At 38.3% G+C, this 72089-nt stretch overlaps 2 protein-coding genes across 2 annotated transcripts; one reads left to right on the forward strand and one right to left on the reverse strand.

Annotated features, from left to right (window-relative positions):
• Nucleotides 1–32508: 32508 nt before the first annotated feature.
• LOC122074603 (peroxidase P7-like) lies at nt 32509–35833 on the forward strand. The gene is made up of 4 exons (XM_042639500.1): nt 32509–32820; nt 33882–34073; nt 34766–34931; nt 35253–35833. The coding sequence occupies exons 1-4, from the start codon at nt 32599–32601 to the stop codon at nt 35642–35644; spliced, it is 972 nt and encodes a 323-aa protein (XP_042495434.1). The 5' UTR covers nt 32509–32598; the 3' UTR covers nt 35645–35833.
• Nucleotides 35834–68291: 32458 nt separating this feature from the next.
• LOC122084632 (LOB domain-containing protein 15-like) lies at nt 68292–69418 on the reverse strand. Its single transcript, XM_042653038.1, has 3 exons — nt 69286–69418; nt 68784–69033; nt 68292–68697 (listed from the first exon to the last, which is right to left on the reverse strand). The coding sequence occupies exons 1-3, from the start codon at nt 69297–69299 to the stop codon at nt 68293–68295; spliced, it is 669 nt and encodes a 222-aa protein (XP_042508972.1). The 5' UTR covers nt 69300–69418; the 3' UTR covers nt 68292.
• Between the last annotated feature and the right edge of the window lie 2671 nt (nt 69419–72089).

Here is a 72089-nt window from a genome sequence, read left to right on the forward strand (position 1 = left end):
ACTTACACGCACCACAAGGCCATATACAAGGAGTAAAGGACGTACTAGTATTAGTGGGTGCCTACGTAATTTAATTATGTGTGGGAGATTATTCCCATTGAAGCCCAAGTAGAACACTAACAAATGAGGTATACCCACCTGAGATATACCCACTTGACAGGTACCCACCTAAAACTAAAAGATATTTTGGGTTCTTAGGTATAAAAAGGGGAGAAATTTATTGCTTTTCTCCCTCATTAATGATAGTTGGTCGGTCGGAGAAAGTAAAGAAGAGAGAGAGAGAGAAAGAAGAAGAGAAAAGGAAGAAGAAGAAAGAAGAAGGGAATCAACTATAGAGTTTCACCGAAGCCGGATCTTGGCATTATGAGCCCGGATTAATGATCAGCTCACCGAGATCTTCGATTTGAGGTAGGTATTGAACATATTCCAAGGATTCTTGGGAAAACCCTTTTCTTAAACCCTCTTTTGATTTTTGGGGAAAGAACCCACTTGAATCTTGCTAATCCTACATGGATAATCGAATCTAAGGTCTAATGGAAGGTGTGTACAATGGTTTTGAAAGATTTAGAAGGAGTATTGGTGAAGATCTAGAGTATTTGAAAGTTCTTGAGCAAAAGAAGTGAAATTCGGGGTTTCATTGGTGTTCTTGAAAAAAGAGGTAAGAATCCCTCTTTTTCTTTTGATTTGATCTTAGATCTAGGCTGTGGATGTGTGAGTGGACCTTAGATGGGGGATTGGCACACCGGATCAACCCCAAGCAAGTTCCCCAAGCCAGAGAGAAGATGGGAAGATGATGGCAAAGTTTCATTTTATGGCTGGTGGGTATAAGACTGACGGGTTCTAGACCCGCCTGTCTTGGTCTTAGACCCACCTATATACCCAGAGCTCAGTCTTAAGCCTTTGGTGTAATCAACGGGTATAAGACTAGTGGGTTCCAGACTCGCTTGTCTTGGACTCATACCCACATGTCTTACCAGAATACCCAGAATGGGTCCAAATTTGATAGGTAACCCACATTTATGATTCTAAATCCGATTTTAGTGTTCAATCATGATTATTTTGGCCCCAAAATAGTGAAATGATCAACCATTACATTTATAATAGGTTACACTCGTTATATGCGTGCCGTCACATTGGATCTCCTATATATCGGGTGCAAGCACCGCTTACTTATACAAGTAAGTGGGGAGTGGACTTTGATTTAACTTCAGAATATTTATGCATCACTTAACATGTGTTAGTCTAGTCATTATGTCACTTGTGTGTAGATTAGTCATCACGTATGCCATATCACGCATTGTATGTGCATTTATATAACATGCTATGCTTTGTTTTATGATGAATATTCTTTATGTCTTTATGTATGTGATGGAAGAATTTCATTTGGACATGATATGCATGGTAGATTAGATGCCGTAGATGGCTTGAAAACAAGTGTATGGAGGCTCATGGAATGGGACGCAGTGCCATCATGTAATCGTACTATGCTCATATAGAGGCATACGGCTAGGATTTGATTTACCCCTTTGTGCTACGACCCTTCCCAGTAGGGGTATACGTGTTGGAAAACCATTAGAGGGAAGCATCGAGTTACAATTGTCAAACTCCTACAGTGGTTAGAAGTAAGCACGACTGATTGCTAGGATAGTCAGTAACCCCGGTGGTATATTCAGAGGGCCGATAGTACTGTTTTTATTTCAAGTGGAGTCACCCACTTACTTTTTATCATTTAAATTTATCAAGAGTCGGCTTGCATTTTAAATTCTGGTACCAACGGTGGACCTTCTCCAACAACCCTATAAGAGTATCGCGGGATGGGGTTCGCAACTCATACCTGGGGTATATACACACTGTGGTTGTGAGTAGCACATAGCCTATAACCTAGTAATGTTGTTTAGGTGAATAGGATTTAAATAAGTTGCATAAATATAGGTTCACTTGTATTATGACTACTTGTGTAGTCTTCCTTTTCACTTATTGGGCTAGTGAGCTCATCCCACATGCACAACTTTTTTTAGGTGACTTTGCAGGTTATCCGCCTGAAGATCAGGAGCCGGGTTCCACTGTGGAGTTTCCCTTCGAGGACTGGTGGGTCCCTAATGAGTTCGAACATGGTGCTGATTGCACGTGTGAGGATTGTGCTATATGGCAGCAGTGACTCCAGAGTAATTCTTTTTTATTCTTTTGATATACCCCCTTTTAATGACTTGATGCTTAAATTGTTATATTTTTGTGTATATATCATGCCTGTGGGCCCAAATGTATATAAAATTTATAACTTAATTTGGGTATCAAGTATTTGAGAAACAATTACAGGTATTATTATGAACAAGTCTTCCCTGAAAATACAGGTATGATCTTAGTTTAGTAGATGTATGCTGTATTGCAGTTACTGCATTATTCATCATGGCAGGTTTCTGAGTTAACCGGAGTTAACTCGATCATCGGCTCGGTTATGTGAGAGCGGGGTGTGACAGTAACTCATTGTACATGTCTATTTTATAGATTCTATAAATATGATCGAATGCTGAAAAAATATTGCAAATAAAATTTGATAAAGAAAATATTATTTTTCAAATTTAAAAATAATTTTATGGACAACTTACAAAAACGGAACTGGTACTAGATTTCTGTCCGATCAAGTACATACATTCTTTCTCCTTGAGATTCCTCAATTAAGGACAGTGGATCACATGTTGACAATCTCTTTCATTAACAATGTGGAACCACGTGTCCCATATACCGATATATAGTCCGTTGGACGTGAGCCATTTTTTTACCAAGACATATGATCCTGCAACAAATCGAAATTCTCAGGTCAAAGGTCAAGTGGCGGGTACAAATCTCATCCTCACACAATTGGCAATAATACACGTGAGATTCTAACCAGATTCTTTTCTATAAACACAGTATGTATAATTACATTTATGTACCAAAATCACATCCCTGGTAACAAACAATATAATGACTATATGAATAGGATGTTCGGTCCTATCTTTAGCCGAAAATAATTTTGGGTGAAAACCCATGGAACAACTTGCAAGCCCAATAAACAAATGTTATGAATAAATGAAAATAAACAATCTTATTAATAAACTGGGTTTGATGGACATACATATCCAACATATTTGTTCTGGCAAGGCAAGTGATTAGGCCCACCTTGCTTGCTAAGCTTGCCCCAATGCAGCCCTTATATTTCCAAGGTTGTGATGCTAAAGTTGTTGATTTTCTTGTAGAGGGATTTTGGTCTTTTCCTATAGTATCATCTGATTTCTTGAAAAAGGTAATACATTGGGTTCTTGAATTACGGATGAGCACAATAATGTGTGAAATCTTAGGGATATAAGTGTACATTTGCCCCACTTTGGATAGTACTACTTTTATTTTTCTTGTTTTTTTTTAGTTTCCAATTTTACAAGAGAAAGTGCTTAAAGTGAATTAAGAACCAATTCAAAGGTGGGACCCACTCATTGGTACCACATCCTCTCTCCTATAAAATCCTGAAGATTATTCTTTCTTCTTACCACCTCACAAGATCTTAAAGATGCTATGCAGAGATTCCTTTCTGATTTAATCAAGATTGCAAGATATTGGTTAATATTGCAAGGAAAGAATAGAATTTGTTAATTTTGAAAATGGATTCTCTCTTTCCTCACACAATATCTCAGAGAATGAGGATTTTTACCAAGATTTTATTTTATTTTATTTTCTTTCTTTTCTTAAAAAAGACTTGTAGAAGGAAGGAGGCAAGACAAAATCCCTATAAAAGCCCCTTCCTCCCCCCTCCTAATTATTATTCCCCTTAGTTTATTTTCTAATTTATGCTTAGTTTTCTTCTCTCTCTCCTTCTCTCACTCTTTAGTTTTAGTTCTTCTCTATTTTTGCTTTAATCACTTTTGTAATAGTTTTTTTTTATGTCAATTAATGCAATCACTCTTTTATTCTTATTCAGCCTTTTATGTTTATGATTTATGCAATTGAGTTGTAATTTTTAAAGTTATAGTTCTAGGCTTAGATCTAGGTGATAAGATCACAAGCCGTGGAGCATCTTTTTTTTCAAGTTCAGTTTTTTTTGTTTCAAGATTTGTTTTCTCTAGTACTAAAAATTTCAGATTTGGTTTATTCCAGATCTGGTTTTTAGTACTGGTAGTATCTCAAATCACCCAAGCTTTCAAGTTCAAGGGTTGAAGTTCAAGTAAGTAGGCTCCTTCAATAGTCTTCTCTCCCCCTCTCATTCCCACTTCTGACTACCCTTTCTTTCTTAATTTAGAATTTTAATTGCAGTCGTTACATTATTGCTATCCCTTTCCCCCAAGGTTCATGGCTAGTGTATGTGTTGGCTTTGCCCCTCCTAGCCATAGAACCATCAATTTATTACTTTTATTTTAATTATCTCTCTTTCCCTAAAGCCAAGTAGAGTAACCTTTGTAAGAGTGACTCTCTGGTCAAGTAGGGAAGCTCATATTATGATGCATCCCTCGGGCTAAGTAGAGAAACCTACTTGTGAGTCTCTTTCTAGCTTTCTCCCCTTTCTTTTACTTTATTTTTATCTCAATATTTTTTTTTAAATTTTTTTAATTGCGTGGGTTGTTTATTTTCATTTATTTTTTTATTTAATTTTAATTGTGTGGCTTGCATCTTTAAATTCTTAGATGACGAATGGTTAAGACATTATTTTAGATACATATGTTTAGGATGGTAGTTAGAATTAGATCACAAACATTAATCGGTTCACTTTCGCATTATTAAGAAAGAAAAAAAAAATAAAGTGGCTGCTCTCTCTGAGTTCGACCCATAGCTACACTGATCTGTACGCTTGCAGTTACATTTAAAATCTCAAACATATATCCATTCCTATAGAGGGGGTTAGCACATTTGATGTTGGTCTTTATCTCCCTTGGGAGAATTTTCGACGAAATTAGCTTGGGAGGGTTTGAGAATGGAAAATCTAGAGGTGAATTGGGCTTCGCTGATTTGGGGAACGCATGTTCTCCCTTGTCAATCCTTGTTTGTATGGAAAATTTTTCATAGTAAACTGGTGCGACAGTTTAGTTAAACAAAAAGGAGTATTTTTAACTTCTAGATGTGAGCTGTGCCATAGGGAGGAAGAGTCTATTAAACACTTCTTTCTCAACTGTGATTGTGATACCCTACTTTTAAAACCTGGTTTACTTACACGGTTAACCCGATTTAACCATACAGGACCCGAACCAAAGAGGGTTAAGGCGGGTTCCATATGGACCATGATGGCAAGAGTGACTTTGAACACAGGTTGGCCAGACAAGTCCGAGTCAGTGCCAAAAGAGACGGGTGTACCCAAACCATATACATGCACATATCATAAGGTCATGTATGGGTAATGCTGGTATGTAGCCGTATCCTAAAGTGTATACGTATTATATATCTTGTGCCGAGAGTGAGATACATGCTGAGAGCCGAATTCCATCAAAATCTCAATTGTTTGGCTAAGTTTTGACCAACAGGTGGGTGGTCATAGGTGGGCGAACCCGCCCACCAGTGTGACCCACCCATGTGGTTACTAGATATTCTCTAGTATAAATAGTACTTATTATGTTTTTTCCTTTTTCTCATTTAATGCATTAAAGAGTGGGTGAGAAAAGTAAAAAAGAGAGAAAAGAAAGGAAGAAAAAGAGAACGAAGAAGAATAAAGGAAAAGAAAAAGAGGAAGAAATGATTTTAAGTAACGCTGAGGTTTGATCTTCTCATTCCGGCACCGAAAAAGTGATCCCCAACACGAGACCTACGATTTGAGGTGAGCGAAGGCTATATTTCTTAAACTTTCACAAAACCCCAAGTGAAACCCTTGATTTGGGTAGAGTTCCTTGAGATCTTGTTAATCCCACTTGAGATGATGAATCTAAGGTTTAATAAATAATCTATGTGTTGATTTTGAAGGTTTAAAGAAGTGTTTACAAGATTTGAGAAGCATTGGTGATTTCTTGAGGTAAGAGGTGATTTTGGGGTTTTGGAAGAGTTCTTGAGCAAAGAAGGTAAGATTGCTTTTCAATCCTTAAATCTAACTTAGATCTATGTTAGAATTATCTTATAAGACCTTAGATATGTGGAAAATGTGATTGGAATAGCCCTATTTGGTTTTTCCAAGGTTGAGGAGCGTTTCAAAAGAGAAAACCAATTTTTGCCCCCACAGGTGGGCGAAGGTCGGCGGGCGAAGCAGCCCGCTTGTTGGGGTAGAAACTTAATTCCATTAGGCGGGCGAAGACCAGACGGTGAACCCGCCCTCTTGTGGAGGCCCATCGGTTGAACCGATGGGCTATCTAACCCGTTTGTTAGACCGGCGGGCGATGACAAGTGGGCTGTCTGGCCCACCTATTGGCCTACCAATCAGATTTTTGAGCCCGAATGGGCCTAAAACGGGCGGACAATCTTCTTTTATGATTTTAAACATGATTTAAACATCAAACCTCGTTAGTTTTGACCCCAAGGTGGTGAAATGCTAACCTCATTTGCTTATAATAGGTTCCACTAGAATTTACATTTCTCACGCCGGATCTCACCCGTACCGAATGTGAGCTTTTGTACCCGACAAGTAAGTGGGGAGAGGACATTTGACTTTATTTTAAGGCTTGTTTTTGCATCATTAAATTGTATCTAGACTAGCCATGTCATCATGTAAATTATGTGTAGATTAGTCATCCTCGTATGCCATTCGCATGCAGTACTTGTGCATTCTAAATAAATGATTTATGATATGTATGTTGTGATTTAAATTCTCAATGCTAAATGATTGATGTGCTTATGTGATGAATGGTTGGATTATTATGCATGATGCATTATTAGACTAGACACCGTAGTCGGTTTGGAAACGAGTGCATTGGTGGCTCGTGGTATGGGAGGCGGTGGCACTATGCAATCGTACTTTGTCATATAGGAGCATGCGGTTTAGCATTATCATTCCCTATGCTACGACCCTTTCCAACAGGGGTTGAGGTGTTGGGTTATCACTTAGGGGGAAGCAGTGGTTGCGGTTGTCAAGTCACTGTGGCGGTTAGACATACGCCCGGCTGGTCATTAGGACAGTCGAAAACCTCAGTGGCATATTCAAGAGGGCCAATTGTACTGCTTTTAAATTGCCAGGGTTGGCACCTTTACATTTCTGTCATTTACTTTTATGTTGAGAGTCGGTGGTCGATACGCTTTACTTTTCTGAGTACTCACGGTGGGCCTTCTTTGATAACCTTATGGACGTATCGCTGGATGGAGCTTGGACTTGTACTCAGGGCATACGCGCACTGTGGTTGTGAGTATCAGATAACTTAGGACTTAGTAATGTTATGTAGGTGGATAAGATTAAAATGAATTGCATTGCATATAGCGCATATGGATGTGAATGTTTGAGTGGTCTTTCTTTCCACTTACTGAGCTAGTGAGCTCATCCCACGTGCACACCTCTTTTAGATGATTTTACAGGTCATCTGCCTGAAGGTCAGGAGTCAGGCCCCACAGTCAATTTCGTATTGAGGATTGGTGGGTCCCTGAGAAGTATGAGCACGGTGCTGATTGCATGTGCGAGGGCTGAGCTGCGAGACCGCAGTAATGACACCGTACAGGATTTTACTTTTTTTTTTTTTGATGATCTCCTCTTTTGTGTACTTGATACGTAAATTGTTATTCTTTTTATGTAAATATCATGCCTACGGGCCCACATGTACTTAGCTATATACTAAAATTTGGGTATAAAGTATATTAGGGATATTTACAGGTAATTTAAGTCTTTCGCTGAACTTTTGAATACTTATCTTGATGTGGGTATGCTGTGGTGGGGTACTGTATCAGATGATCCTGGCAGATTTGGGTTTATCGGAGTTAACTCAGTCACCAATCTGGTTCTATGTGCATGGGGTGTGACAACGGTGGTATCAGAGCGTGATGCTCTATCCACTCACAACATACCATTTAGACCCCATATAATCTATAATAGGAAATGGAGTTGGGTAAATGTAAAACACTTTAAAGAATTAAAAGAAAGAAAGAAAAAAATGGTAGCATTTAATTATTGCATTTCATGGCATGCATTAGAGAAAGTTTGTTTAGAATAATAAAAGATTAGTTATTTGATTTAATAACCCATCGAGTATGGATTTAACAAAATTTCAGCAGCATAACAACGCTAAAACAAGATTTTTTAAAATTTTCAAATAGAAGCACCTGATAGACAACATACATATATGAATAAGTATAATCAACAAAGGCTAACTAACATTATTACCACCGAATTACAATAAGTTTATCAAGCAGAAAAAACTAACTAAAAGTCACCAACAACATCATAACACCACACTAGCAAGTCCAAATTACAGAGAAAAGTAAAAAAAAAATAGTCCACCATAAACACATAAACAACATAGAGACAAGTAAAAAGCTGATTAGGATAGGTCAGCTAAGTCCTTAGAGACCCTCATCATCATCTAGCTCTACTACTCCATCCCTCCTAGGCCTCGATTTAACATTGAGCTGGCGATTGTAGTAATCGAACCTCGCATTCACTAGTTGCACATCCCTCCGGAGTCGGGTAAAGTCCACTAAAATAGTATTGGCCCTTGTGTCCAAATCCTCACTTAATCTTAGGAAGGAGTTCTCTAATGTAGCTTGTCTTTTTAAGATATTTTTCTCTCTAGTAGCACTCTCATCTAGTCTTCTCATAAGCTGATCTTGCCCATCTTTCAAGGCCCTCATACTGGTCATCATGCTCCCAAAGTCTAATGTGCCACTCTCAGGTGGTGGGGCTCTATGCTGTGGATCTGCAGCCTTAGCAAAGTCAGGATCAGCATCCCTCAAATCAAGAGGCTCCTCCTCTAGGATATTCTCGTCCGGAAAGTCCTCCTCGAATTGAGGAACATAATCCTCATCCTCCTCACTATTTTCCTCCTCCTCCATGTGGACATCCTCCCTGTAGACATTCCCCCTGTTCCTGCCTCCTTGAGCTCCTGGCCTCTGAGGTACATCAATAAGAGTTTGGAGACCCATCCTGCGTAGGTTTTCCTTGCTAAATTTGTCCATTGGAGTCTTTCCCTCCTCACCACTCAAATCCACCTCAAAGAACTCGAAAACCCTGGTGAAGGTCCTACTATATGGGAAACCTCCATCCTCAGGATGCGTGGCATGATGCTCCATAGTCTTAAGTATAATGTAGGGTAAGCATAAATGCTCGGCACCTCCCTCCAAGGCCTTGTAGATGTAGAAGGCTATGTAGGCTACCATGAAGCCCACTTGGTTCCTATGACCTCCTCTAGGGAGCAAATTAAACTGAACCAAGCGAGCAAATACACGAGCCTTTAGGTTAAATGTTGCCTCAAAATCTAGATGCACCTTGCTGCCACTAATGGTCTCGCAAATGTGGTCCTGCATCTCCGAACTTAAGGATGGGCCCACTGGCTTGCTCCTTGGGGGCTATAGAATTAATGCCCAACTGATGACATATCTAAAATACTAGCAAGAGTGTCCACAGTCAAACGAATGTTTATTCCCTTCACCATGCTGGTGATTGAGTACTCCCCATACTAGTAAGAGACCTCCAAATTACAATAAAATCTTCGAACAAGGTGTTTATAGCATGGGCGGTGAATGTTAAGGATGGACTGCCAACCCAGTGTAGTAAACCTCTCTTGAAGTTGAATCTTGTTGAAATCACAAGTTACCACGGTTTTCTCCACCATCACAGACTTTTTTAGAAAGGTCTACCAATTCGTTGCTGCCTCAAACTCTGGAAGAGTCCCTCATCATAGTCTAGAAGATCTATGGGGGTATGTCCTTGTTGCCTTGTATGAATGGCTGAGGAACTAGTTCTTACACCTTTCCTTTTTTAAGTTGTGGCCTTATGTCTATTGGAAGAGGATGCGGGTTCCTTGCCCTTGTGAGAAGACATCCTAGTAAGAAAAGAGAAGAAATAGTGATAAGTAAGAATGTTGCATGGTAAAGGAAGTAAACAGGAGGGTGAGCAAGCACATATAAATGCACCCAAATACATAATGTGGATCATTATAAAAAGAGGGGTGGTCAAGCCATAGAGAAATGAATAGGAGAAAATCCCCAAACATGACATCCACTAGCATGTTGCAAAATAGAAGAGTAACAAAGGAGGATAAAGCATGGCAAGTGAGAAGTGATGGAAAGCCTCATAAGAATTTCCTCAAGTGGGGTAATTGGTGTCAAATGGTAGAAAGCCCCCAATGTTAATGTACAAGTTCAACCCAAGAGAGTGAAAATCCCATAAAAGTGTGGAAATTGAAGCTTACATGTCAATGATAGTAATACCTATCATTATACAACCAAGAATATGTAAAAATTTCTATTATGACATTGAAGTGCAAGGAATGAGAGAGAGATTTCCAATTTTGGAAAAAAAAAAATGATCATAAGGGAAATCGAGGCATACCACCAACAAGTGTAATTCAAATATCATTGCACCAATACATAATGGTAAGTGATTCAAAGTTGTTCACAAGTATGGAACGAAGTGAAGAGAATCATAGAAACCCCAAATTTTTTTTTCAAGAGACCTAACACAAAAGAGATGCATTTTCATAAAAATGAGATGGAATTGCAAGCATATACAAGTTTTCATGATCTTTCCAGCAATGTAAGTGCAAATCAAGGATAAGAAATCCCAATTGAGTTGTTAGTTGGGGAAAAAAGAGAAGAAATAGAAGAAAACCCCAAATTGGAGAAATTAGGGCATGGTTTAGGATTTTCTCCCATAGATTGGGTAGTAAAACCCAAAACTATGAATGAGTCACAAAGAAAGCATCATATTCTCATGGAATGACTATTCTATGGAAAGAAACATGAAAAAGTCAAGTTTTGGGAAGTATAAATGGATTCAAAACCCAAAATATATGTTTCAAGAAGAGAAATGGAGAAGAGACTTACTTGAGAGTGAAAGGTGCTTGAATCTTTCAAAATCCGTGGAATCATTGAATGAAATCGTGAGTGGATGCGCCAAGTAACCCTCCAAAATCACCTTGAGTTGAGCCTAAGTGTAGAAGATGGGAGAAATGAAGATCGACAAGGCTTAAAAGCCTCTTTAAGTCCGCCTCAGGTTAGACCGACGGGCCCCAACTTGAGCCGACTACCGATGGCCACCCGTCGATTGGGAAAAAAAATAATAAATAGAATAATAATAATACATTATTAACAAAAAAAAATGAGAGGGACCACCGTCCTACGTGTTGAAGTGCTAGCATAGTACTCTCGGGGCTAAGCTGTGGCTGGATGCAAGACATCATACATTACAATACCCCATGTTTTGACATATGATTATGTATCCTGGTTGAAAGTTTAAGGTCAATCTAAGAGTGTGTGAACCATAGAGTGAAATTGATTTCATGGGCTATGTCATAGAATGGGAAATAATTATGTGCTTATGTAAATTCTAAGGTATTTAACTAATGTTTTGTGTACGGTATGATCCAGGTGCGAGGATATGATGGTATGCACTAGATCCGGTAGCAATGCTCGAGGAACCTCATGTGGTCCTCGTCCTATTGGTCGACCACCAAATCCTCGAAGGTCCTGCTCTGTGGGGGCAAACCCCACTTCTATAATCTCAAGAAACCCTTGATCAGGGTGTGGCACAAAGGGACCCACCTTTGACCACACTTCTAGATCCTCCATCTATTATCACTCCGAATGATGTTGCGACCATAGTTCAGCAGTCATAGTAAGCCTTCTAGCAACAAATGCTCCAGCAGCTGCAAGCATTTATGGCTGCTATACAGCAATAGTTAGACCTTCCTCAACCCGATCAATATCCTCGGATAATTACTCCACAAGACCCACCTGTAGGGTCTGGTATGGGACCACAAATTGGAGGTGCACCACTTGGTATGACACCACATGAGAAAGCCAGACGTATACCTCCAATTCTGCCACTCAGCACTCCTCCATATATGGTGCCCCCTCCGTACCCTTACTATCTGGCATATGCACCCAATTACTCGTCGACGAATAATACGACAAGGGTATTGGAATCTTTCAAGAGGAAATTACCACCTGTATTCTCTAAGGTGGGGAGTGATCCTCTAGAGCCGGACCAGTGGATCTAAGAGCTGAAAAAGATATTTGAGGTAGTTGAATGCACTGAGGCACAAAAGCTTATTTGTGCAGGGCTACAACTCAAGAATGAAGCCAACTCTTGGTGGCAAGCCTCTAAGCCTATATTGTTTGCCGCACATCCAGAACCCACATAGGAGTAGTTCAAGGAGTTATTTTTAGTAAACCATTATCCTCGTAGCTTCAGAGACCGTAAAGAGATGAAATTCATGGCCTTGATTCAAGGGAATAAGACTATCCTTAAGTATCAGTAGCAGTTTGAAAGCTTGTTCCATTTTGCCCCTAAGCATATGAGGTCAGCTGAAGAAAAGGCTACAAAGTTTCTATAGGGATTAAAGGTATCTATTGGTTCAGTGCTCGAGGTCTTAGATTTGACAGATTATAGCCAGATTGTGCAAAAGGCTAAAACTGTGGAAGATAAGCAGAAGGGAGAACAATCCCTCACACCTAGATTGTGGAAGAGGACTAATCCATTTTCGGATATGGGCAACTCATCCAAGGTATACTGTGGGTCACATAGTTCTGGGCCTATATATAGACAGCCCTATAGGCCATCTGGCTACCTTCCTCGACCAGCTGGTGGTTCGGGCTCTACATATTTTTGCCTAAACACTAGTACGGTGCCTACAGTCACAAGGCCACCCTGTCCCCCATCTACATCAGGTCAAGTACAAAGGGTCCCTGCCCCAGTTTTGGCGTCACAGATCCGTTACTTTAATTGCCACTCTTATGGGAATTTTGCCAAAGACTGTCGAGTTAGACTAGCCTTATCATCCAGTCAGCCCTCTGTGTACAGACCTCCCTTAACTCGGGGGAATCAACCGCAAGAAAGAATGTATACCTTATCAGCTAAGAAGGCTAAGGCCAGCACATAAGTGGTAGTAGGTACATTTTAATTTAAGATTTTCCTTATGCTGAGTTTTGATGACCTGCTATACTTATATGCATTGTTGCACTAGGTGTTCCACCTATATTGGGCATACTAGCCTATGTCTTATTTGATTCAGGAGCTATACATTCGTTCATATCTAAGAGATTTGCTGAGAAACTTGGTATGTCACCCAGGACACTAGATCATGAGATGATTGTTAGTATGCCTATAGGAAAAGTTACACAGTTGATGGAAGTGTATGGGCCATGCCCAGTTGAAATCAGTGGAAAGAAATTGAATGCACAACTCATCAAATTCAACATGCAGAATTTTGATGTTATACTGGGCATGGATTGGTTGTCAGCCCATCGAGCTAATGTGATGTGGGCCGAAAAATTAATTAGGGTGACAAATGATGAAGAGAAAGAACTGATATACCAAGCAGATAAAATAAAACGGCCTAAAAAGGTCCTCATCTCTGCTCTTCAAGCGGTAAAGTTGTTTAAAAGTGGATGTCAGGGCTACTTAGCATTGGTACTTGATGTTGATGCAAAGGTTACACCTCTAGAAAAGGTAGAGGTGGTTAAAGAATTTCTTGACGTCTTTCTAGATGATCTGATGCATTTACCACTTGATAGAAAGTTGGCATTTGCCATAGACTTGATTCCTGGAGCAGCTCCAGTGTCAAAAGCTCCATACAGGATGGCACCAGTCGAATTGAGGGAGTTACAGATGCAGTTGCAAGAATTATTGGAGAAGAGATTTATTCGTCCAAGTGTTTCACCTTGGGGCGCCCCAGTATTGTTTGTTAAGAAGAAGGATGGTAGCTTGTGTATATGCATCGATTATCAGGAATTGAATAAGCTAACCATTAAGAACCGGTATCCATTGCCATGCATTGATGATTTGTTTGACCAATTACAAGGTGCAAATGTATTTTTAAAGACAGACCTTAGATCAGGCTATTATTAGCTCAAGATAAAGAGCGGTGACATACCCAAGACAACTTTAAGGGCTTGGTATGGTCACTATGAGTTCCTAGTGTTATCTTTTGGATTAACCAATACACCGGCACATTTATGGATTTAATGAATCGAGTATTTCATGATGTCCTTGATAAAGGGGTAATTATTTTTATTGATGACATCTTGATTTACTCTAAGATGGAAGAGGAGCATACTCAACACCTGAGGATGGTATTACAGAGGCTGAGAGAACAACAATCGTTTGCCAAATACAGTAACTGTGAATTTTGGCTTAAGCAAGTTGGATTCCTAGGACACGCAGTGCCTAAGGATGGAATCGAGGTGGATCTTGATATGGTGAAAGAAGTAGTAGAGTGGGAAAACACCAAGAACGTTACAAAAATTAGAAGTTTCTTGGGTTTAGCTGGGTACTACAGGCACTTCATTGAGAATTTTGCTCGGATCTCAGCACCAATGACTAAGTTAACCAAAAAGGGGGTAAAATTTGAATGGACAGAGGAATGTGATAAGAGTTTTCAGGAATTGAAGAAAAGGTTGGTGTCAGCCCCTGCGTTGGCCATCCTTGAAGGCACAGGAGGAATGATAGTCTACACTGATGCTTCTAAGGTCGGGTTGGGTTGTGTTCTCATGCAACACGGTAAGGTGATAGCATATGCATCCCGACAACTAAAGGAATATAAGAAGAACTACCCCACTCTTGATTTGGAACTAGCCGCAGTCATTTTTGCCCTAAAGATTTAGCGACATTATTTGTATGGGGAGAAGTGCAAGATATACAGTGATCACAAAAGTCTTAAGTACTTTTTCACCCAAAGAGATTTGAATATGAGGCAGAGGAGATGGCTCGAGCTCATGAAGGATTATGATTGTGACATTCAGTATCATCTTGACAGGGCTAATGTAGTGGCAGATGCGTTGAGTCGGAAGGCACAAACCGTGTCACTCTTATACTTAGCAGTCAGCCCACAACTCTTACAAGAGGTAATGCTAATGGATGAAACCCTCTTATATGAAGGAGCAACCTTAGAGCTTGAACTTCAACTAGAAGACACTAAATGGTTAACTGTATCCTTGGAAGCTCTACAGATGCATCCGTCTATTAGGCAAGAGGCGATAATGAAACAACCTTTGGATCTTGAGTTGCAACGGATCAGAATTAAGATTCAAGAGCAAACAATGAATAACCCTGACTTCATTTTAGCCAGTGACGGGGCATTATTTTTTCGAGGTACGTTGTGTGTGCCCGATGATTTGGAGATATAAGACAAGATAGTGCAAGAAGCACATAGCTCTGAGTACTCACTCTATCCAGGAAGTACAAAGATGTATAGGGACCTCAAACAAAACTACTGGTGGCCAAACATGAAAATCACAATAGCCCTATATGTGGTGACTTGCCTTACATGCCAAAAAGTAAAAGCTGAGAGGCATCGACCTTATGGTACTCTTCAGCCACTCCCAATACCAGACTGGAAGTGGGATATGATTACGTTGGACTTTGTCACCGGACTACCACGCACACCTAAGGGGATGGATGCGATTTGGGTGATAGTTGATCGGCTTACTAAGACTACTCATTTCATTCCCATCAAGACCAAATTCTCTATGGCTAAGTTAGCACAACTTTATATGGATAACATAGTGCGCTTGTATGGAGTGCTAGTGAGCATTGTGTCAGATAGGGACCCAAGGTTCACTTCCAGATTTTGGAAAAGTTTCCAGCATGCTTTGGGATCACAAGTGAACTTGAGTACTGCTTTCCACCCACAGACTGATGGTCAGTCAGAGCGAACCATACAAATATTAGAAGATATGCTCAGGGTATGTGCAATAGAAATGAGTGGTGGTTGGGAGAATATATACCACTTATGGAGTTTGCCTATAACAATAGTTATCAAGCTACAATTGGGATGGCTCCATATGAGGCATTATATGGTAGGAAGTATAGAACTCCTCTGTATTGGAATGAGGCAGGCGAACGCCGAATGTTAGGACCCAAAATGGTATAGATGACATGTGACAAGGTCGATGTTATTTGAGAAAGGATTAAGGCAGTTCAATCACGTCAAAAGAGCTATGCAGACATCCGCAGGAAAGACATTGAGTTTTAAGCAGGAGAAAAGGTGTTTCTTAAGATTTCTTCTACTAAAGGGTCGCATAGGTTCCATAGAAAGGGTAAGTTGAGCACGAGATACATTGGCCCATTTGAGATTTTGACTCGGGTTAGCTCAGTAGCCTACATGCTTGCTCTTCCACCTTCGCTCGAAAATGTTCATAATGTATTCCATGTATCCATGCTGAAGCGATACGTTCACGATCCATCCCATGTGTTACCTGTAGAACCAGAATATCTAGAGACTGATATGACCTATAAAGAACAGCCATCCGAAGTCTTGGATCGAAAAGTGAAAACCCTTTGCAACCGCTCCATTTCCTTCGTAAAGGTCCGATGGGCTAACCATTCACTTGAAGAAGCATATTGGGATAAAGAAGATGAAATCCAAGCCAAGTACCCTCATCTTTTCGAACAACCAGATACGTCAATTTCGAGGATGAAATTTTCAAAAATAGGGGGTAAATGTGGATACCCTACTTTTAAAACCTGGTTTACTTACACGGTTGACCCGGTTTAACCATGCAGGACCTGAACCAGAGAGGTTAAGGCGGGTTCCCTATAGACCATGATGGCAAGGATGACTGTAAACACAAGTTGGCCAGACAAGTCCGAGTCAGTGCCAAAGAAGACGGGTGTACCCAAGCTGTGTACATACATGTATCATAAGGCCATGTATGGGTAATGCTGGTATGTAGTCGTATCCTAAAGTGTATACATATTATATATCTTTTACCAAGAGGGAGATACATGTTGAGAGTTGAATTCTATCGTATCTCAATTGTTTGGCTAAGTTTTGACCAACAGGTGGGCGGTCACAGGCGGGTGAATGCGCCCACTAGTGTGACCCACCCATGTGGTTACTAGATATTCTCTAGTATAAATAGTACTTATTGAATTTTTTTCCTTTTTCTCATTTAATGCATTAAAGAGTGGGTGAGAAAAGTAAAGAAGAGAGAGAAAAGAAAGGAAGAAAAAGAGAACGAAGAAGAAGAAAGGAAAAGAAAAAGAGGAAGAAATGATTTTAAGTGACGCCGAAGTTTAATCTTCTCATTCCGGCACCGAAAAAGTGATCCCTAACATGAGACTACGATTTGAGGTGAGCGAAGACTATACTTCTTAAACTTTCTCAAAACCCCAAGTGAAACCCTTGATTTGGGTAGAGTTCCTTGAGATCTTGTTAATCCCACTTGAGATGATGAATCTAAGGTTCAATAGATGGTCTATGTGTTGATTTTGAAGGTTTAAAGAAGTGTTTACAAGATTTGAGAAGCATTGGTGATTTCTTGAGTTAAGAGGTGATTTTGGGGTTTTGGAAGAGTTCTTGAGCAAAGAAGGTAAGATTGCTTTTCAATCCTTAAATCTAACTTAGATCTAAGTTAGAATCATCTTATAAGACCTTAGATGTGTGAAAAATGTAATTGGAACAGCCCCATTTGGTTTTCCCAAGGTTGAGGAGCGTTTCAAAGGAGAAAACCAATTTTCGACCCCATAGGTGGGCAAAGGCCGGCGGGTGAAGCCGCCAACTTGTTGGGGCAGAACCTTAATTCCAATAGGCGGGCGAAGATCGACAGGCAAACCTGCCTACTTGTGGGGGTCCACCGGTTGAACCAGTGGGTTATCTGGCCCGCTTGTTGGATTGACGGGCGATGATAGGTGGGCTGTCTGGCCCACCTGTTGGCCCACCAGTCAGATTTTTTAGCCCAAATGGGCCCAAAACGGGCAGAAAACCTTTTTTTATGATTTTAAACATGATTTAAACATCAAACGTCATTAGTTTTGACTCCAAGGTGGTGAAATATTAACCTTATTCGCTTATAATAGGTTCCACTAGAATTTACATTTCTCACACCGGATCTCACCCGTACCGAATGTGAGCTTTTGCCTGACAAGTAAATGGGGAGAGGACATTTGACTTTATTTTAAGACTTGTTTTTGCATCATTAAATTGTATCTAGACTAGCCATGTCATCATGCAAATTATGTGTAGATTAGTCATCCTCGTATGCCATTCGCACGCATTACTTGTGCATTCTAAACAAATGATTTATGATATGTGTGTTGTGCGTTACATTCTTAAGGCTAAATGATTGATGTGCTTATGTGATGAATGGTTGGATTACTATGCATGATGCATTATTAGACTAGACGCTATAGTCGGTTTGGAAACAAGTGCATTCGTGGCCCGTGGCATGGGATGCGGTAGTACTATGCAGTCGTACTTTTTCATATAGGAATATGCAGTTTTGGATTATCATTCCCTGTGCTACGAACCTTTTCAATAGGGGTTGAGTTGTTGGGTTATCACTTGGGGGGAAGCAGTGGTCGCAGTTGTCGGGTCACTGTGGCGGTTAGACATATGCCCGGTTAGTCTTTAGGACAGTTGATAATCTTAGTGGTATATTCAAGAGGGTCAATCGTACCACTTTTAAATTGTCGGGGTTGGCACCTTTACATTTCTATCATTTACTTTTATGTTGAGAGCTAGTCGTCGGCATGCTTTACTTTTCTGAGTACTCACAATGGGCCTTCTCTGACAACCCTATGGGCGTATCACGGGATGGAGTTCATGACTCGTATCCGGGGCATACGCACACTGTGGTTGTAAGTAGCACATAACCAAAGACTTAGTAATGTTATTTAGGTGGATAAGATTAAAATGAATTGCATTACATATAGTGAATATGGATGTGAATGTTTGTGTGGTCATTCTTTCCACTTACTGAGCTAGTGAGCTCATCCCACGTGCACACCTCTTTTAGATGATTTTGAAGGTCACCCGCCTGAAGATCAAGAGTCAGGCCCCATAGTCGAGTTTCCTATTGAGGATTGGTGGGTCCCTGAGGAGTATGAGCACCGTGCTGAATGCATGTGCAAGGGTTGTACTGCGGGACCGCAGTAATGACACCGTACAGGATTTTGCTTTTTTTTTTATTTTTGATGATCTCCCCTTTTGTGTACTTGATACATAAATTGTTATTCTTTTTGTGTAGATATCATGCCTGCGGGCTCACATGTACTTAGCTATATGCTACAATTTGGGTATCAAGTATATTGGGGATATTTACAGGTAATTTAAGTCTTCCGTTGAATTTTTGAACACTTATCTTGATGTGGGTATGCTGTGGTGGGGTACTGTATCAGATGATCCTGGTAAATTTAGGTTAATCGGAGTTAACTCGATCACCGGTCCGATTCTGTGTGAACGGGGTGTGACAGTGATTGTGCCAGGTTCCTCTAGTCCTCTTTTACTGAATGCTTTGGCATCAATTGTCCTAGAAATTTGGTTAACTACGTGGATGTCAGTAGGTGGTGGAAATGCAAAACAAATGTCGTTGGATTGAAGGATCAGTCATGATCCCTTACTTTATCTAGTTGGAAAGGAATGATAGGAGGTTTAATAGAATCTCTAGCACTCAAGGTCAGATTTTCTCGATGGTGTAAGAGACAATCATGCTGGCTCTAAGATTTTAAAGGGAGAAAGTGCACTGTTGGGGATTTGTTGTGTGCGAATAAGCTGAAAATTCAAATCCCTCAAACTCAGTCGTAGTGTATCAGGGAAGTTTTTTGGTGTGTGCCATCACCTAGGTTGGTGAGGTTAAATGTAGACGGGTGTTCCCTTGGAAATCCAACGAGGGCAAGTGCAGGTGGAATTTTTAGGGATTTAGCTTAGGTGAAATGTCATTTCAGATCTTTCCTAAAGGTGACAACAAATTATGTCACAGAGTTCCGTGCTTTGATGATGGGTCTTATGATGGCTACAGATTGTGCTTTCTCAAGGCTTTAGATTGAGTGTGACTCGTTGGTGGTGATAGTGATGTCATCAAAGGGGGTGGTTCCTTAGTTTACTCATCAAGGATATCTAGCTCTCCAGAGAAACCTTTTATGGACCAGAGTAGAAGATCTCTCATTGTTTTAGGGAAGCAAATCCAATTACAGACTATCTGGCTAAGTCTGCAATAAAATTTGAGTTTCTAGTCCACTCTCAGAGTGGCCTCCATCTATTAGGAATTTCCTAAGTGATGATGGCCTCTACAAACATCAGTTCAAGATAGACTAATATCTTTGTGGTGAGCTAATTAAATAGGAGCTTCTCTATAGTTCCTTTCCTGCCGATGGCAATACCGAATGTGGGATTGAGCCAGTAGTAGGCTATATTGTTTAGCTTTAAATTTTCTCTCTCTAGGTTTTGTGATACTTTTTTTTTTATTTTTTAATACAAATTCCCTTTTAGCAAAAAAGTGAGATCAACTCCCAAGTATTGGATAAAAATCAGAAAAACAATCCTGTCGATGTATGGCACACAAAATTTCGTCTATTAGACGAGCCGCGACACCTCCCAGAATTCAAAATCATCCAAAATTGATCAATCTGACCCAACTTGGCCATGGCAGAACTAAATAGGACTTAGGTGGAACAGCCTAGCCCTTGGTGGATCCATCCAATTCCCATACGTAATTTACCGCCTCACATTTTTTGATATTTTGATATTTTGATATGTACCAAAATGCTTTTGCACTAACAAAGGGTGTCAATTCTAGGCTCGCACCGAGCCTGACATGTTTATGGCCTGACCTAGACAGCCCTAATTAATAAATGTGTCGGCCTTGAAACATGTAGTACACGGTGCAGCCGCCTAGCTCGATGGGCGCCCAACCGGCCTGACACATTTACAAGCCCGACTTGAACCGACTCATTTAAGCTCAACCTAGCCCGACCCCTTTAATACTACTAGTATTTTTTTTTTAATATTATTTGTATTTAGTGCTAAGGCTATGTGATAGTTATAGTTAAGATGGTGGTGATTGTTATCTGAACATTCATCTTTTTCAAACATAATTTAATTGATTTACACTTGCTCAACTTGGGTTGTGTAGGCATAGTTTAATTGATTTGTGTCCCACTGGGTTAAAGACCGAGTACCTTAGTAACTTGGCTACTTTCATCTTTGGCTTAATCCATTTTAACTATGGGATCTTTCTTTGTTATGCCTATATTTGCCTCATTTTATTGGTAGTCCTTTCAAGCACATCTAAAATACCAATTTTAAAGAGGACCTGTTTAAAGCTTGTTTAAAGTTAAATAGGTCTATAGCCTAGTTAAGGCCCGATTAAGGCCCGTTTATGGTAGTCCGATCAAAGCCCAAGACCGATTGGCCCGATTATCAACTGTACGATGCCCATGCTAGCTAAGCCTGTTTAGCTAAATGGGCATTCATGGTGTAGCCCTAGAAATTGGCTGAGCTTGATTAGGCCTGATCGAGACAGGCCCGACCTGACCGATTGACACCCCTAGCACTAACCCCTAGAAATGAGACTTAATTTTCTTCATAATTAATTTCATATATAGAACCATATCTTGAATTCCAAAAATCCAAAGAAAATGCTTTGTTAACTTCTAAGTTTTCAATTCTGAAATCTCAGTGTCCGTTAGAATACCAAAATTCCACAGAAATCCCAAAAAATCCTAAAAATCATAAAAATCCAGATTTTCCCCAGAAAAACCCTAGAAAGTCCTAAATTACCTTAGAAATTGTAGAAAATTCAAAAAACCCCTAGATAGCCTAGATCTTCCATAGAAATCCCAAGAAAGTCATAAAAAGCTGCGAATTTTTATAGAAATTATGGAAGAACAAAAAAATCCCCAACAAAAATTCTATAGAAACCCTAGAAAGTCCCAAATTTCTATAGAAATCTTGGAAGTCATAGAAATCAGAAAATTGCTAGAAATTCCACCAAAGTTCTGAAAATCCGTTTACTCTAGAAAAGAGAGCAGAAGGTCAAGTTTCTATCCCTGGTTAAAGAATTCTTTAAAACTTCATGTTCGATGCAAAGAGGCCTTCCCCTTTCTGGCCGTCATCAAACACTGAACTGTAGTAAGCCTTTTAATCCCAATGTAAATCCTTCTAAACTTTTTTGATATTGCAAAGTTTGTCAAGGGTAGTAAGAGCATAGCTGTAGAGAGAACCAATAGTACAAGAGGCTAAAGGAATATTTTGGTTTCTCAAAAACTGCTGAGTGTCTGCACCAAGAGGCTTTGGAAGGGAGTTTGGAAAAACTTGCTTAAGATTTTCATAATCAAGACCACCAATTTTGTGAAACCGATCAGTCATTCTGAAAAAATGTTTATCAAGATCTGATCTATTAAGTAAGCAACACTTCATTTGGAGAAATTTATCATGGGCCTTTAAGAGATTATTTGAGACCGGACCCAAAAATTCTTGATAGAGAGTGGTAACAAACTGGCTTTTTGTGAGCTGGACAATTTGAAGTTGTTAGTAAGCACCAAGAGCTAAATACCATTCTCTGAGTTTTCCTTGGAGTCTTGCAACAAATTTGGACAAGACAGTTACAGTGGTAGCTCCTTCATGGAGTAATTCTGCATTTATTTAGGAGTGGAAATCTGTAATTCTTGAGACCTATTTGGAGATAGGAATATCATCCAGCGTGAAAATTTGTTTTGGATCCTGATTTTGGTATGGGGTAAAGGGTGGAGGTGGAGTAGGATTAGGTCTGTGTTGGGTATTAGGAGGATTGTGAATTTCAAGGTCATCATCCATTTCTGAAACATGAGGGGTTGTTGGGCGAGGACTTTCATTCATGAGAGAGGGAAGAGGATTAGGAAGGATAAGGTTTGTAAGAGAGTCAGACATAATGTTTACAGAGGGGGTGACCATGGTATGGATAGACTGGGTAGTGGTGGTAATAGGGGAAATGGGTAGTTGAGGTGGTTGAGATGGTTTTAACAGCACCGGAGGTGGGGTTGTTGGATAAGAAACTATCATGGGATACGGGGTAAAACAGGGGGTGTCTTGTAGGGCATCTGGTTCTTCTTCACTGAGATCCATCAAAGCAGCAGTAGACATCCAAGCTAGAGGAAGTTTGTCAAGAGTACGTCCTCCAGTAGCTCTGGTTCTTTTTTATTAAGAACATTGTTGTCTATGAATTTCTTTAAGTTCTTCAATTGGAAATGTTCTCGGAGAAGAGACAACTAGAGGAGCCTGAGGGGCATACATAGCAAATGGATCTTGCGAAGTGAAGCTTGGAATTGTCACAGGAAGTGGTTGTTGTCTGCTTGTTGCAGGAGAAGGAGGATGAGTCCTCTGAAGACTATGAAGCTGAGCTTCGAGGTATCGAAGATGTTTCTCTTTTTTATCAATAACAGCAAAGGCAGTAGTGGTATCTGCCACACTTGAAGCAATTTCTGCAAGTTCTACATGAACTTGATAATTTCTCATCATAAAGACTATAGAAGATAATCATGGTGAGTCAGAGTGCCTTGAGTTTGTTGGGTTTGGGCAAGAATTCATTCAAGGTCCTAATTTTGAACGACAACATTTTCTACTTGCTAGTTCAAAGCTGCTTCTACGGGGGATATTTTAGAAGTTGTCCAGTAGGGCGAATTGGAGGCTTAATTTTCCAAACATGCTGAACACCATGAGTATCGGGGCTAGAATCAGAAGGACCAGGGAAATTTTTAAGAGGAGAAGAAGATGAGGATCCTGGTGTGTACATACAACATGGAGGAATAGGAGGAGGTGGGAGATCTGGATTTGGGGGAGGTTTACAAGTACGAGGAGAAAGAGGTTGAGGAGATCTGGGTTGAGCCATTCTCTCTCCCTCAAAACCAGCTTATTAGGAGAAGGTGCCCAGGGACTTAATAATAGACCATAGACAGGATCCACGAGTGATGTGGGACTAAACAAGGGATTACCTAGATAGACATGCACACACTCTCCCCCGGTCCACCCGGCTCTGATACCAGATCTGGGTTGACCCGTTCTCTCTCCCTCAAAATCGGCTTATCAGGAGAAGTTACCCAGGGACTTAAGTATAGACCACGGATGGGATCCACGAGCATTGTGGGACTAAACGAGGGATCGCCTGGATAGACACGCACACACTCTAAAAGGTTGAGGAGAAATCGTGGTATCACCATACTTGACAAAGAAAAGGTATTTTGATTCATCACTAAGGGGGCCTACAGAGGAATCTCCTGACTCGTAACGTTCTCGTAGAATAGATTGAGAAGATTTTCGTCTTAAGGAGGAATGAGACTTAAAGATATAGGAATCATCATAATCAAAGTCTTGGAGGCGAGATTCACAGTCACAGAAGTCAAAATATTTATGACCAGTAATCGGATCAGAGAAAAAATAGAAAGGGCCTCCTTGAGAATCAAAAGATCGGATTAGAAATTTTTTTGGATCATACCAAAGGAGGTTGGAAAGGGAGTAGAAATGGTTTGAGGTTTCGGGTAAAGAAACCTAATTTCTACTTCACCGTTAGAGTGCTAGATATATTGGGGATCTGTGGACTGAATGGGTTCCACAAAGGTTGGTTGATGAGTGCTGGAGACCTGTTGTTCATAGGCTGTTACCCATGAGGAGGGAAGAAGATGAAGAAGTTCATCTCTAGAAATCTATCAGGGGTCATAGGTATAGCAAGGAACCTGGGTGGAGTCCATAGTTATGAACAAGACGTCCTCTTGATGGCCTGTAAGGAGATCAAAAGCATGATTTTGCAATCGATAGGCCATTTGGTAGTATAAAGTAGCAACTTGAGTTGTGGCTACCTGAGGAACACTAGTAATCTGGATCTGCAACTTTAGGGCTATGGGAAGATGAGGATCTGAAAGAGGAATATTGAAATTAGGGTATAAGGTTAAGAAAATTGTTCCTACATTCAGAGTGGTCTGAACAGTGGCTATTACAGCATGTTGGTACTGTAAAAATCGACTGTCAAGAAGGGCTATCTGAGAGACAACTGGAAGACCTTTTTGTCCATGGAAAGAAAGGGCAAATTTGATTGCTCTGAAGTGGAGGTGAGTATAACCTTGTTGTTGTCACTGAGGAATCAGATCAAGAGGTATTTGAAGAGTAAAAAGTTATTCTTTCTCCATGGCAGGAATCTGAAACTGATCAAAGTGAGAAGCCTAAACCAGTTCTTTTAGGGGTGGAGTCTTCTTTGGTTTAAGAAGAGCTATCCATCGAGAGGAAGATCAAGTTTTTGGAAAGAAAGTGTAAGTGTTAAGAAGAGGAGAAGGGATAGGAGGCAAGACTTGATCATAAAGGACATAGGAGAGTTCATAAAGGTAATCCAAGGAAGAGGATGAAGACCGAGATGAAGTTGATCGTCAAGGGGAAAAGAAAAGGGAAGAAGAAGGAGAAGTCATGAGAATTTAGAAAGCAGGCATACTCCAAATCTAAACCATCACAACTCAGCTAGTCGAGGCTGATCAAGAACCCCCTGATCATGGTGCCTAACTTCAGAGCAACCCGAGCCAAAAAGGGCACGAAATGGCATCCTTAGCCTGAAAGCCCACAACGCTCAAAGGTCTTTTTCTGACAGAAGGAACCATAAGCAGTGATTACTTGCAAAAGGGCATAGCCTAGACTGTATCTTTAGCTAAAATAGGTTCAATCCGAAAGAGAGGGACGGCCAGAGGAGGAGATTAGCCAGAGAGGGAGAAGAGTGGTTTTGATACCATTCTTTACTCAATGGTTTTAGGCAAAACCAAACTTGAACTTTCATTAAGCCAAACTGGCTACTTATAAGGAAGTACAACCAAATATTACATGACACATGTATATTACACAAGATACAATAAGTAGGAGTAGGACCCACTTATACTGTTGACCGACACTACAGGACCACATCAACAAAATACACTTATACTGTTGACCGACACTATAGGACCACACCGACAAAACACGAATACAAATACAAATACTAAAAGCTGAAAAAATAAAAATACAAACAAGCTACAAATACAAGCAAAAGAAAAGTATGTCTTTATAATGAAATAAGAGAGGTATCTGAACTATCAGAACTGCTGGCTAGATAGGTACTGGCAGTGTCAATGAGCCAATCATTATAGGTATCCAATAGTTGTTCAATGCAGGGGTCAGGTAGTACACCTATTTAATGAAGTTCTCATGCTGTATCCATACGAAGGAAGAGAGGAGCCGAAACTTGGCTTGGAGAGATATCATTAACAGTGCACATATTATTTAGAAAGGATTTCCACTCATCCCTATGCTGAATTCGGGTGGTAAAAAGGTCATAAGGCCTAATGTTTAACACATGAAAATCAGGAGTATAATGGATGTAATGGTAGGTTTGTTGGTTTTCAAGAGTTTGGGGAATGAGAGGAGGACGATGGAAAAGTATGGTGATGTGGTTCTGACTAGGGTTTAAGTGTTCAACAGTATCCTCTGGAAGATGAGAGGATAAGAGGTGTAACCAATGATCTATGGGATCAAAAAGTTGAAGGAAATAGAGGATTATGAGGTTGGGACGTGGATGACCTCGGAGGGGAAATGTCCAACGGGAGGTAAACTAGTGAATAGTGGCAAGGGAAAAGCTTAAGGCAATGGTGTAGGCTGAACAGAGATGCCAAAGGATGCATTTGTAAATAAGGGGAAGATCTTAGAGTTCTTGAAGGGTGGTGAAAGAAAAAATGATGAGAAATAGATAGTTTAGGTGGAAAGAGCTTCAGGGTAAGACTAATCTGTCGCGTCGAAGGGTGACCTCTAGTAGTTGGATTGCTGTGACTTTACTGTAAGAAATGACCTTTCTCAGGGTTAGGTGTTGCAGTATTGCAGGTGGGAGATTTGGTGGGAGAGAACAACAAAGGTTATGGCCAGATAGTGGAGGTTGAGAGGAAGCGGCTCCTGGGGTAATAGGGAAGATCAAAGGTATGACGAAAAAGGTGGAAGTTGGTTGGGAGAGGAAGTCTGCCAAAACATTATTTTTTCCTTTAATGTGTTTTACATCAAATGACCATTTTGAAAACTACTGAGCCTATCGGAGGAGTTGGGCATGAGGGAGAATTTTCTGCCGGAACTCAAGCATACGGGAAAGCTTGACATATCGAGTTCGACAAGGAACTTATGACCAATAAGATAGAATTGGAATTTCTCAATGCTGCACTTGACTGCTAGAATCTCTTTGAAAGTTGACTGGTAATGAGTTTTAAAGGGCTTGAAAGATCCACTTTTGTAACCACAAACAGTTCGCAATCTTGCTGAGTTGTTTTCTTCAAGAAGAACTATACCCCAGTGAGTATCACTTGTATCTATTTACAAAATTCTTTTACTATCAGAGGGAATCTGGAGGATAGGGAGATTTTATGAGAGCTTTTTTAATGCTTTGATAGCAGCAGTGTGAGCTGAAAACCTAGGAGGAGCTTTCTTTTTCAAAAGTTGATGAAGCAATGAGGTATACTTGATCTACTGTGGGAGGAATTCTGTCATGTAGTTTACAATTTTGAAAAATTATTGGACTTGATTCTTTGTCAGAGGGCCATCAGGAAACTGTTGGAGAGATGTGGCAATATGAGGCTGAAGTTTATATTTTCCTTTTGGGATGGATACTTTGAGAAAATCAATGGAAGAGACACCAAATTGTATCTTCTTGGGAGAGAGCATAAGACCATATTCTTGAATAATTTTATAAAATTGCTGAAGAAGTTGTAGATGTTCTATCTCATTTTTAGAGAAGAGAAGAATGTCATCAATATATATGAGGGCATGGTCTTGAATAGGAGCAAAAATTTTCATCATGGCTCTCTGTAAGATTGATGAAGTTGTTTTCAAGCCAAAAGGCATTACTGTCCATTGCATATGGTATCCAGGAACACAAAAGACTGTTTTTGGTCTATCTTCTGGAACTATTCTAAGTTGCCAAAATCCTACTTTGAGATCGAACTTGGAGAAGATATTAGCATGGGCTAGCTGGAGAAGTAAGGTCGGACGAGTTGAGTGTGGGAACTTGTCATCAGCCAAGAAGAAATTTAAGGACTGATAATTAATCACCATTCTCATTTTTTCTCGAATCTGATCTGTCTGTTTGTTGACATAAAATGCTTGGCATGCCCATGAAGAGAAAGTTGGTTCCAAAAGACCTTGAGACTGCAGTTGTTGGATTTCTTGAACTGCTAATGAAAGATGTTCTGGATTCATGCCGGGATGGCTGGCCTTTGTTGGATTGACATCTTCATTTTTTTTGAAAAGCAATGTTATGAAGAGATCAGAGTTCTGCCATAATGGATGCGAGCACTTAGTGAGGAACTCTGTATGAGAATCTGCACAGGATGTGGAAAGGATGTATCTTTTGATATCTTCAAACAAAGGAGGACCTGTAAGAAAAATGTTAGAAATAGGGGGACTAGGGAAGAATTTCTTGTTTATATATAAGGCCTTGGGGAGTCCAACGAAGAGGGAGGAGGCCAAAAATATCAAAACCTATGATGAGGTCTTTTCCAAGGAAATAGGTTCCTAAAATAGTATGGATAAAAGACAAGGTAGGGAGGAGTTGAATTTTTATGGGACTTTTAGACACAAGGTTGACATGAAAAGTTTCACCATTGGCTACGAGGAATGGAAGAGGAGGTTCTCGGGACTTCCAAAGATGTTTAGGAAGAGTTTTGGAGTCATAATGGTGGTAGCAGCGTCAGTGTCCAAAAAGGCTATGACCTTAATGGGTTTGGCATATGGCTCAAGTATTATCTGAACTGTGACATGTGGGAGAGAAATAGTATGACAAGGTGGGGGAGATTTTACTGGTTGAGGAGGGGGGACAAAAGAGATAATTTGGTAGAGGGGATCAAATTCCTCCGACTCGGAGAGAGATGACTCTGGGTCTGAGTCAGTATCTGAGAAATCAATAGAAAAAAGAGAGAGATCTGTGGGAGACTCGTCAAGAGAGTATAGAGATTCAAGATCTGCATCATGGAGATCTTCCTGGTGAAGAGAAGATAGCATATGCATGACTTTGTCTTTTTTCTGAGAGAAGAGACAATTCTTTGCAAAATGTCCTTCTTTTTCACAAACATAGCAAGAGGTGGATTTGTTCTTTCCTCAAAATTGTTTTTTTTTTTTGAAGGAATTTCCATTTTTTCTTGAACTTTGGAGATTTAAAGTGGAAGTGCTTCTTCTTGTGCTTACGATGTTGAGAGAAGAGTGGAAACTTTCTATGATGAGAGGATTTCTTGGTAGAACAATCACAAGATTTGTCACATTTGCACTTGATCTTGAGATAAGAGGTATCATAGGCAGAAGAGACCTTATTAGATCTATCTTGTAAATTCTTCCAAACTTTTTTGATGTTGCAAAGTTTGTCAAGGGTAGTAAAAATATAGTTGTAGAGAGAACCAATAATGTAGAGTTCATTGATACCATGTTCTAAAATAAAGTAGTATAAATACATGTCCATTACACATTTTGTATGAAGCATACTAGTGTAATCAATCAAATATAGTCATGCATGTGGGTATAGAACTCTTTTAAATTTAGGGGAAAATATTCAAAATATGAACATCTGGTAGAAAGAGAGGTTTTTCCAAATGGGTAGGTGCTTAATTAATAGCTTTCCATTCCCGTTACCTGAAGTAAAATTCGAGCTCTATCCCTTTACTAGAATTGTGCTTCTCAACAGAATTCTAGACCCTCATTCTAAGTAGTGATTCCAACGATTATGTTTTTTCCCATCTTCCTCTATCATTGAGAAGAAGAGACTCCATCACGGTGGTGTAAAGATAAAAAAATAATAACAACCCTTCAAGGAGAGAGGGATCACAACTCCCGAGAAGGGAACCGACCCCCGATTTGAACTGAGGCTCCAGTTGCTATTTCTTACATTGACATGGGAGTGTGGGACCTCAACCTGCCCCCAAATTTTCAATCTCATCTGACCTTCCACGTAGTAGAACTAGGTGCATGTACACTAAGAGATTCAATCCAAAACAACCATTTAGGAAATCAAGTCCCATTCATTATTTATTTAATAATTTTTTTTTCCATTCAAAAATTAAAATTAAAAGCAGGGGAGAGGGATAGGTATGCCGCCGATATCAAGTATGCTAGCGGATAGCACCAATAGGAACACATGATGGAGTATCATTCATGAAGGATATGGGGGTCATTTCAGAAAAAAGAGAAGAGAGAGATAAACACAATGGATGCTAGCAGACTTGATATCGGCGGCTTACCCAACCTTTTCCCTAAAAACAAATACTCTCTCTCTCTCTCTCTCTCTCTCTCTCTCTCTCTCAAAACAACCATTTAGGAAATCAAGTCCCATTCACTACTTATTTAATAATTTTTTTTTCCATTCAAAAATTAATACAAATACTCTCTCTCTCTCTCTCTCTCTCAAAAAGAAAACCATAACGTTTTCTTCTAAAAAGTGGAAAATTTGTAAAGATTTTCAGGACATTAAGACAAGGTTTGATTCAATGTCTTCCTTATACAGTCTTGTTCAAGGATTAAAGTATCGGTATCAGTCGCCGTATCGGTCGGCCAAAATTAAGATACGTATCGGAGGGTATCGTATCGTATCAGAGATACACTAAGATACGCTAAAGATACACACATAAATGGATAGGAAACATTTTTTTAAACACTTTTGCATAAAGAATTTGTTAAAAAAAGTTATTGATAACATGTATTATGCATAAACACTAAATTGAGGGTATCGTACTAAGAATTCAAGGTCTGTAATTGTCCCATAAATGTAAAATCCTTGTTCTCAACCTTGATTTCTACTTTAAATGTAAAGAAATATGGTTGACAGCAACTTTAGAACAAAAACCCTTCAAAAAATCGTTTTTTTTTTTCTGAAAAATTACCCATATTGGCCATTATATGACCGTAGTGCCGATACGTATCGATACTCACCGATACGTACCGATATATATATCGATACTCACCGATACGTGCTGATATATACCGATACGTACCGATCGATACATACCGATACTCACCGATACGTACCAATACAAACCGAAACGTACATTTTACTTCATTTTATATTTTTCATAGAGTCGTATCGAGGCATGTCGTATCGTATCGATGTGTATTAGTGGTGTATTGATGCATATCGGTATGTATTGTAGGACATATATCGATACGAAATGATTTAAAAAATTCAATGTATCGTATCGGTGTGTATCGTATCGGCTGACTAAATTTAAGATACGTATCAGAGGATATCATATCGGTATCGGAGATACTTAAAACCATGGTCTTGTTTATTTATTTTGTTTGGTATGTGGAAGTCTAGATTTTAGTTCTGTCGAATCCATTGCTTTTCTTTATAGTCTTTCTTTATTTTATTTTGGTGGAGAGAGTCTTTCTCTATTTGTGTTTTGGTGTGAGGAAGTCTAGATTCCTATAGTTGTTAGATCTGTTGTTGGCGTGCCACTCGCTATAATTCAAAGTTGCAAGTACTTTTCTTCCTGATTGATTAATCTCAGAGGTCTAAAAAAAAAAAAAAAAAAAAAAGAAAGAAATCTTTCCATTGCCAAGTTTGGAAGAAAGGTTAGCTTTCTATGGTCCACTGAACTTTGCCTTATCTATCATAGCCATAATTCCCGTGTAACTACTAATTTACTTGTTATCAATCAATTTCTCTAAAGTTCAAGTGGATTTGTGAGCTTTTTCTCCATTCCACCAATTCTGTTAATCATGAAACTTAAAATACAAGTATACATCTTGTTAGATTTTTGTTTTTTCTTCTTTTGAATGTTTGGTAAGAAAATATGTCGGTGACAAGAAGAAGTCCATATCAATATGTCGGTGACAAAGAAGAAGTCCATATCATCGTGTGTTGCGAACTTGAGTAAAACTCGTGTTAAAATTAAATAAATGAATAAATCAAAAGCTAGTTTTACGTAGAGACTGCCCAAGTACAGTTTGGCTCAGGTATCATGTGAGAATGGTGTAGAGACATCTTTACCCTCCATCTTAATGCTGACACCCGAGTCAGATGTGCATCAATAATAGGATGTAAGGGGGCATGCGTCTCCACCTGTCACCACATGGAGACCTGATCCAGATTGTTGCAAGTACCTATATATTTTCATATCATTATTTACATTTGATGTGAAATTATTCATCCTCCTGTAATCTCAGCATGTTCTAATGCTTTTAAGTCTTTTAATGTTTTCCCATGTTTATCATCTTTTTTTTTTTTCCATTCAGCTTGTGCGCACCTCGTCTAATCTTGGAGGAGACTAACGCAGTAATCCACCGTCAAAATTTCCATATTTATCATCTATTTTCTTTCATTGATAACGTCTTAGCCTTCTCTATTTTCTTGCGTCTCCCCTTCTTCCTATTTTTCCTTCTTTCTGTTTAACTTTTTGACGAGAGTTCCATGTAATTTTGACAAGTAAAAGAACACGCCGGAAGAAGTTTGACTTGGCCCACAAACTTATCTAAACTTCATTGTCAATCCATCGAAGGACAACTCATTTATTTTTGCAGTTAGATTTTCCTTCAATCATCTAACTCATTTATTTCTGTGGATAGATTTTCCTTCAATCATCTATCAATCTTCAATGATCATCAAAACGAATCCTCAGTTCCAAGTACTAATACGTGAATGTGAACACCGTAAAATGCCATGCAATAATGGTCTTTGGGATTAGGTGACCTGCTAATGCCAAACTTGTTGACAAGACCTTATATATATCTACGTACCTCCACCTTCAACTATCATCTCAAGGCTTAACTTCCTTGTGAAAGTCCTACAATGGCTTCTTCTTCTTCTTTCAGGGTCACTCCTACATTATCTCTTCTTCTACTATTACTTTTGGTGGGGAGCTCCTCTGCTAAACTCTCCACTGACTTTTATGCAAAATCTTGTCCCAAACTTGAGCCTACAGTGAAATCTGTTGTTAAATCTGCCATTTCCAAAGAGAAAAGAATGGGTGCTTCTCTGCTTCGTCTCTTCTTCCATGACTGCTTTGTTAATGTAATGTCTTATCTTTTTCAATGACCTTGCTCTGTCATTCTCTAGGTTTTCCTTATATGATGTTGCTTGATTTATTTTTCTAGCTTAAATTTTTATTTTTTTCACTGTAATTTATGTTTTTCCCTTCAAGGCTTTCAAACTACCAATATATCCTTGCATGCATGTTGTGTCAAATAAAATATTATCAGAGTGACTCCCATCAATTTTTGTCCACATGGAAAGATGTGGAATTTCTGACCGTTGGATAGATATTTCTAGGATGAAATTAATTATATGTCAAATTTCAAGACCTAATATAATTAAATACTCTCTTATATATTGACATATATTATTATAATTTTCCACCATTGATCTTGTAGTCCATGTTTCATTTTTCCACCCTGCTACTTATTTTTTGGATTGAAAATTCATAAATAAATATGGGACCTTGAGACTTGGCCCATCCAAATCTGCCACATCGTAAAAACCGAGTGTGGATCAAGTTTTCATATGAGAATCATTTTTGTACTGTCTAATCCAAACACATGGAATCCATCACCTAGTTTTTTCTTAAGTAGATTTATTCCATTTGTGTAGATCAATCTTGTTCAAAGAATGATTCTCGTATGAGAACTTGATCTGCTCTCGCAAAAACTTGGGTCATCCTAAGAAGAATGTGAGGACTACCCTTCCTAGAATGGATAATTATGCCCAAAATATAAGGGGCAACTACTATCACTCTATCATTTTTTTATACTCAACCTAAATTTACGCAAAATCCTCTACCCTATCAAACAAACCAATATATATATTTTTTAATGATTCCTAAAATAAACAAAATTCCACCTCTATTTCTCCCCTACTATTATGTAAATTTCTAAATTAGCCCTCTACAATCCCCATAATATAATAGTTACCACTTACTACGTGGATCATTGTTGACCCTAGGACGTGTCTTTCTTGTTACATATGTTATGTATGCTTGTGCAATTTCTTCGCTAGTTTCATCTCTCTCTCTCTCTCACATATCTTTACCAAAAAAATATCTCCCTCATATGGACTCGGCTTGTGTTATTCTATAGGGATGTGATGGATCGGTACTGTTGGATGACACGTCATCCTTCACCGGAGAGAAAAATGCAAAACCCAACAAGAATTCAGCTAGGGGATTCGATGTAATTGATGATATAAAGACTGCTGTAGAGAAAGTGTGCCCTGGGGTTGTTTCCTGCGCTGATATTGTGGCCACTGCTGCCCGAGACTCTGTGGTCACGGTAAGTAGTTTATAATATAGTAGTGTAATTTTTTTATTATTATTATAAGTCAACAAATGAATATTATTAAGATTATTAAGATATTATTTTAATATAATTTTATTTACAAGTAATGAGTGAGAAAAATCATTGAGCTATTGTTCCACCTTCTGCCTTTATAACTTGAATTTTAAAGAATCTATTGAAATGTTTGGAGTTATTGGAGTATTATAATGGTGCGTCAAGTTGACAGTCAACACTTATTATTATTAGTCATAATCCGTCAATTTTTTTGCATGAATCTTCGCACTTGTTTTTGTTTGGAATCTCTATGTAACTGACCCCATTAAATTAAGATAAGATCTTGGATATTGTTATTGTTGTTGTCTCACGTTGATTTAATTTGATCCTTGATACCTTGATAACTTCATTTATACTTGAGGAGCTATACCCACCTAAAGCCGCTATATCCACCTAAAGCCTTAAAGGTTTTGGGTAGACCCATAAAATTTGGATAAACATGAACACCCCACAAAAAGTATATATATTGGAGGAAGGTTCAACGTACAACAGAAACTGACTAGTATTAGAGCTGATTCTGTTTTCAAAGTGGTGGTTGGCAGTCGGGTTGAAAATGCATAAAAGACTTATATTAAAATTTGAACTTCTTGAAAATTATGATCGACTTAATTGGTTGTTTGGGATTATTTCAGCTTGGAGGGCCTAGTTGGAAAGTCAAACTTGGAAGAAGAGATGCTAAAACAACCAGCAAATCTGCTGCAAATAACGGCATACCCCCACCAACTTCAAGCCTAAGTAACCTAATCTCTAAATTCAAAGCTGTTGGTCTCTCCACCAAGGACATGGTAGCTTTATCTGGTGAGATTTTTTTTTTTTTTTTTTTTTTTTTGAGAGTACTATGTCTTTTAATCCATCCCTTTTAAAAGTGAAGGGCCTTTCAGAGGTTGCAGGTCTTGAGGTCCTTATTTAAGAAATATATGGGGTTTTCAGTAAATTTCTTAGATAGAGTTTGCTATATATATACATTGAGGATATTTCCTTTAAAAGCAATCTGAGAAAGGTGTGAACACGAGTAATTGTAGACAATTTTTTCAAATCACATAAATTTTTATGACTGTGATTACTGTTTGCGATTTTCCCCCCTCTCTCTCTCTCTAAATACCTTATTCATTGAAACAGGTGGCCACACAATTGGACAATCAAGGTGCACTAGTTTCAGAGCCCACATATACAACGATACCAACATAGACAGTTCCTTTGCCAAGACGAGGCGAAAAAATTGCCCCAAAACTTCTGGATCTGGAGACAACAATTTGGCACCTCTGGACCTTCAAACCCCAACTTCTTTTGACAACAACTACTTCAAGAATCTCATCGCACGGAAGGGAATCCTCCATTCTGATCAACAGTTATTCAATGGTGGATCCACAGATTCCATTGTGAAGTCATACAGCAGTAGCCCTAGCAAGTTCGTGTCAGACTTCACGGAAGCCATGATCAAGATGGGAGACATCAGCCCCCTCACTGGCTCTAAGGGACAGATAAGGAAGAACTGCAGGAAGGTGAACTAAGGGCATGGAGTCTATGCTTGAATGAATCAAAGTTTTTATTTAATTAGTCTTAGGATCTCAGTACTCTCAAGGATTTTTTTTTTTCTCTCTTTTGTAACCTTGAAGAGAGTCGTGTGTCTCTTGTAGCCTTTACGGTTTGATTTTGGCCTTCTGGATTTGTTATCGTGAATAAAATCGTGTCTCAACAAATATAATTGTGTTCTTGGGATTAACATATTCTTAAATCTTAATAGATAAGAGATTGTGTGGCTTAAACTCTCTCTCTCTCTCTCTCTTCTCTCTCTCTCTCTCTCGACAAGTGGGTTGGTTGTTAGAGGAAGCAGAGCTAGGTGTCTCTCGAACAAAGGTGTAGAAATCATATCTGACTGTACAAACTTTCCTAGGATGTGACATATGGGCAACCCAGCATCTCTTCCAACTGAATTAGGTGACCAGCATCTCTCGCTATCGGTTCTTCATGCCACCTTGGTTCCATGCCCTTACTACTGTGGCCCCAAAAAATGGAAATTTTTTTCGGGGCCGTAGGAAATTTCCTGCTACCCGTAATCATAGGAAAATAGAATTTGATTCCTACTAAAAAGAGTATTTGAGAAAATAGAAAAATCTAAAGGGATATTTTGTAATTCATAAGGGTTTCAATTCGACACCAGTGATAATAAATAGCAGGAAATTTTCTATTGCCTAGCTAGGTTGTAGGGAAATGTTGCCCCTTATTAAGTTGCATTTGTTTTACCGTAAAAATATATTATGGGACTTTGTGAAAATCATATGAAAATATATAAGGATTAAGAAGGATGGAAAATATTTTACTAAAATTAAATATAATCAATATGTTGTTTTTCAAAACAAGTGATGATATCTCAATTATTGGTACTCTTGGCACCCAAGAAGAATTACACCCGCATCATATGGCTGGAATTTTTTCCTTTACTCAATCATGTTCAAATGTTCTTATTTGTCTTTTAAAATATATGTGCTTATTTGTCATGTCCAATCAAAAAGGGAAAAAAAAAAAAAGAGCCAAATGGCAGAAAAATATAACATTAAACTTTATTATTTTTCCCAAAAATATTTATGGTTAAACAAAAGCAACCATACAAAATAATTTAGGTTTAAATTGGAAAGAACTTCCACTCTTCCATTGGAAAACTTCAAATTAGGGAGTAGGCACTTGGATAGGTTTTCCCGAACCTGCCCACCCAATCAGGAAAAAAGTGTGTGTGGGCTTGTTGTTTTAAGGCTTGCAGTTGGGCTCAATCTGACAAATCAAAATCCAAGGTTGGCTTTGGTTGGGCTCGGATTGATGCCTTAGGTAACTTGAAGTGTTACCTGTGTAGAAACGCAATCCTAAAACGATGCTACTCCAGCTCGGATGCTACTCATCCTATTTCCACTATTCTTAAATGGGTCCAACTATCCCTCTTGGGCCCAAGCTATGCGTAGCTTCCTCAAAAGCCAAAAATTGCAGCGTATTGTTACTAGAGACAGTAGTGAACCTAAGAAAGCTACCGATGAGGCCAAGAAAATATTTCTTGAGCATCTTGAAGACTGGGACAACAAGAATCATTAGATTCTTTCTTGGATTCGCAATACTTCGGCTCCCTCAATCCATCTTCAGTTTGGCCAGTATGAGATGGTAAAAGAAATCTGGGACCTCCTTGCCAGTCGTTACACCACTGCTAATCTTGCTCATTAGTATTAAATTTTGGGTGATCTTCATTGTATGAAGGAAGAACCTGGCCAGTCCATTAATGATTTTCTTGCACAAATGCAGTTTCTTTGAGATCAACTTGTTCTTTCTGAGCCTATATGGGATAACCCCAAAGATGGTGACAAATTCCATGCTTATCGAAACCAACTTCGCCTTTTGCAATTTCTCATGGCTCTAACTGACAAGTTTGAACCTGTTCATGCCACTTTATTGCACCGTAAGGCCTTGCCCAATTTTGAAAGTGCCATTGCAGAACTTCTTTCTGAAGAAACCAGACTGGGTACTTTTAAGCCTCAATGCAATGATGTTGTTCTTGCTGCTTCTAGTTCAACCAAACCAAAATACTACAGATACTGTCATCAAAGGGGTCATACAATTGAGGAATGCTATAGGCGTCAGAACCGGGGTCCACCATCCCAATGTCCTTCCTTCAACAACAATCCAACTAGATTCCCTCAATAGAATAGAGCTCAGACTACTGCTGTAGTTGTTGCTCCTGAGGAAACCTCTGCTAAACCCTCTGCCTCTCCTTCCATTTCCCTAGGGGATCTTGAGGCTATGCTAAATGTCTACCCTCGGCTCCTCTCCGTCTACTGCATTCTCCATCCTCCAAGGTAACACTTCCTCTTGGTTTCTTGACTCGGCTTGTTGCAACCATATGACTATAAATTCTGCTCTTTTTCCTCTCAGTCCTCTAATTCATCTCTACCTGTCATTCATATTGCTAATGGATCTTGTATGCACATTAGCCACATAGGTCATGTTCCCACTGCTAACTTGTCCCTACCTAATACATATTTAATTCCAAAAATTAGCTTGAATCTTATCTCTGTAGGACAATTATGTGATCTTCGTTTTCATGTTCATTTCTCTGCCAATGGTTGCTTTGTGTAGGATCCTCAGACATGACCGACTCTTGGGACCTACCTTAAAGTGGAACGCCTATTTGAACTCACATCTCTTCGCCTCCCCTTCTTCATTCAATCTGTAGCCTCCATGACACCCATTACACCTCTGAGCATTTGGCATTCTCGACTGGGTCATCATTCTCTAAGTCGGTTACAAAATCTAATTTCTAGTGGCCAGTTAGGTTCCGTCTAGAATGAATCTCTTGATTGTCAACCATGTCAGTACAAACTACCTTACCTATTAATAACAGTGTCTCATCTTCCTCATCTCCTTTTGATTTAATTCATTCTGATGTATGGGGCCCGTCCCCAAATAGTACCATGGGAGGATCTCGATACTTTGTTATTTTTGTTGATGATTATTCTCGATATATTTGGCTTTATTTTATGCAATATCGATTTGAGTTACCTCAAATCAATTATAAATTTTATCACATGATCAAAACTCAGTTCTCTTCCAACATTAAAATCTTTCGCTTTGATAATGCCATGGAATACCGGGATACTCACTTTCTTGATTTCCTTCACAAAAATGGTACTATTCGTCATCATTCTTGTCCCAGCGCCTCTCAACAAAATGGTAGGGCCGAACATAAACATCATCATATATTGGAAACTGTTCGTGCACTACTTCTTTCCTCATGTCCTAAACGATTTTGGGGGGAAGCTTCCCTCACAGTAGTTCATTGTATCAACTGCCTACCTTCACCAGTCATTCATAATCAGTCTCCATTTGAATGTCTATATAAAACTCATCCTGAATACGCCTCTCTTAAAGTTTTTGGGTGCGTCAACTTTGTTCTTCTTCAACCTCATGAATGCACAAAGCTAGAGCTACGCTCTCGTGTTTGTTGCTTCTGGGTATGGCATTGAACACAAGGGTTATCGGTGTTGGGATCCCATTTCTAACCGTCTTTGCATCTCTCGTTATGTTACCTTTTGGGAGCATATGTTTTCATCCCTATATTCCTTCCACACATTTGTTACTTCCGCCTCTCCATTCTTTCTCAATAATATTATTGACTTTTTCCTGATGAATCCCCTAATAGTTTATCCAGTGAACTCAAACTGGCATCACCACATGCATCCCCGGATCCCAATGTATCTAATCTTTCTAAAGGTCCTGCTAGTTCCTCTACATCACTTGAGCCCTCTCTCTCACACTAAGACTCACACCCTACTCGTCACTCCACCAGGGAGAGAGTATTACCGGTTCATCTTCATGATTATCATGCTTTTCCATCATTATATCTCTCAATGAGCCTCAGACCTATAGTGAAGCGTGTTCTAATCCTCTTTGGCAGCAAGCAATGATAGAAGAACTTCAAGCTCTGATTAAAACTCACACCTGGGATTTGGTTGAATTGCCTTCTGATAAGAAGGCCATCGGATGTAAGTGGATTTACAAAGTTAAGACACATTCTGATGGATCCATAGAGCGTTACAAAGCGCGTCTTGTGGCAAAGGGATTCACTCAGGAATATGGCATTGACTATAAAGAGACATTTGCTCTTGTTGCCCAACTTACCACTATTCGTAGCCTATGAGCAGTCGCTGCCGTTCGTCCTTGGCCGTTAATTCAAATGGATGTGAAGAATGCCTTCGTTAATGGGGTTATTGAAGAAGAAGTACATATGCAGCCACCACTAGGCTATGATCATCCTCCTCATCATGTATGTTGTCTACATCGGTCATTGTATGGTCTCAAACAGGCTCCTTGTGCTTGGTTTGCGAAGTTTAGTAACACTATTCATCAATACTCCTTTACACCAAGCGCATATGATAATGCACTTTTTTTTCACAGATCTAGAAAAGACATCATTATTCTATTACTCTATGTGGATGATATGATTATTACTGGTGATGATTCTGTTGACATCTCAGAACTAATACAATTCCTTCACCAGTAGTTTGAGATGAAGGATCTTGATCCTCTTAATTATTTCTTGGGTCTCGAGGTCTCCTCCGGACCTGATGGATACTCTCTTTCTTAGGCCAAGTATGCAGCTGATATCTTATCCCATGCTAGATTGATTGACAACAAGACTGCTCCCACTCCTCTTGAGCCAAATGTCCGGTTGACTCTTACTGACGGCACTCCTCTTCAGGACGCCACCCTCTATCGCTAGTTAGTGGAGAGTTTTGTATATCTCACAGTTACTTAATATTTCTTATGCAGTGCAAATTGTCAACCAGTTTATGTCTACTCCTCGCTCGGTCCATTATGCTGCCGTACTTCACATTTTGCGCCATGTCAAAGGCACACTCTTTTATGGTCTCCATTTTTCTGTTCACTCATCTCTAGAGTTATTTGCTTATTCTGGTACTGATTGGGCTGGAGACCCCACTGATTGACGATCCACTACTAGCTATTGCTTCTTGGGAGATTCTCTTATCTCTTAGCATAGCAAGAAACAAACTGTTACATCTTGCTCTAGTACGGAAGCAGAATATCATGCCATTACAGATACAACATCTGGACTTCTTTGGTTACAGTGGCTACTCGAAGACATGAGCGTGACCCACTCCGATGCTACTATTTTTATTTGTGATAATAGAAATGCCATCCAGATTGCTCATAATGATGTTTTTCATGAACGCACCAAACATATAGAAAATGATTGTCACTTTTCAACATCTTGTTCGTGGTACTCTTCGCCTTGTACTAGTTACATCTTCTGATTAGACTGCCGATATCCTCACCAAAGCTCATCTACTAGGACGTTTTGACACACTGGTTTCCAAACTCAAGTTGGGATCGACTATCCCACCTTAAGTTTTGAGGGGGGATGTTAAAATTGTAGACGCTGAATTTTGACCCTGTGGGAGAACGTCTCGGCAATGATGATCATGGCCTAATTGATTCACAATGTGACCGAATGGCAAAGATTACCAACTTACCCATAGCCTATATTTTACACCCAAACCTTCCCAAATAGAGCCAAAACCCATAGAATATCCCTATTTGGCCATTTTAGGCCATCACTTAAAATTTCGTCTAAATCTGGTGACGTTTGGTTACCCCTTGATGTAAAATGACCATTTTAACCTTGGCATATTTCTTGGTAATCAGACCACTTGATTTTGAGAAAAAAACCCTTGAGATGACCTCATTTGGCTGTTTTAAACATGCATGTAAGTTTTCGTTTAAATCCGATGTTATTTAGACATCAATCAGCATGAAGCATCATTTTATGGACTTTCCTCGATTTCTGTTCCATTTATATATATAATCTGAGAATTATCACCGTACTGATGGAAATTTCTCGGTGAATGCTTCGCGTCGATATGTGGCACGTCAAAAGCGACCACACGGATTGAAAGATATTAATGTTTTAATTTCAGCCTTTTAAAATGGAAAACCCGAGTCAATTCGGTTCAACCAGTCTGACCCGATCCGTCTCAAACCGGTCCAACCAGAGGCAACCCAACCGGACTAGGACTGAACCTAGCTTAGTGTCGGCAGGCTCAGAGGCTGCTAGCCCATTGTCGGCTGGCCCATCCCAAAAGTCCAACGGCATTTAAATGCCAGAGCAGAAGACAAGGGCCTGTCCCTTCCCTTTAGTCAAGGGAAATGCTGGGTTTTGAGGCCATATAAACCCCTCATTTGGAGGACTTAGGAGAGGTGAAAAAAATCTGAAAAAAAATATCCGTGTAGATGTCGTCCCCGTCTTTCAGGTAGTAATTTTCCTCTCCCATATATTCCTTCTCTAAGGAATTAAAATTCCCGAAATACCCTTACACGGTCATATTTGCCATTCGGAGCATCACCATTCAAGGCGGCTTTTGGCACCCTCTGGCAGCCGATTCTGCTAAATGGACGTGCTTGTATTGAGCTGAGGTGTTCCCACGGATCAGGGAAAATTTTCATAATTTTTTGATTTCTTTTTATATTTATTTTGTATTTTTCTTTATGTAAGTGTTTAAATAGAGTTTTTATTTCAAAGGCTTTATAAAAAATACTTATAAATGTTATTTAATTCTCAGAATTTCATATATTATGAATTACAGTATATTTGATGTATTCTGAAAATTTCGGAGCCTATATATTTCCTTAATGACGATTTTTCCCGTAGGGGTATTCTAGTCATTATGACAATATGAAGGTTTTGGGCTCAAATTGAGTTTTGTTCTTTTGACAAGATGATAGATCATGATTATATGGCTTATCATTTGGTCATTTTGGTTCAGAAAACCATTTGTTTTGATTTTACCATTTTTCCCTCAATAAGGTATTTTGGTCATTTATGTTTAATAATACAAAAAAGATGTTTTAGAATTATGAAGAAATTTTATTAGATCTATTGTCACATTTTTTTTAATGATTTTGATATATTCCACCCATTCTCATTCATAAATTCACATTATTTTAATTGTTTGGCCCTCTAGGGGCATTTTGATAATTTCATAATTTGATTTCCTAAAATATGATAAAAATCCAAAAAAAAATCATTGTAATTATTTTTAATGCATATAATCATGTTTAGAATTTTTTCAGGTGCATAACATATATAAACAAGTATACAACAAAAATTTGGTGTAAGAAGATCGGTTTTGGCCGGGCGTTATAGGGTTGCCTAACACCTTCCCCCGGCTTAACTTGACAATTACCTAGAGATTTGGGGTAGATTCTCACCTTATCCATTAGGGTCATATTTTCCCCTCAAAACGAGAAGACATTTGTGGGCTCTAGACCTTGATTAATGTGGCAATTCCTATTTACCAGTTTATCTTCTTTTGACTTGAAAAGGGTACATTCTATCATTATCGGATCCCACGAGACATCGATCCTCATCCTCTCCCACAGGTCCAATTCGGATTGATTTTCACTCCATTGGACCTACAAATATTAGTTGACAATAGTGACCTTTTGTACTATTAGTTGTCAATATTGACCTCTGTACTATTAGTTGACAATATAGACCTTCTGCACATCAGAATTAATGTTAGCATTTAATGTTAAGATGGTAGTTCCAACTGTAGTATTAACATTCATGTATGACCTCATGTATAAATGACTTACTATACTATAATAAAAGTACACTGAGATTTACAATCTTCTATCATTTCTATCACCAACAAGACCTGTGGCCGGAGCACAACCTTTCTTGTAAATCATGACACCTTGAACGATTCCCCATTAAAGCAAGGAATCGAATAAAGGAGCAACAATAATGTAAGAATTTTGAACCTATGGATCAAGTCTGATATCTTTAAAGCATTATTTTTTTGAAAATGGAAAGGGAAGGAGATTGAGTTAGGACTTAGGCCAGGGAAGTGAAGGATTCGCGTGTTCCTTTGGGACTGCGATGAATTTGATTAAAATCGAAGTCACATTTCCTTTTATACCCCAAAAAAAAAGAAAAAAAAAAAAGAAAAAGGCAAGTCACAGTTCCTAAAGATGAAGGAGGAACTTGGGGCTGTGCTATATGCCTTGCTACATGAAAGTACCAGGCCATGGCCGTCCCATCTTCACTGGAATAATATTCACATGCTTTTCATTTCCAGTGCATTGCTTCTAATGTAAAGCATGGCAATCAAACTTATCTTGTTTGGACGGCGAAATGGAAAGAAATCCCTATCAATACCTTAGTTCAGACCTTCCACATGGGAGGGATGAGGAAGGGCTTTGGTAGAAGGAGAGACTTAGAGAAAAATGGTGATGCAAGCAAACAGCTGTGAGAGGGCTTTGGCTGGATTCACGTGGGCAGAGCTTCAAAGACCAATGGAGCCTAGGTTTCAATCTTAAAGAAGAAGATGAGCTGATGTGGGGGTTAGTTTTGGTATTATAAAAAATAATTTGATGACTTAAAGTTATTTCTCATGGTGAGGGACAATAGAAAGGATGTTTAAGTTTAGGGACAATGGAGTGATATTTCTGAAAAAGTGTAGGGGAAACTTAATATTTCGCCATGGTTCAGGGTAAGGGAGTGATATTTCCTCAAAAAATTAAGAGAGGGAATTTGTCATGATTTTGATGAAAAAGAAAAAAAATTTGTCTTCTTTATTTAGAACACTAACAAACAAATCCAGCTCTCACTTACGTTCGGGATTGTAGTGTACCGGACTCTACCCTAGCATTCCCATCCCATGTGTCTATCTCTCTCCTCCCTATGTGAAAAAGCATATCTACCCTCTGTTTTGGGATGAGATAGAGAGATAGACATAGGGTACTATTGGTATATATTAGCCACACTCTTGGACAGAGAATCACTTTTCTTTTTATTATATACCATCAAATCTTAAATTTAGAAACAAGAAAGACAAGAAAATAAATAAGTTTTAAATCCAAGAACATTGTACATTGTACACATTCTTTCTACCGCAAAAGGAGCATTCTCTAAGTAGTAATTCTATCATATAAATTGCTGCTCTTTAATTTCCCCGAATAAAAGGTTTCCTCTTATTGTTCTAACCTTTATTATTTTGAGGTAATTCCAGGAATCTACTGTAACTGAAAAGAAGATTTTTTTTTTTTTTTTTTTTCTCAAACTAAGAGGAACTTAAAATTTTTTTAATTGTTTTGATCGAAAACTATTGGTGAAGACGACGATGTTCTACACAATTTAGAACAAGTCAAGAGAGACCCAAAGTGGATGCCAAGGGGAGAGTGGTGGCCATTGGCGAACAGAGATGTGAGATGATGTACCTTGTGGTCTACCACTCTCTTTATAGCATGGGGTGAGTTAGAACCTTGCTAGAAACAGTTTCATTGTAGAGGCAGGGAAGTCCGTTATGAGATTGTATTCCAACATGTTTCTATCTCTAGATGTGGAGAATCCTTCCTATAGTGGAAGTGTGCCTTTATTTCTTTTTCTATAGAGCCAAAGAGAGAAAGTGGAATCTCAAAATGATTCAGCAATTGGAGGGGATTTATCCCCATATGTCTCTTCAGTTTCCTTCTGAGCCGATCACCAATAGTTGTCGTATGCCACATGTTGACCACTTATTAGCAGATTTTTTTGTCCATATCATTAACTAATAAAATAAAATATTTTTTTTTAGCGAAAAAATAAATCAAAGAAAGGTTTTGCAAGCACCAATCTGGTTCTTTTACTAATTTATAGACATAGCCAACAATAAGAAACCCCATTAACAGTATTCTTCATGCAAGTAGGAGAAATCACACCCGAAAGAGTTAAGTATTTAACATCGTGGACCACAATACTTTCTAAACTTGCCTTATGGTAGGCTTAAAATCATGTGTTTGGGATTCAAGCATTAGAAAACTATTATATTTTTATTATGTACTAGACAAAAACAAAGGAAAAATTATAATATCAAAATTAATATAGCTTCTTTGAATTTAAAATAAATTAAAATAAAATAAAATAAATATAGCTTTCATCATCTTTCTGGGTTGATAAATTTAGTATTGTTCGTAAAGCCACCGGATGATATCTTATGTCGTTTCTGACATCCATATTAATTAGAATTAATCTATCACAGATAAATGATATTGCAATAAAAAAAAAAAAAAAAGCATATATCGACTTTCCAAGTTCATCTGTTTAAGGGTTATTAAATGCAATATTTCACCCTTTAACTTTGTTCCCTATGTACATCATTTGAAGATGTTTAATTAAACTTTGCTAATGGGTTAAGTTTCCCATTTTAAGATCTTTATTTAACTTTATTAACCAGAGAAGTTAATCTTTTCCATTAAACATTCTTAACAAATTCAGATCATGTGGTCCCGCTTTGACTGTCGAGACTAGAGACAGAACATGTACGCTGGTTAGTCAGATAGAGAGAGAGAGAGAGAGAGAGGAGAAATTGGTGGTAAGCTTAAACATTGCTAAAAAAAGAATCCGCAGTTTACGCATTGTAGATTCAGGTAATTAAGCAGTTCTTCCTAACATCCAATTCAAAGTTTCTCCTCGCAAAATACACGCAAGGGGGCTTCTTCTTCTTCTCCTATTATCAGCAAAGAAATTTGTTAATATTGTAATGAAAGAAAGAGTACAGGAAGGGGCTAAAAGGCCAAAAACTAAAACACATAGGTCAAAGAATTGTTCCATCTTCGGCATTGCCATTAGCAGAACGGAGCCTTCACACACATGGCATAGCATTTGGCTAATCAATAGCAGGGTCTCAATTGAGCATCCCAAGTGAAATCATGAGATAAAAAATCTGGCGGAGCGAACCAAATCGATGAAGATCTCGTAGCTGCAGCATGCTTTGCATGACCCTCAACCACTACATTAACTTCATGATAACAATGAGAGATAGAATAATCAATCCTATCTAAATAACTTTTATCAACTCCAATGAAGTAACATTACAAGCAAAGGGTGCTTCGACGACAAGAAATAATATAATATGTATACAATGGAGGTTATATATTACCATTGCTATATATATATATATATATATTAGTAAAAATGCACGTGTGGTCATATGTTGGGAGAGAGAGAGGGAACTAATGACTATGGATAGTTTAATTTTTCTAGTTTTTTGGTAGAATAGTTTAAATTATTGCTACAAGCAAGGACAGCTCCATGTAAAAAACCTGAGGATAAAACATTAGAGAAGATATGAATACTGAGCAATAAAAGATTATCTTTACATAGATCCAAAATTAGCTCCACTACTTAATCATATAGTTACAAGTGTATATAGTAAGGTTCAGGGCTATGAACAACAAGCTTTATTTTAATATGATAGGAAAACCATTAATAGTCAAAAAAAAAAAAAAATCTATACTCATATTAAAATCTTGTTCCATTTACAAGATAGAATCTTGACAACGTGACAAGTATATTAGGGGAGGGGTGTGTGTGTGTGTGAGAGAGAGAGAGAAAGAGAGAGAGAGAGAGTAAAGAATGTTGGAGTGCCGTTTTAATCATTGATGTAGGACAACATGGGATTTTGAATTTGTAACCCTGAACTACAATAGAATTGATTCACTTTTAACTAAAACTGTAGGATTGACTCGCTTTGAAAGGAATAAAAGAGACAGGAAAAGAAATAAGAAAGGAAAAAAAAGATGAAAGGTAGAGAACAACATGAGCATACCTCACATCTAAAAAACAACCGTATTCCATTTCTTTCTTCACTAAATAGTAGTAGGGGTTACTGATGTGCAAAAGAAACTAAATTCCTTACATTTTTCCATATGTTCATGACATTAATTACTTAATTACATGTGCACAGCCAGAAATAGGTTCAAAAAGACAGGTTTGAGTACTTGTGAAAGATGCATCATGTTGCATGAATATTTTAAAAAAATACAATTTACATGCATATAAAGACCAGAAAATCTAGCACAGCATATGATCTTGCAATAAACTGAAGGCCATGGTCCCCCAATAAATTGAAGGCTAGTAGGCATCCCTAGCTTGTCATATCCAACCTGTCAAAGTAAGGAAATACCTAAACAATTGTCAATATCAATTTATTAACTGATAACATTTGCTCGTACCCCTAAAAGATGTTTTTCATTAGCGTGCAGAGGGTTGCGGGTGGCTTCGTCAAGCCGAAGGGCATGACTAAGAACTCGAAGGCACCATAGCAAGTGACACATGTCATCTTAGCTTCATCCCCTTCTGCTATTCGAACTTGGTAATACCCCCCGAGCATAAATCCAACTTCAAGAAATCTCCCAGACCTAGTGCTCTTCATAAGATTCAAAATTCATTTTAAAAACCGATTACTCCAGGAACACATAGTAAGAGAACTATCAACCACCCATGTAGATCCCATATTAGAATTAAACTTGACCCAAATTTTTTTTTTTTTAGAATGAATATTCAGATTTAAATAAGCAAAATCATAACCAAAGCAATCCGTGTCAAACAAGAGAATATCAAACACAAATGTACCACCGCACAGATCCTCCATACAGATATTAAATTTGATCATTCGATTGGTGTCGGGGGAAGAGGGGAAAAAAAAAAAAAAGGAACAAATCCTCAGCCCGTCACATCCATCCTGCCAGATTTTCAAGGGGGCTATGTACTCTACAATGCCTCTTTAAATGTTTGAACTCCTACACAAAAATATGCCTTTTTTTTCCTTTGGATATGTCCATGGTGGGGGTGGGGAGCATTTCTTTCCCCTTGAGACTAACTATGATGACACTACAATGGGGATAATAATATAAGTGAACCCCAGAACAAGTTGGGACTTTTTTCTGATGTCTAACAATATGACGAAAAATATAGGAGATCAGGAGAAAGAAGAGTACACATGTATTAAAATTATTTGAAAAATAGTAATTTAGTGCAAGAGGGGTAAAGTAGTCAAAGGAAAGATTAGCCACAAAGTAAAATATATACTTTTATATAATAGTATAATTGTATGATATATATTAACAAACATGCATGTGTGACGATATGTTAATGCAATAGAGAAACATGGGAGGGGAGATCATTGAGAGAGTTTAAGAGAGAGAGAATGAGTTTAGAAAAGTGTCTCTTGAAAATGTCCAAGGGAGAAAGAGAGTTTGTTAAATTAAGCAATAAATTTATAATTCAAAGAAAAATTAAATAAATTTATTATATTATGGGGTGGGGGAGATTGTGGAGAGAGGGACAAAAGGATTATGGAGAAGAGAGTGGGGAAATGTTCTATTGAAAGCTTATAGGAAAACGTTCTCTCCACCACATCAAGAAAAGCATTACAAGCTTCCAATATATAATCCTTGTTACATGGTAATAGTTTAAAAAACAAAATGTTTTTTCAAACCCTCAATTGTCAAATTACAAGAATGCCTAAACGAAAAACGTAGACTACAAGCTCCATGTCATAGAACCATTTATACCACATTATTAGGCCCAACATCCAATGCATCCAATAAGGTCTAGGTGGTATCCAGAATGCAATCCAGAGCAACCTACTCGATCTGCTATATAATCCAAAATGTTTAATAAAGGGAGCTCCAAAATTTTCATATTTCTCTTCTTTTATTTGGCCAGGGGTGAAAAGAGTGTGGAATTTCGTGGAGCAGAATGAGGGATGGGTTCTTTGCGATGGGTCTACGGTTAAATTCTGGTTTGATCGATGGCTATCCAAATCTAAAATAGTAGATTTGATTTTAGGTGCAATGGAGTTTCAACTGCCTCTTAATGCAAAAGTCACTGATTTTATTGTGGATGGTCAATGGGTGGTGCCTACGGTCTAATCAGAAGAGTTACAAACAATTATTGCCAAATTACACCATTCCCTCTTCCGTCGGTAACATAGGTAGATAAAAGAATTTGGTCACTTACTCAGTCCGAAAACTTCTCTGTGCTATCAGCGTGGGAAGGGATTCACTCTAAATCCCCTTCCACATGGTGGCATAGTTTCATTTGGATGAAAAGAATCTCTCATAGGGCTGCTTTGTTTGGGTGTTGATTTGTGCAAAAATGTCTCTCAACAGATGATAAGTTATGAAGCGCTCGATTCAAATGGCATCTAGATGTCATATGTGCCACGTGGAGGTTGAGTCCAATATACACCTATTTATTGAGTGTAGTTATGCGAAAATGGTTTGGTCTGAATTTCTGTGTGTATTTAATAAGAGATGGCCTGGATTTCAGTCTATTCAGGAATTGTTTTCATGGTGGCGGAAGAGGAAATTGAATGTGATGCCATTGAAGAAGGTTCGGAGTGCAGATTTGGCTTATGTTCCGTATCGAATATGGTTGGAACGTAACAAAAGAAGATACGATGACTGAAGAAGGGAGTCGATGTTTGTTGTCAAAGATACTATGAATGATCTGATTGATTTCTCAGTAGTATCACCTGTTCAAATCAAAACCTTGAGGGATCTGATGTTGTCACGATCATTCAGGTTAGAAACAGCGATAGGCAAGTCACAGGATATTACATAATTAAAGTGGGAACAACCAATTTTGGGAAGTATTAAAATTAAAATTAATGGGTGTTCTCTAGGGAACCCAGGTATTGCAGGTAATGAGGATATTCTGAGAAACCATATGGGGCACCCTATATATGCTGCATTACCTATCAAGGTATTTCAACTAATTTTGTTGGGAGTTTTCAGCTTTTTTTGAAGGCCATTCGTATTGCGTGTTCACTACAGTTAAGGTGGATGGTGGTGGAATGTGACTCACAAGCGGTAGTATCAAGCATCAAAAGTGAAACAATTCCTTGGTATCTATATCATCATTGGTTGCAATACAAAGGTTACTTGGATCGAACTAGATGGAAGATTATTCATGTTTTTGGGGAATTAAATTCCGTAGCGGATCACCTGGCTAAGCATACAACTTCTACCAGGATCAATATAGTCTGGATAGAGCCTCCTCGGTTTGTTTATGATGATATTTCTTGGGATGTAATAGGAAAACTTCGGTTTAGGTTTTATTAAGTCAGTTGCCATGTTAGGCCTCTTCACTACTGATGGCAATGCCGAAGGTGAGAGGGGATCTGCATGGTAATTTCTCTGTTGGGTAGTTATTGTGCTATGTAAGTGCTGTGTATTTCTCTCCTTTTTAATGAAATATATTTGCTGATTTTAAGCCAAAAAAAAAAAAAGTTTCCTCCATGTCGCATGAATTTATTCCATGTGACAGTTTTAATTGGCATTCAAGATCATAGGGCATGTGTGTTGATGACCTCACCTTTAACTAAAGTCCCCACTACTTCGGTCTAATCAAATTTCAACTCATGTTAAAGTGGAGTTAAGAAAATTGGTTGAAAGTCCATAAAAGAAAAAGAAAAAGAAAAAGGGCAAATACTATAAATACTTCAAGAATAATCCAATAAATGGCTATCAAGCAGGGTTGTCCTCCTAGCTCTTTTTTATTTAGTATTGCCATGGAAGACCTCTCTTGTCTTCTCTCCACCTATGGAGAGTTGGATCTCTTCAGAGGTATAAAGGTATCAAAGCATGCACTTGAGATCTTGCATCTATTTTTCGCTAATGATACTTTTATATTCTGCAGAGCTACCCCTAAGGACCTTTTTACTGTGAAATGTATAATTGACCTTTCCTCAAACCTTTTGGCCTTTGTATCAACTTAAATAAAAGTGGCCTCACCTTTAGTTCCAATGTTCCTAAGGATTTGAGGGTGTCACTATGTCAGGTCTTGGGGATTAATGAAATGCTCTCTGATGCTCTATATCTGGGAACTAATCTTTTCCATCATAGGTCTAAAAGAAAACATTTCTTCTTTGATCCAACGTGTGAAGAATAAGCTAGCCACTTGGCAAGCATCCTCTCTATCTTACACTGGACGTCAGGTCCTCCTCCAACTGGCTCTTGTCTCTGTGCCTTATTTTTTAATGTCATGTTTTGCTATACGTAAGACTGTATGCAAGAAGCTTGATTCTATCTTTCTTTGCTTCTAGAATGGAGATTCTGAAAGTCACAAAAGAGTACATCTAATTGGTTGGCACAAGATGAGCCAAACTAAGTCTTCTGGTGGACTTGGACTGCGAGATGCAACCACCCAAAATAAGGCTCTCCTTCTGAAACTGAGATGGCGGATGCTTGCTAACCCAACTAGCTTGTGATCATGACTGCTTGGTGCCAAATATTACCACAACAAGTCTGTTTTCGACCCTCATACTTTGAAAATCTAAGGATCCTCGTGTTGGAATGATATTGTAAGTATCCTCCCTACCCTAAAATATATGATATTTAGGAAAATTGGTAATGGGAAACATACTTCTAGTATGATCCTTGGATTTTTCGATCTCATACTTGTTTCATTGATAGATTTTCTATCTCGCATTCTGATTTCAGCAATTTGAATATGGTTAATGACTTGATGATCAACTATCAATGGAATTCTGGTTTATTATCTTCTATCTTACCTATCCATATTTCAAGTCTTATTATGACTATGCCCATCTCCATTGAGAATGATTTTTGGTGGTGTCATCTATCCAAAAAGGGATGTCTTAAAACCAAGCTTGCTGCTAATTATCTATTGACTCAGCCAAATACTAATTCCAATGGATACTATAATAGGTGTGTATGCTCATCTCCTTGCTCTCAATGGTGGCGTCCTTTTTGAAAAATCAGACTTCACCCGAAATTTAAGCTATTCTTTTGGAAAAAACTGACCATGGATGGCATCCCTACTAGGAGCAACCTGCGAAAATGGATGGATATAGACACTACATGTGGTCTATGTCACAATGTGCAGCAAAATTCTTTTCATGTTTTCTTTTCCTGTGAGTTCTCATAGAGAATTTGGGTTACTAGCCCATTGGGTTTGCGTTTGACTAATGCCCCCTTTACTTCGGTTGTTAGTTTAATAATGTACTTATTCAACTCTTGTAACCTTGGCTCTAATGAATTGTCTTCCTTGTTTACTACTCTTATTGTAACATGTTATTTTCTATGGTATCATAGGAACTTGATTGTTATGAAATTCTAATCCCCCAATCTTCTTCTTGTCATATCACAAGTTAATACTTGGTTGGCTAAATCTCAGAAGTATCTCCCTACTCGGACCACGGAGATGGATTGTGAATCCAAGTGTATCTTGGATAAGCCTTTGCCCTTCTTTCCTGATCATGTTCTTGTGGTCACAGCTGTGGCTAATTTTTCTCTTGGTATTTCTGGAGGGGCTATTGCTCTTTGATCAAAGAACCAATGCTTATTTTCCCTTGTTGACTTTGCCATGATAGGAGAGCTTTTGAGGTGATAGCATACGATTGTTGATTGGATTAAGGGCAATTTTAAAGCAAGGAAGGGCGGTGAACAGGTCATGACTGATACAACTGGTTTGGATAGTTTGTGGCTTCATGATAATTTTTTGAGGTGGCCTTGGGATACTTTTTCTCTTAGATATGACCTAGATCACTTTCTAACCAATATTTTTTGTGTACAAAGTGGGAATCCAACTATAGGGGTGGTTAAACTTAAGACGAATATGGCTATAAAGAACAAACAATGTTTTGTAAACTTCTTATAATATTTATCTTAATTTTTTTTTCGAGTAAAAAAAAATATATGGTTGAGTTAGGTATTCAGTGACGAATTCCCTAATTGAGTGAGATACTCTAGGAAGGAGTGAAAAATCTTCCTAGGCCATTGAAGAAATCACTGTTACCTGGGTAGTCAAACTGTCTTGCATGAGTATACCAGGAACTCCATCAATGTCCTCATGATCTCCTTCCTCGTCACCTTCCCCACTTTCATGAGAAACCCTAGTCACCTTCCCCACTTTCATTAAGAAGAAAAAAGAATGTACAAGAAACTAGAACTACATTCTTACATAGATAGACTAAGAGAAAAAGAAACCAACCCCACCTTTGGCATTGCCATCAACAGGAGAGGGCTGCCTAAAACTTAGCCTAAAAAAATGGAAAAATTTGCGGGAATCGAAATCTTGGACACTGAGCAACATCCAAATCCAATTCCATAGAAACCATCTGAAGCCACGCTTCCATTGGATACGAGACTTCAAATCTAGCTAATGATTTAGCCAAGAAATCGGCTACCACATTTGCTTCCCAATAACAATGCGTCACCTTCCAGTTGATTGAATTCATGAAAGGTAGAAGACCCCACCATCTTTGTTGAGCAAATTATGGAACCAGGCCTTTAGATACAAGGATCACCACTGTGGAAGAATCGCATTCAATCCAAAGGTTTTGAAAACCATGCAGCTTAACCTGTTCAAGACCAGCAATAACTGCTAAGAATTCAGCTTTAAAGTTCGTTCTAATATCGACAAATTCTCTGTAGTTCAAAAGACTCTTGCCCTTCTCATTTCTAAAAATTCCACTTGCCCCGGCCTTCCCTAGATTACCCAAAGAGCATCCATCAGTGTTTAGCTTTATCCAACTTGAAAAAGGAAGGCACCAACGCACAACAATCTCCCTACATCTGCATGTTACACAAGGAATTCCCACTCTTCTAGCACATAATAGGTCAGAGATGGAAAGGGGCTTCCCAAGATGAATGCTGGAAATCATTCCAAGTTCTCTTTTAACCCTCGCAAAAATATGCTTATGATGAAGAACCACACCATCATGATATCTAGCATTCCTCTCCATCCAAACAGCATACAGAATAAAGATAAATCCACACAACCACACCTATGAAAAAGTTATGGAATTTTCCTTCCATTTCCACCAGGCTAAGAGATCCGCCATCCTAACAAAGGACTGCCACCTGATATCGAATAATTCATAGAAAGAATTCCACAAAGCCTGGGTATACTCACAATGAAAAAATAGGTGAGGAGTGGATTCTTCTTCTCGACCGCACAAACCACACCTAGAAGGCAACATCACACCCCATCTGTGCACCTCCTCATTGGTCGGTAACTGACTATGAGCAAGCCTCCAACCAAATACAGCTTGTCGAGGCTGTAGCTTAGATTTCCATATAATAGAAAACCAAGGAACATGCAGATTTTCCCCCCTTATCTCCTCCAATGCTGAACTCAAGGAAAAGGCTCCAGAATTTTATAACTTCCAATGACGCATATCATCCAGAGGCGATATAGATATTCTTTTATCTTTCTCAAAAGTATCGGAAAGTAAAATCAATGATGCATTAGGAAAGCACCACTCACCATTTTGAATAAAATCGGCCAGGTGCAACTTCCTCCCTGTGAACATATCCTGCTCCAAGTTAGAAGACTCTGCCAGAGAAGAGCTATCTAACCATCTATCTCTCCAAAACATGATTTTTTCCCCATTTCCTACCGTCCATCTTTTCATGTCCGAAACAAATTGCCATAGTCTCTTCAGCCCCAGCCAAATAGAGGAGGACTTATACCCTTCCTGAGAGAGCTGTCCTTATGAACAAACCTTGCTTTGAAATTTTTTCTCATAATAGAATCTTCATGTTTGATCTGCCGGGCGAGCTTACAGAGACATGCTTTATTCACATCCCTCAATTTCCTGATACCCAAGCCTCCCTCAACCTTGGGCTTACAACTATCCTCCCATTTCACCACAATTTTTTTTTCTGCACCTCCATTTGACCCGACCGGATAAAGTTTCTCATCCACCGTTCTACAGTTTTAATGGTAGACTGGGGCCACAAACAAACAACAAAGTTATGGATGGAAATGTTAGAAACTACTAATCTAACCAACTCCATGCGATTGGCCATCGAGAGAAGCTTTCCTTTCCAGGCTGCCAATCTACATTTAACCTTATCCATCAAAGGTAAAAGATGATTTTTCTTCACCCTTCCCTTAAAAATCTCCACACCTAAATACCTTGTAGGGAATTTGGAAGTCTGAATTCCCAGAAAATCACTGATAAGTGTTTCTTGTGGGGGGTGACCTTCCCAAAGAAAGCTTTGCTTTTGTTGAAGTTAAAATGTTGGCCAGAGGATTCTTGATACTTTGATAAAAATAAATAGATTTTTAACATACTTTACCGACGCATTCATAAAAATGAAAATGTCATCAGCAAAAAGTAAATGAGATGGGGTAATGGCACCTCTTGGACTCTGCAACGGCTTGATGGAACCTTTGGAAACCATTTTATTTAAGCCTCTGCAGAGCACTTCTTTAGCTAGAATAAACAGAATGTGAGATAGTGGATCACCTTGACAAAGACCACGGCCCACACCAAAGAACTCCACTGGACCTTCATTTACTAAGACCGAAATCCTTGAAGAAGAGAGAATTTCTTGGATCCAAGAAATCCATTTCAGATAGAATCCGAACTTCCTTAATACAACAAAAAGAAAGTCCCAGAATAGGGAGTCGTAGACTTTCTGGACATCAACCTTGAGACCCATCCCGCCTCCCTTGACTACAGCATACATCAGATTAGCCAACTCAGAAGCAAGGCTAATATTTTTTGATATTATCTTCCCGTTTTGGAAAGCACCTTGTTCCTCAGAGACAACCTGGGAAGAAGAACTGATACTCTATTTTCCATGATCTTTGAGAACACCTTGCAAAAATAATTTCCCATGCAAATAGGCCGATAATTGTCAAGAGTAGTAGCCCCCACCACTTTTGGGGATAAGACTGAGAAAGCAGTTATTCACACCCTTTGGAAGGATTTCCAATTTGAAGAAATATACTATAGCCCTGCAAAAGTCACCCTCAACAATGTGCCAGACCCGCCTAGAGAAATTATCTGAAAAATTTCCAGGCCCAAGGGAGCTATCTGGATCCAAATCCCAAACCATTTTTTTTTTTTTATTTCCTCTGAAGACGGATCAACCTCCAAAGAAAGAACATCCTCATCTGAAAGCACACAGGGAATGCAATCCAGTAGATCAGGGTGAGGGGTAGTGTGGGACAAGTTGTGAAATTCTTCATAATATTTAGAAGTATATAAAGACAATCGCTACTGGTCATTCATCCACTCCTCATCAGCATTTTATAAGGTCCGGATTTGATTGCGAGATCGTTTCATTTTCACTGAAAGGTGAAATTTTTTTGAATATTTTTCCCCATCCTTATCCATCTCTGCTTTGCATTTTGAGCCCAAAGATTGTCTTGCATTTGGGTAGCTTTCAATAGAGCCATTTTGGCATCAGCCTCGCAACCAAACAAATAATCTGACATCCCTACAGCCTTAATTTCTTGATGAACTGAATTCAAATGCTTGGAGGTTGTCTTTACTTCTTCATCAACATTAGGAAAACTATTTCTCGCCCAAGGCTTAGTGAAAAATTTAACCTGCTTAAGTTTCTAAGAAAGAATGTAAATAGGATTTCCAAATATCTCCTTATTTCACACATCCTGAATTACATTATCAAAATGTTCATTCTCCATCCAAAAATTATTGAATCTAAAAGGAATATTACCTGGTTTGGGAATCGCACAACCAGAATAGGGGCATGATCAGAGGAAAACCTTAGCAGAACCCTTTGGAGAATATTTTTAAAAACATCCAGCCATTTACTGTTACAAAAGCTTCGATTGAGGACAGTAGCTACATTACCTCGATGACGGTTGTTTGTCCAAGTGAACTTCTTGCCCTCGGAAGGCACTTACACCAACACACATGCATCCACCATAGCTTGGAATTTTGCGGTAGAGCTAGCATTGAATCTCCCTGGACCCCTTTTCTCGTTGGAGAGAAGGGTAGCATTGAAATCCCCTATCTCTGACTAAGGAACTATGGAATTCACCACCGAACCCAGCTCCGTCCAAAGATCTCTACTTTTGACCTTAAAGCAGTTCGCATGCACAAAAGTCAAACCCACACTACTACCTAACCAATCCACGATGACTGATATTTGCTAATCAGGCGCCGAGATAACCAATGGACGAGAAGCACCTTGTCTCCAAAGAATCCACAGATTCGGGACTTTGTAATGCCTATTATTGTGAATAAAGTCCACATCATATCCCAACTTGTAACAAACAACGAAGGGAAATTACTAAACTTAACCATCGGCTAAGCCAAACAGATAATGTCCGGGGAATGATCTCTTAGAAAGGATCCTAAGGCTCTAACACTGGCAGCCTTTTTCACGCCTCTTATATTCGAAAAGAGGACTTTTATTATTAGTAGTGTTTGGCAGTACCTTTGTCAGACCTCTTAGCCTAACCAACACGCTTCTTACTGGTCTTACCTACACGCAAGGCAGCCACATTGACTTTCTCACGAGTGGCGATAGCTCTGTCGATTTCTCCACCTTATGGAAGACCAGAGACACCCTGCCATCTATTATCTCAATCTCAGGAAGCTGGTGCACCTCCCTTTCCTCTACACGAGGCTGGGTTCATTCTAAGGAGGAACTTTGACTGCCACAAGACGCACCAGCACCACCTCCTTTGGCTTTGGTTGCCTGAGCTCTCCTCAGGCGAGAGGATTGAGCTGGCAAGACCGGTACTGGCCCAATTACTTGCAAACCGCCCTGGTCTAGTGCCATAGTTTGACCCAAAGGGACTTGATCCGCCACATTAAGGTCACCAACCAGTTCACCCAAATCCTCATAGGCATCTGATTCTGCCACCTCACCATCCTCCAATTCTTGGAATCTTGAATTTGAATTCAAGAATCTAGCCTGGTTTTTCAATATAGCATTTCACATATTGTTTTCAACTGAAAGAAAGTTTCCAAAATCTCTTGGATATTTCCCCCACTGTCTATTCCAAGAGGAGAAAGTCCCACTTGAGATAAGGGAGAATCCGCTCCTACCGTTTGTTCCTGACTAGGCGATCGAGTTTGTTGGGAGTTAGCACGGGCCTAGTCGACTCTGTTGTATACATACACAGCTCCAGGAACGCTAACCTCCCTTAACTAAACATTTTCTTTCTCACCGTTGGCCTTTTTCAGTCTACAAGCTCCTAGCTGCTGCTAGATTCTCTTGCAGTTGCCACACCACTCTAAGCCATCTTCATACAACACCTTTTGACGAAACCCAAAGACCTTTGTAGTTCCTAGTTCTAGCCGTTCCACTTGCACTTCCTCGATATGAGTTGCCACCTCTGAGATGTCCACCTCGACTAAAACTCTGGCGAAGTGTCCCATTTCACCTTCCCTTGTTCTACGATCTAGAGCCATAGGGCGTCCTACTGCCTTAACGATAGACAACAACACATTCTGCTACCAATACTCAAGGGGGAGGGAAAGCGAACCCAAACGAGTTTGGACCATGATTGTTTCTCGTGGATATTGAAATTCGGTTTCCAGTTTTGGAAGTGGATCACCTGCTCCCCCATTTTTAAATGACTCCTCCGCCATACCGCAGCCTTGTCCCCTTCACATTGGAACTGAAAAATTACGCAATCCTTCCCCAAAGGGTGCATGGTTACCCCTTTACTCAGTTTCCAATTCTCTCGTGCCCCCCTAGCGCAGATTGTCCAAAGAGATCAGACGAAAATTAACTCGCCCTATCAGTGCAAATCTAAACATCTGTCTCTTTGATTCATAGTCATGTTGAGGGATTACAATTCTCCTTATGTTGCCAGCTTGAATTGGTTCTAGGAGGGAATCGATTGTAGGCCAAGATCCATTCCCAACAGCTTTTGCATACGACTTCTTAGGGGCAGGATGCTCCTCCACATCCTCCGCCTGGGTAGCATGACCTTGAACCACTAGGCCTCGATCCAGGGTCTCCCTTGCACCACCGTCATTCTCATCGTCATCGTCTCGAGCATTCCTCACTTCTTGAGCGCTAACCATCGTCTGAACACCTTATGTCCTCTCTTTTATTAGGGCTATGTCTTAAAGGAATTCCTTGGCTAACCATCATTTGGTGTTGATCTGATATATGCACTAACTCTAAGCTGCTTCTTTTATTCTTATCCTTCATCATGATTACATGTTCTTCAACAAGAAGCTTCCCTATTGTTACTCCCACCTTAGCTTAGGTTAATTTACATTTAAGTAATAATATCATAAAAGTTAGCATCTAGGACTAATTAGCCTAAGAGTCGATGTACATAAAAGAGACCGGTCATTGACTAGGTGTGGCTAGATGCCTAACACAGTAACAACTTTCCTGTACATAAAGTTGAACTTACCTCAAGATCTGGACTGATCATTTTGTTATTCATTAGAGTCAATTCCCCCCCCCCCCAAAGGGAACCCTAATCTAGATGGCAACTCCAAAAATAATAGTAGAAGAATCGTTTGCCGCTCTTCCTTAGCACACTAGGGAGCGAGAAAGGTAGGGGATCCCCACAAGAGGCACGTTCTTGCGTATATTCTACATTACTGTTGCTAAAAGATTGTAACTAGTAGAGGTTATATTTCAAAGCTGCTAAATGTGCCAACCACAGTCGGCTTGAAAACTATTGAGATCTGATGCCGGAAAATTGATCACTTCAAAAGAAAAAAAAAAAGAACTCGCCACCCAAAGAGAACTCAAGAAGAACTACTTCTTCTCAAAGACCAAAGACTCAAATTATGAATAAACTCCAAGTATGCATTTCATTCACTGGTGTAAGCTCATATAGATGAGCATGAAACAACCTTCCAAGCATAGGCAATTTCCAAGGATGAAATTGGAAAAAACAAACATGGGGAAGACAAACAATTATCCAATAGGAATGAACCTTGGAAACCTTGAGAGGCATTTTTCACAACTTGAAGAGTCTAAAAATATAATGATTGAAGTGCCCCAGAAGTTCTAGAACCGAATTTGAAAAGAAGTTGGACTAAAAAGATGAATTTTGGAATTCTAAGTGTCTGCAGTTAGCCCAGACACATTTTACCAAAATGGTCATAACTTCTTCTAGAAAATAGCAAATGAGGCACCTTTTTTTTTTTTGGAAAATAGACTTCTAGACCTTTCCATCCATATATGGCATGACTTCTAGTTCCTTCTAAGTTGGTACAGGTGTCACCGTGAAGTTACCCCAAAATCCTGGATTGCAACTTTTAATTCTAACTTCTATCCTTTGGCTTGGGCTTGTGGGCTTATTGGATTGGGTTGTTGGCCCAATTGAAAATGCTCCTACACCAAGATCAAATAGTTGTGGTACATTTCACAGTGGATTGTCAACGAAAAAAAACTGCCACCAATGTAAATGAAGGTAGTTTTTTGTTATTACACGGCGCTAATTCTATCCTTAATAAAAAAAAAATTGTTTTAGTTAGCATGAAGATAAAAACATGGATGATTTACATCAACCTCCCCTTTCGTTTGCTGAAATTACATAATCCCCCTTGAAAATCAAAAAATTACATTTAAATCCACCTGAACTACCATGGGATAGGTATTAATTTTTTAAATGGAAAAGATGATTTTACCCCCTCCTCCTTCTTCTTCTTCTTCTTCTTCTTCACCACTCAACCCCGGATCTCGCTTTTTTCTAGTAACCGATGGCTTCAAAGATCGAACCCCAGAGAAAGCAAGCAGACACGCAACACAATGGATAAAAATTCCAGAGAAAGACGGAGAGAAAGAGAAAGAGAACTACCCCAGGAGATTGACACGTAAGTGGATGCTCAACTCGATAAAGAGCTCGTACATCTGGCCTAGATCAGCGGCGTTACCATGCGAGTAGAGAACAGTTGATGTCGCCACGGTGTGCCGGACATTGATGGCCACAATCTCTGTGCCGTGACGAGTGGGCAATTTGAGGACATCGACGTTCTCACGGTGAGGAAAAGGACTGAGGATTAAGAGACCAGTGACTTCATCAGTAATCATCTTGTAAGGAGGGTTGGGTGGGAAGAAAGCAAACTTGGCTGCCATGGATGAAGTCACTCCACCCATCGCTCTCACTCACAGTCTCTCCCTCCCTCTCTCTATTGGAGAAGATACTCTTTAATTTCTGAATAAATTAGACCCAGATCGACATTCCTTCACCTTCCTCGGAATTTTTTAAGTTCATGGAAGATTATTAGAAGATGGAAGAAGAGAATTTCCTCTAGATGTTGAATTGTTCAAATCTAGTTCCCACGTCCTTCTTTCTTTACTCTCCTCCTCTCTTTTTTATTTTTTCAATTTTCTTTTCTAGAGAGAGAAGATGAGAGTGATAAGTGATCCTTTCTGCTGCAAGCATGGAATGTCTTTAGCTTGTGAAAAGACGAAAAGTAATTATGTGGCATTGAGCTGTATTGACGAAAATTAGAACTTTGATCAGAGATGATTCTCCCACACCTTGTATCAATAGTAAAACATGACTTGCATTGATCTGCACTGGCGATGTAGAGGCTAGGGATGCGGTTTTGAAACTGGTTTTTGACAGAAGAAGAAGAAGAAGGAGGGGGTAAAATTGTCTTTTCTATTAAAAAAAACTAATACCTCTCCCACAGTGTTAGTTTGGGTGGGTTTAAATTTAATTTTTTGATTTTCAGGGGGGATTATGTAATTTCGACAAAAGACAAGGGAGATTGATGTAAAAAACCCTAAAAACAATGTAGGCAATTTTTTTGTTTTTTAAAATTGTTGTTCTCCCTACCTTCTTGTGTTTTGCCTACCTGATACAAGACATTGTTTGCTACCATTTCACCCAAAAGCTCGACCTGTTAGGGAAGGGCAACATCAATGTATACATTAATACTCACCTAAACATGTTGGCCTAAGATCCCATGGTCCTTGCACATGGATCTCACATGGCATTTCCGTTGTGTGATACTATGGGAGAAGAAATGTTAGCCCTTACTTGATTTTTGCACTTCCCAGGTGTTAAACACTCAACCTTCCTACTTTGATACCTTGTTACTATTTTACCTAAAAGCCCAAATTGTTACGAAATGACAGCATCAATGTATACATTACCACACCTCATGATGCATATATAGTTTTCGATTTCTAACAAAGCTTCATAGCTTTTCAGAAGGGTAAAAAAAGAACACTGAAATAAAGCAGGACAGAAAAATTATTGACCACCAAAGAAATAAGATAAACTTATTCTGAAAATCAATTCATTATCTAATCTGCAAATTTTTCGGTTAACATATTTGGTCCCTAGGCTTCTGAAAACAATGGAACCCCCACTAAAAATAAGAAATCAGTAGTCAACTTCTTTGGTTAGGAAATTAATTAGTAATTACAGAAGGGTTTTCCTGGTTGGGAACCCCTCCATAATGAATGCTTACTTCTTGGTTTCAAATCTATATCTTAATAAAGTTTGCGTTTTTATCAAGGTTTTAATTCATATATCTTAGTCCAACTAGCGAGGAAGATCAATTAAGAAAATAATAAGAGATGCTTATTGATAGCTGAATTATCTTGTAAGCAAACATTCAATGAGATGATATTGAATATTCACCTCATTTCCATTTCTAATAGGTACATGTCAATGGAATGAATCTTTCGATATCACCTAACTGAATCTTAAGTCTCATCTTACTTGTCTTTCTATGCCTTATTATGATTGTCATTGTAGTGCTTAGGCTCACCGAAATGCATTATTGTGGGGAAGTGGTTCAGAAAATGTGATTAACAAAATTAATTGAAGGTTAGCCTGGTTGAGAAGCTTTATTGAACTGAGAACCACCCGTCAACTTTTTGATTTTGTTTGGATTTCATATGATACTTAGCTTCTATTTAGGAATTGTGGAGGGAACAAGTAGGTGAAAATTTGAGTTACATTCTGAGTAGTTTGTAAATCCAATTATGATATGACCACAAAGGCATGCAATTATTAGTAGATACATGTGGTAGAAACGTAGTAAGCAAACTTCGAGACTCATCACCTCACATGCAATGCTAAGTTCAATATATAATAGAAGTAAATGAAGACTTAGTATGAAAGGCCATGAGAAATCTCATGTGACATAGAAAGCAGCAATGTTAAAATGGGATCAGGGTGACTCTTCTAAAGGCATGGAAGTTCTCTAAGACTACCCTTACACAGTTTTAATGAATGAGAGCCTCTTTTATATATATATATATATATATATATGAATTTAAAGGGATTTTTTTTTATTGACCCTTTGAGTTGTTAGATAATTTTTTCCCTCTTAGTTTAATCATGCATGGTTGAAAAACTAAGTTCTGACTCAGACAAGTCACCCGAGTTGAGTGAAACTTATCAAGTCTATTTTTTTTTTTTTTTTTTTTTTTGTTTTGTTTTTTAGAAGACCATATACTATTTATAGACTATAAGTTTGATATACAACGAAACAAACCCTATAATTTTTGTTCGTTATCTTCAATATTAGCCCAGTTTTTTCTTTTCACCTATGAATTAACTATAGATATGCCAGAGATACGGGATTCGTTTCTTATGGATATAATGGACTCAGTTGCAGTAGTGATCCTGTTTCAAAATAAGTGTATTCCTTGGTTCGTGGTTCAAGAGTGGGCTAACCTCAAATTATTCCTCAATTCTATGGAGTGGAAAATTACTCACTGTTTCAGGGAGTTAAACCCCATTGTTGATTCACTGGTGAAGGAAGCGACAAAAACTCAATCCTCTATGGTGATGGTTACTTTGCCCACCCATATCACCGAGGAGCTGGCTAGAGATGTAGTGACAAGACCTCGATTTCATTTCATGAGATAGTGGTTCTGAAACCTGCTATGGCAATGCCAAAGGTGGGGATTCACTTCTCGTGTTTGTGATTTTTTCATCTTTTATTTCCTTTTTCATGTAAATGTTCTTTTTAATAAAATCAGATCTTCTGGCGGGGAAAAAAAAAACTATAGTCTCAATCCCTCCTTATTCGGAGAATGAGAAGAAAGAAGATATTAAAAAAAGGAGAAAAAAAAGCTACTCAGTCGTGCACTCTTGTGTCCAAACGCAAGGGTAGAGAAATGACCATCCCACCCCTTTGTTGGATGCCTTGAGTATAAGAATATTCGTTGTTCCCACGGGCCTAGCACAACCTCGATCTTCCCTTCTCGAAAAGATGCATGGAGGCCTATTTTATAGAAGCTTTTTAAACCTTGGATCTTAATGGATAGTGAAATATATGATGTCACATTATTGACAAACATGGAGATTGGGTAAAAATGATTTTTGGAGTCGCCACTTAAGATAGAGCTGGTGATTCAGATAGTAAGCCCAATCCTTAAAGAAAGAGCTCGAAAGTTGGTCTAGTTCAGAGATAAAGGTAAGTGTTAAGTTACGGAAATGGAAAAGTATTAGGTACCCTCTCCACGTGGTTGAACTGATCTTTCTACTAAATGCTTTTAAAACAACATTCTCCCCTAATTATCTTATATTGCATACATGACTATGTTTTGACTATACTACTATTTATACTACCGCATACATATTAAAAGTCTACATTTTTTCTACTGAGTTGAGAAATTATACCTAAGCTAGACCCCTATTTCGGATCGAGAGGGAAGGGCTTCTTTTGTGGCAATTTTGAACTTCAGTGATTTTCCCTCGAATAAGGAGGTGGATTCGACCTTCTGCTTTCCTTCTCGAATGATTCAAACCTCTTACAATTTTTCATGACAACAAGGAATCTTTAGGAATTTGAGATAATTTGTAGAATCTATAGCTTTTTGGAATTTTCAGCAACGTGTAAAGACTTCCTAAAGTTTATAGATTTTTTTTTGGGGGGGGGGGGATTTTGTACATGGAAACCAAGGTTAAGGAATATCAAAGAATCTGGCCAATCTAAAGCTTAAAGATAGTGTGTCAAGATTTTCTAAGGTTTCCTAAGGGCTTTGGAGATTTTTAGGAATTTTAAGATTTTTTAGGATTTGGCACACAAATCTAGGCAGGTGAATCTAGGGGAAACTTTAGCTGGAAGTGGAGAAAGAAAGCAAAGGAAGTCAAGTGAGGGACTTTTCAGACTCTTAGAGCTCTCTAGCAAGCTTGGAGTGTCTTGGAATGGGTGCAAATGAGCCTATTTATAGGCAAATATGAGGCAAGGGTAAAATGGTCATATGTGACCTATATTTTATAGTAGCTCCACCAACCACAGGAGCAAAAAGATAAATTTTAGTGCCGGTTCTACCCTTATTAGGGTTTCAACTTCTGGGAGCTGCTGCAGGTGACCCGATGATCCAATTTTTGCGTATCATATATCATCGGAGCTGTATTTCAGAATGCTATCTAATGGTATAGGTATTGAGTTCGGTTTTGGCTTAGAAAATTCTTGAATTGTGAAGAAGGGAACATGCCCTTTTGACAATCAGGGGAATTTCGACAATTATTTTTTTGTTGTCTACACACCATCAGACACTATTTGAATGTATTCATCAATATCTGATATGCTAATTTGGGATACCATAGGTTCAACTGGTAGAAGAACCAAATCACGGTTTTGATTGGATTGGATGTGGTTTGGCTTATCGGGTAGGATTATAGGTCATTTTCAAAGATAGTGAATCCTCTTTAGAAAGAAAGAATAGATCTTTCTATATCCTAAAAATCATCATTTCCAAGGTGTGATAAATTTTGGATGGCTATATTGATGCACACTTCCATTGTCCCCCTGGAGCAGGGGCCATTTGACCATGTAGCATTCTCTCATATTAAATAATAAGTAAAATAATGACAAGTAAAATAATGACTCACCCAAACCAGGTTAGACTTGTCGACTCACAAGATTTTGAAAAGGGTGAATCAAAAAACCTGGTTTTCCATCCATGAATTCAATACAATTCTTCTTTTGAGGATAGCCTATCATTCACAAATGTACTAAAAAAGAAGTGCAAGATAACGATTATTGGAAATGACATAATGATAAGTTACTTTAAAAAAAAAAAATATTGAAAATCTTTTTTTATCCCAGACTTAAAGAAATTTTGGGAATAAAAAAATATCAATAAAAAAAAGGTTATATGTTCAAAATACACCTGTAAAGGTGTCATTTAGATGGTTCCGAATTTAATTGACTTCTTTTGAAACCGTTGCCAAACTTATTATACTTCTTTTTAAACTTCCAAATTTCATGTAGAAGACAAAAATGGAGATTTTGGGTTAAGAAAAACAAAGATTAAGGGGGGGGGGGGGGGGAAGGAAATTCTTATGAGGAATAATACCTTTTCAATAGAAGAATTTGGCGGGAGTTGAGAAAAGGACAAGATAAGATGCCACACTTTGAAGCAACCACGACGGGAGACCAAATTCTATCACATCTCTATAGATTTCATAAAATCATATAATATATAATTAAATGTGTAGATATATACATTACACTTCCCTATGAATTTTCTAACTTATACAATTGATGGTTTTCTCTTCCCCCCTTCCCCTTCCCACTCAGGTTGAACTTTACACGCCAAGGAAACCCAACAATTTATTTAGAAAGTGTAACTAGCTGGCAAGATCACTGAATACCCAACTGTACGGTACAATAATCTCTCACCTTCTCTGTACATCATGTGATTATCTCTCTCTCTCTCTCTGATATATAGTATTCCAAAGCTTCACAATCTTTGGTTCAAGAACTAATGCACTCAAGTCTCATATACTGTCTAACCATATTTGTGTTCCTATAATGGGATGTGTTTGCAGATATAGTTTCTATAATTTGGTGGGTAAATGTACCAAGAAATCTGGCTACAAGCCAAGACATGAAATGTGTAAACAAATAAGTCATAAATTGTATCATCAGCTATGTAAAAATTACAAGGGGGAAGATATTCAGACCGCCCTGAAATTATATCCATAAGCTGAGTGGATACATTCAGAGGTAAATATATCAATTAAGTTACACAATGTTTAGACTTTCTAATCTGATCAAATAATTTGGTCATAAGATTAGATGGTCCATTGACCAAGTCCTTCAGGCCATATATTCAATTGTTTGAATGTGGTCTGACCCCGTAGTCATATTCCATGAAAATACTAGTTTTTTTCTAATCAATTTTATGGGTTCCCATAGGTTAACTAAAATTAATGATGAAATAATTAGAAAAATTAGCAAGTAGCGTGAGAAAGACACTGAGACATTGCAGGAGGATGAAAGAGCCTAATATATATTAGATATATTAACAATTAAATTAATTAAGATGTTCTTTACTTTGTGAACAAAAATACAAAATGGTATACTGTAACATATTTTTTATTATTTATTTATTTATTTATTTTTTTATCTTTCCCCTTTCTAAACATAAGAGACACTAAATCCCTACAAGTGAAAGAAAGGTGGTGGTTGGGAGGGAAGACTGTATAAAACTAAAACCACCATTTTTTCATGAAAGGGGTTCCTAAAAAAACTTGAGAAAAGGTTGGGGCAGGACATTTTCTGTAGCCTTATCACTCATAAATTATAACAAATAAATTCTCAGAAGTTTCTCACAAGTCTGAACTACATGGGAGAACTACAAGCCATACCTTTTGCCTCCCCTTCAATGATGCTTCAAGACTCAAGGGCACAGAAAAGCATGGAATGGAATCCCAAGGTTCAGCTCAGTCCCAAGGTTCAGGTCTCACTCGTGCTTCCCAAACTGGTTCTTCTTCTAGGGTTTTGCTTTGCTTCATCGTCAGAATAGAAAATAAAACAAGAAAAATATCGAGTGGTAAAGAGACTCTGAAGGGCTTCTTTTAATTATATGCTTTTAACTTCCAGGAAACACAGAAACCCCTTTTTCTCGTTTTAAATTTGATGGGCTTTCAAATTGATTTGTAATGTGAAATTAAGAAAGAAACCATCAAGATTTAAAAGAGTTTTAAACTTTTTTCAAATCATGATTCAAGATTTATGATCCAAATTATAATTTTTTTTTAAGAAAAGGGTAATAGATCTGAACAATCCTATATTATCTTCCCCTTATCTCCCCATGGTTCTTAAGAAGAAAAAAATTTAACCCAACAAATTTAGCTAAAATAGGAGATATTTTCAATGGTAATGGAACTATAGTCCGAGGTGGTAGAAGGGGGAGTGTACATGGTAGAAGAAGAAGCAGTAGGAGCAGCAGTAGTAGCCGGAGGTGTCAGCAGCAGAGGTGGAGATGGTGGTGGTGCCAGCGGTGGTGCAGCAACTGAAACTGCCCCAGAAGAAAGCAAAGCAGCATGTGAGGATGAAAGGAGATTAGCACTGCTACTTTCCCTATACTTCATTATCTCAACTCTTACTGCATTAAGCTCAGCTTGTAATGAATGAACTTGGTGTTGCAAGGCCGAGATTGCACCCATGCACCCATAAATTGGGTCCCTAAGCCTCGCGTTTGCTTCGTAAACAAGACTATTCGCTGCATCGGCTCTTAGACTCTCTGGCACTTCCTGGAATAATTGATCAAACCCATTTAATGAGAAGAGAAAAATGGGTTTCTTTCTCTCAGGAAATCCAAAGGAAAATAGGGTCTCACCATTAGCATCTTGGAGACGTTGCTTGCACCAAAGACTTTATGAACAGAAGCAAACTTCTGGGGCTCATGAGGTGAGAAGTAAGGAGAGAAAGGGCATTCTTGAGCACACCTTCGCCTTAGAAGCTTACAAGCAGCACAGGGTGTAATGGTATTAAGGGTCCCAAGAGGTCCCAATAAGTGTCTCCTGCCCATTCGATCAGATGCATCTGCTTCTCTCTTGATCTTCTTACCTATCTCATCAAATCTCTCTCTGAAAAATGGAGGAAAAGAAGAAGAAAAAACAACAATCAGAAGGAAATTTAATTAATTTCTTCAAATGTGAAGTGATTTTTGCTGTTTGCACACCCATGAATGTTAGTGGTTGATGGAAGAAGAAAATTGAATGAAGATCATGGAAAAGTTGAAAAGTGAGTAGGGAGTGAAAATTAGGATTAGGGTTTTTTAGCTATGCAGGAGAGAGTCAGTGAAAAAGTTTTTGTTCATTGTTTTTCTTGTTTCTTACCTGTCTCTGGACATCCAAGCAATTCAATCATGCTCTTTCGCGATGTTGCAGAGAGAGAGAGAGATTTCAGGGGTGCAAGAAAGGGAAATATGAGAGAGGGAAGGAATGCTTAAAAGGCAAGGTAATTGGGAAAGTGGGCCACTGTCTATAAAAGAAACAGAACAAAGGAAAGTGAAGTTTACAGGAGAAGACCAAGAAGGAGAAGGAGAGAGAGAGAGAGAGAGAGAGAGAGAGAGAGAGAGAACAAAATAAAATGTTAAGAATGTGTTGCCGTAAATGTCAGCTCTGCTCGCTCACGTGGACTCCTCACCGCTGTTGACTTTAGAAGCAACCAACAGAGCTCAAAGGAGAAATGTGAAAGGGGTTGGGCTTGCTTAAGGCTTCAGCAGCTGCTGGCTTATTGGGAGTTGAAACTGTGTAATGGGGACAGCTGGTGGTGTTCTCGATCTTTCCTTCTTTCTCTTTAGGTCTATCAGATTAGTCCCCTCTGAATTCTAAAGTAAAGATCATTATGTTAATCAGTTAATGCACCTCAAACCTCTACTTGGTAAATTTAGGTGTTAGTAAAATAGAAAATGCTAATCAATCACCAGTGCCTATCCTGGGTATTATACAAACTACCAGATTGGGAGTTCTTTATTTTTTATTTTTTTGGTAGAAACCAGATTGGGAGTTCTGTTCTGAAAACGACGGATTTTGGACATAATAAAATGCAACCAAGGGGTTTATATATTTATTTATTTTCCTCTCGTTATCTTCTTCTTTTCTTCTTAATGACTACTAATTTGAGGATAAAGTTTATTTAAGTCCATTTACCAAAAAAAAAAAAAAAATTCAAGCCCTGACAATTTAGAGAGTAGAAATTTGATAGAGTAAGATTTATGGACAATTATTGTAATGCCCCCAAACTCGGCCTAAGGTTTTCAGACATCAACAGTCCACATGATCTTAAGTTCTAGGCGATAATGAACTGGAATAGTATCCACACAAACATAAGTGCAAGAAAGAGTTAACTAAACTAATATAATATTAAAATTCAAAGTTCAACTATCTATTTCAACTTTCAAACTTAGTAATGTTGAATTAAATTATGTCTTTAAAGTCTAACCCAAATTCTGCATCATCTAAAAATAAAAATCATTATCTTCTTCAAATCCATAAGCAGTGTCTTCCGCTGATTAATAATAGGTTTAACATTCACGTCATCTCCATAATAATCTTCATCAACGTCATTTGCAAGTTATGAGGGTAAGCATCTGGAAAGAAACTTAGTAAGTATCCACCACACTAAACATGTTTGAAATTACGATCATACAACCAATAACAGGAAAGACATATACAATATAATATAAAAAATTTCAAGAAAACAAAAGAATAAGCATACCACACATACTTACATTACTATATTTATATCACCACATAAGTACATATAATGACTCAAAAGAAACTAAACAACCAATTCCCAACACCATCTATGATTGTCCAATGTGTCATCGTAACACATTGCCTCCACTCAATATACGAAAACTCGCAGAAGCTATTTAGTGTCCAAAGTTTCACTAAGAAAAAATTCAATGAACCAATCCTCACTTCAACATTATAATGTTAATGCTAATAAGACGAGACAAATAACAACAAAGTCATCCAAGAACAATATATATATATACATATATATATATATACATATATATATATATATACATATATATATATATATATATATATATATATATATATACAAACAAGTTCGGAATTCAAGTGTGATCAATACTCTCATTCCACCCTAGTCGGTCTCTATGTAAATATGAAATCAACTTCAGTTTTTTGTAAAAGTCATCAAAACAACAATTACCAATAACAAAGCAATGGTCAAAAAGTCTCACATCCCTCTTCAATCAAGGCCGGTAATGTAAAACATCATTACCACAACAACACATCTCATACGTCAAAATATTAAATTTATGTAAACTAACGTTTTTAAAAAAATACACAAACAAAAACTCATGTGGTATAAGAATAATGTAATGCACATAGTACATTCCTCCATACAATTATAATTGCAACATAACACATAATATTAGTAACTAACATTATGTAATCAATGCTCCATTTAGAAAATTCTACTATGTACACATAATGCAAATCATAGAATAAAATTCAATTTGTTCCTCATTCTCTCATGTACATAATATTAGATTTGCAAAATCTTATTTTTAATGATAAAACATTATGAAATCCAAGTTTAGAATAGATCTAGTGTGAATGAAATCCTATTTTGGATAATATTATAAACATAAGTAAGTTAGGGTAGAGGTTTCACTCACCTTCATGTCATTCTCAAAATTCAGACTTAACCTATTCTGGCTATTTTCATTGAAAAATATAAACTAAATACCTCTAGAATTCCAAATAAGTAGAAATTAGACCCTATTGAAACTTGACTCATATATATAATTCTCATATGAAAATAATATCAAAATAACCTTTTTAGGTAAGGTATCAATCTCCCTAAAAAATGGTTTTCAGAGTTTAGCAAATTCTATCTAATAAATTTGAAAGACTCATTAAACTACTCTCCTAAACTCAAATCACTTCCAAAATTTTCAGAATTTCGAAGACTCATAAAATTTGTTACGGTAAAAATATCAGATTAAAAATTGAAGATTATATTCCTACCCAATTTTCGGGTACAGAAAATTTCCTTGACAGTGGCCTATCTGAGTATATGAATTCTTCTGTGTATCAAATCAAATCCGAATTTAATGAAAAGATTAGGTCACACTTCCAATAATTATTTCAAATCA

Source organism: Macadamia integrifolia, chromosome 1 (assembly GCF_013358625.1).
Source record: "Macadamia integrifolia cultivar HAES 741 chromosome 1, SCU_Mint_v3, whole genome shotgun sequence".
In the NCBI taxonomy this organism is placed as follows: Eukaryota; Viridiplantae; Streptophyta; class Magnoliopsida; order Proteales; family Proteaceae; genus Macadamia; species Macadamia integrifolia.

Excerpts from the sequence above, each read along its gene's own strand:
- LOC122074603 (XM_042639500.1), top strand. The coding sequence starts at position 32,599 with ATGGCTTCTTCTTCTTCTTTCAGGGTCACTCCTACATTATCTCTTCTT. Across the intron at positions 32,821-33,881 it reads TCCATGACTGCTTTGTTAAT|GGATGTGATGGATCGGTACT; the intron begins GTAATGTCTTAT and ends GTTATTCTATAG. Across the intron at positions 34,932-35,252 it reads GGACATGGTAGCTTTATCTG|GTGGCCACACAATTGGACAA; the intron begins GTGAGATTTTTT and ends TCATTGAAACAG.
- LOC122084632 (XM_042653038.1), bottom strand. Across the intron at positions 68,698-68,783 it reads ACGTCTCCAAGATGCTAATG|GAAGTGCCAGAGAGTCTAAG; the intron begins GTGAGACCCTAT and ends CAATTATTCCAG.